This window comes from Ruditapes philippinarum, unplaced genomic scaffold, assembly GCF_026571515.1.
Source record: "Ruditapes philippinarum isolate M1 unplaced genomic scaffold, ASM2657151v2 ctg2357_1_1_1_1, whole genome shotgun sequence".
Lineage (NCBI taxonomy): Eukaryota > Metazoa > Mollusca > Bivalvia > Venerida > Veneridae > Ruditapes > Ruditapes philippinarum.
In genome coordinates this window covers 74,157-146,245 of record NW_026852492.1, presented here as the reverse complement: position 1 = coordinate 146,245, position 72,089 = coordinate 74,157, and the positions used below count along the sequence as shown (strand labels likewise).

Below are 72,089 nucleotides of genomic sequence, written 5' to 3'. Positions count from 1 at the left end.
CTTTTTTGTGTGGAGTCAAGTCATGTTTATTTAATATTTATAAAGAGACTATGTAGCAATTATTTATATTTTCTAGAATCAAATCTGAGCACAGTATATCTTTAATAACCAAATACGTGTATATATTTCACGTATGTAGTTCTTTTTAGAAAATTCTTCGCTGCAGAACCGCTGAGCGATGCTTGCTTGTGATATTTTTCATTGTTTACTGTTAGAGCTACATTTAATAAATTTCATAAAAATCTAAATAGCGACAATTCATAATAAATTGGGTTTTATATCGACTCACGCTTTGAGAAGAAGTGAGATGAAGTTAATCTTGAAAGCTTTTAATTCCTATAAATAACAATGGACTACTCCAAATTTAAAACGGGCAAGGCAATGTTATCAATTTAAGGGAGTTAAAGGGCCAAGAATCCTGATTACTTACCTTTGCCTCTTTAAGACCTTCTCTCCTCTGAATGTACGCATACAGTAGCTTTCTTACCTCCTCAACAAACTCTTCAATTCCATTTCCTTAAAATATTTTAAATCTTATATTTGTTATTTCTTTTTTATTTGTTTCTATTTTCCCGTCACATCAACACAGTAAAGGTAAAGGTAAATTTCCAGCTTTTCTGCTGAAAGAAGGCATCATGTATCCCTGCTTTCATTATTTCAGGTCCAAGCTGACACCTGAGTAAAACCACAGACCTTCATTATAAAGAAGCTTGATAGCTTCCTCACATGAAACTAGAAATTTGTCATCATGCCACGGATGACCCCGCATGCAGCCAAAATTTTAAATGTTATAATATTTAGTTCCAAACTTGTTTGCACAAATTATTTTTTTATTTTAAGTTCAAAGTTCTTAAAACTATTCAATGTTAACAAAAACCATTTTTATACAATGTTCAAGGCACTGAAATTATTCAGTCTTAACCTTTTGTAAATTGCATATTGCATATTTGTAGCCAAAATAATGGCTACATACATTTCCACAAAAGTATGAGTGCTGAAACTGAAAATTCATTTTTTTTCCAACATTCAAGAAGGATAAGTTTGTCCAAAATCATTGAACCACGACCAAATTCAAACTTGAACTGCTTATTCCTATGCTGTATCTATATGTCAAATTTGAGTTGAATGTGTACAACCATTGGGGAGACAATGAACGGAAACATAAAATTTCTGATTTTTTTTTAAATTTCAAGAGGGATAACTCTGTCAGCTATCATCAAACCATGACCAAATTCAAAATTGACCAATGCGTTCTTATGACATATCCATATCTTTAATTTGAGTTAAATATGTACAACTGTTGGGGAGATTAACAATGGGAACTGAAAATTTCCTTTTATTCAAAGTTAAAGGGGCATGACTCTGTCAAAAAATCATCAAACCATGACAAAATTCAAACTTAACCTGCGCATTTCTTTGACGTATCCATATGTCAAATTTGAGTTGAATGTGTAATACTGTTGGGGAGATAATGAATGGAAACTGAAAATTTCATATAATATTCAAAGTGAAAAGGGGCATAACTCTGCCAAAAATCATCGAACCATAACCAAATTTGATCTTGACCTGTATTTGCTCATGACATATCAATATGTCAAGTTTTAGTTGAATGTGTTGTACCATTGTGGAGACAATGAACGGAAACTGAAAATTTCATATTATTTTCAAAGTAAAAGGGGCATAACTCCGCCAAAAATCATCAAACCAAGACCAAATTCGAACTTGACCTGTATTTTCTCATGACATATCCATATGTCAAGTTTAAGTTGAACGTGTTATACAGTTGTGGAGATAATGAACGGAAACTGAAAATTTCAAATTATATTCAAAGTAAAAGGGGCATAACTCTGCCAAAAATCATCGAACCATAACCAAATTTGATCTTGACCTGTATTTGCTCATGACATATCAATATGTCAAGTTTGAATTGAATGTGTTGTACCATTGTGGAGACAATGAACGGAAACTGAAAATTTCATATTATTTTCAAAGTAAAAGGGGCATAACTCTGCCAAAAATCATCAAACCTTGACCAAATTCATACTTGACCTGTATTTTCTCATGACATATCCATATGCCAAATTTGAGTTAAATGTGTGAAACCGTTACTAAGATAATGAACGGAAACTGATGATGACAGAATGACGGAACAGGGTAACACTATATGCCCTGGCCATTATATGGCGGGGCATAAAAAAACCCAAAGCCCCTTACCCACAGCGGTAAAAGGCAGTTAATTAAAGTCAGTAGTCATAACCTGGTTATAATACAAAGGTCAAAGCTGCTATGAGTCAAGGTCCAAATTAGCACAATTCAATCTGTTCTGTTTTTAGAGTAGCAAAATTATGTTATAAATACTTGTTCAAATATAAAAGTTGTAAGAATGTTATAAAATACAGAACTTTGCTATTATCCCTTATTAAACTTGTTGACCTTATCAAGCAGATTCATCCTACTGAGAATTTGGATCAGTCCATTCTATAGTAAGACATGATAGTACCAAAATTGAGCTACTAACAGTATAGAAATACATGCCATAACGTTCCAGACTGTCCCGGAACAGTCCATTCATAGTTCAAGGGATAACAGTATCAAAATTGAGCTAAGTACAGTATAGAGCCTGGTCTAAAAGCATGGAACTATATCCTGGCCGTGCTCTATACATGTAACAAAGTTTTAACAATTTCAGCTTTCACAACTAAGGCATAACATGCTGCACCAGACCTATATGTTATTTCAACATTTATGTGAAGTATGTATGTATAGTATGTCAAGAAAAAAGCTTTTTTTTTCTTGTTTTTTTTTTTTAATTTTGAAAATATCAAAAATTAGAGCTAGGACCTCACAAATGGAGCTTTCTTTACATGCATTTACAACTGGTTTGGCAAATGGATTTCACCTTTCATTTTACATGGGAGGCATACATCTTGAATGTTTAATTTTACCTGCTTTGGCTGAAAATATGGAAAATTAATGACTTTTTTGAGTACATAAATGTACCCATTGATATGATTTCTGTGAACAATTAAACATGAAATAATCTACGAATAAATTACTTATATATTTTTCCAACAGTTGACTGGCTGGAATAAAGGGAGGTAAATTGTGCTTTCCAAGTTTATAGTTCTCCCCCTTTCTCAACAGTTGTACACTATAATGTTCTGTGGTCGGATACTGGTTCTTGTAAAGAGGGTCAAACCTGAGAACCAAATCTGGACCCATCGACTTGATACATACACCTGCAATAAATTTCCCTTATAAAACACACACACACATATATATATATATACTGTATATAATCACATATAACAAGTCAAACACAGTTATCTCCCCCTGAATACTTTCAACCTTTTTTCACAACAGCATAACTAAGAATATTCTTTAAATACTCTTAAAAATGACGAATCAGAAAAAAAACAACTAAAAATGTGCAGAGGACACAGAAATCCCTACATTTCACTGTTTTTGTCAGTCTACTGATGTACAGCAGGACAGTATGACAGGACAGACGGAAATTCTACAAAACTCCCCCTACCCTTAAGTGGTTGTGGCATTAAATCAATTCCCAATTTTTCCAAAGTTGACATGTTGATTTTTTCTCAATATTGAGCTGCAAGAATTTCAGATCGCAAATATATATCATACTTTTTGAGTTTAACAAGACAGAGATTGAAAATTGCGTATTTTTTTACTAAGTCAAGGGAAATAACTACAAATACTAAATAAATGCGAAAGCAAACCCCCCAGGTGCACAACTATATTTCTGTAAAGTTTGTTGACTCTACCTCAAGCATATATAAAACTACAGTCACAGTTTAATTCTTTTTTTATATTATATATCTTCAAACAGAAACAAAGAAAATTAGTATTTTTATTTACCATTAAAATTCTTATGTGGCTGTTGGCTTGTGCTAGTATTTCTAACATGAAATTGGCCAGATTCCCCATTTGGAAATGTTTATTATCAATTTTGGGAATATCAAGATGAAAACAAAGTTTGGTGGCAAAAACTAAATCACTTTCAGTTCCAGCAAGTTAAGACAATCTGAAATGCTTACTGTACAAATATATTCCTTTTTTTTGCAAAATGATAACACATGCTTACAATTTCTGATAATCAGGTTCAATGTTCAATTTTCCATAAAAAATTGGAACAGTTTTGTGTTGTGTTTCTAACTTCTTTTGGGAATTTCTTTTTTTAAATTGGGAACAAAGAGACTATTTTGGATAGGGAATGGCCCATTATTTGAAGACACCTAATGATAGAGTGAAAATTCCCTAGCTCTACTGAGGTAATAAAACATTTCATCATATGACACTAGTACTGGTTTATTTCATAAAGTAGACTCTAAAATGGTACAACTAAGCTTTAAGCTTTTACTCCATTTAAATCTAACCCTCAACCTGCTGGATTTCTTATATGGACTTTTCCAATTTCCATTTTGGAACAGTCCATAATCAAAGTTTAGGTCTATCAAGGTGAAAATTTGAAGTTGGTACAGAGCCTGGTAATTCTGCATGGATATGAATGCTGGCCTGGCTCTATACTGGTGGCAAAGACTGACCAGCCTGGCTCTATACCGGTGGCAAAGACTAACCAGCCTGGCTCTATACTGGTGGCAAAGACTGACCAGCCTGGCTCTATACTGGTGGCAAAGACTTACCAGCCAGGCTCTATACTGGTGGCAAAGACTGACCAGCCTGGCTCTATACCGGTGGCAAAGACTAACCAGCCTGGCTCTATACTGGTGGCAAAGACTAACCAGCCTGGCTCTATACTGGTGGCAAAGACTTACCAGCCTGGCTCTATACTGGTGGCAAAGACTGACCAGCCTGGCTCTATACTGGTGGCAAAGACTGACCAGCCTGGCTCTATACTAGTGGCAAAGACTGACCAGCCTGGCTCTATACTGGTGGCAAAGACTGGCCAGCCTGGCTCTATACTGGTGGCAAAGACTGACCAGCCTGGCTCTATACCGGTGGCAAAGACTAACCAGCCTGGCTCTATACTGGTGGCAAAGACTGACCAGCCTGGCTCTTTACTGGTGGCAAAGACTTACCAGCCTGGCTCTATACCGGTGGCAAAGACTAACCAGCCTGGCTCTATACTGGTGGCAAAGACTGACCAGCCTGGCTCTATACTGGTGGCAAAGACTAACCAGCCTGGCTCTATACTGGTGGCAAAGACTAACCAGCCTGGCTCTATACTGGTGGCAAAGACTTACCAGCCTGGCTCTATACTAGTGGCAAAGACTAACCAGCCTGGCTCTATACTGGTGGCAAAGACTAATCACTTTCGCCTTTAGCAGTGTAAACCTTACTAAACCAAGTTTTAACTAGAAAATCTAGCTTTTATCTGACCATGTAAACGGTTCATGTCTAGAATAACTTTACAATCAGAAACATTTTTCTGCTCTTCTGATATCACCTCATTACGCTGCCACACTTCAAACTGAAATAAAGAAAATATATATTGAGGGTTGAGCGCAACACTGTTGTAAGTTCTTTAATTCAATATTTTAAGTTACTGCAGTTTTGCAGTCAATCCTTGATATTGCATTTGTGACAGATAAAGAAAGCTTCCATGATTTGTGCATTCTTCTTGAATACAAGTTACAATTAAGAACCATTTGCCAATTTTTCAAATTTGGTTGCTGAACTTCAGTAATTAAACCATATATAATGACCTCTTTCATTTACATATAAAGGCAGATTCATTGTGTAATTAAGCAGTCAATCAGCTTAAACACAAAACAAAACCACTCCTGTATCTTTTTTTTTTAACTGATAATGTAAAGTGTATAGACATTCTCGTACTATAGAATTCAATTGATGTTCTGCTAGGTCACATACTGGATTCTTTGTTTGAACTGTGTTCTGTTTATAGTTATTACACGCTAATGCCCTTCGATTTTCTTTATCATATACTGAATGACGAAAGATCTCCCCATTTTTGCTAATTTTGTATCATTTATTGCATAATTTAGAAACAGTATTAAAGCTCTGTTGGGAAACACAAGTTCATTTACAAATTTTATTAATTCCATGTATGATGAATTAGAAAACTGATTTGTGCCTATAAGACAACATAGTACGGTACTATAAAAAGCAAACATCTCAAACATTCCAAATTCCCTTTTTTTATTTGGTTTGGTTTTACGTCACACCAACAGAAAAATGGTGATATAGCAACTTTTCAGCTTTAGTGGTGGATGAGGCCTTTAATACCACTCTGTGCATTATTTCAGCCACAAATTGGCACCTAAGTAGAACTACCGATATTTGGTAAGCTAGCTGGATAATTATAACTTCCTCAAATGAAAGAATCCAATGTCCTTATTGGGACTAGAACTGACAGCTACGAGGGGCAAGTGGTTTGAAGCCAATGACCTTAATCACTTGGCCACAGCCGCCGCCTTTTTATGAGTCAGACACCTGAACCACAAGTTCACCACTTCATACCTTTTGGTTACGTAATTTTTCTAGTCTGTTAATAAGATCTTGTTTTCTCTGTTTAAGTCTGTCGATAAATTCTATTGTGTGACCTTTGTCTTCTTGTTCATCTAAATAGTCCATGTTCAATCTAAAGAAATGAGAAAAGAAATTAATGGGTATTACTGTGATAACAACATTAGTGTGGTTACTTTTTTCCATGTTTTCAATATTAACAGACAGGCTATCTATATCTGATATCAGTTAAAATTGGTTCTATTTTCAGCCTGTAGATTTAAATATCCCCTTTGACCAATGGCCAAATCAGTTGTTTTTGTTGGCACATCTGTTGCCTCAGATGCAAATAAAAACCCTGTGTTTTACAAAAAAAAAATTTCATGTTTTATGTTATGCAGTTGGTAAATAGTCAAGGCCTTTTTATCTTCATTTCAACAGAATTATTAAATTCTATTTACTTTTTTTTGTAGATCTATTTTTTTAGATAGATTCCTATATTCCATGAAAGTTCTTTGAATATATATTTTGGAGATGTAGGACTTTTGTTTTTTTGCTTTTAAAAAAGTAAACATGGCTATTTTTCAACTGTCTTTTCAATAGCTTTCTATTTAAGCCTTTACCAAGAAAAAAGTTTTGAAAATTCATTTTTCAATGTGTAAAATATGAGTTTACCTTTATAATGATATAAAATATTAAATTATTCAAAAATGATGAAAAATAACTTTGTATTTATTAACCTTTTACCCCATGAGCATATTGCGAAAAATGGCCATTTTCATTGAAAAACCTCCTGTAACAAGTTCAAACTGCTATGAAAGTATGAAAAATGCTTCAATGCTGATGAAACTTGGCACAAATGTTGACTAGACCAAAGCCTCTGTAACAGCATGCTCATTCTAAATTTCCTGTTACCATGGCAACGGGGGGACGTCTCAAAATTGCCAAAAATCACTATTTTGCATTGTTTTTTTCCATCAAAACTGATTTCAAAGTGCTGCAACTTCTCAATGAATTGAGATAGAGTACAAGGCTTTTCAGCGTCCGTTACTAGTTACCCTAAGATCGACCTGAGGCCATTTTTAGCCTGTCACATGTCCAAAATTTTCTTGGCGATGAGGGGAACTCCGTCCCCCTTCAAACCCCCCAAATAGAAGGGGGTACATCCTCCTTCTGGCAACCCCCTGATGAAATATTTGGACGGGGGACGGCGCTGAAAAAGTGGTCACTTTTTTAGCTCACCTGAGCATGCTCAGGGTGAGCTTTTAGGATCGATGATTGTCCGTCGTCCGTCGTCCGTCCGTCCGTCCGTCGTCCGTTCACATTTAGTTGTTAACACTCTAGCGGTCACATTTTTGTCTCAATCATCATCAAACTTGGTCAGGATGCTTATCTAGTTGATAGCTCGGATGAGTTCGAACATGGGTCATCTCGGATGAGAAACTAGGTCACAAGAGCTAAAAATAGAAAAACCTTGTTAACACTCTAGAGGTCACATTTTTGCCTCAATCATCATCAAACTTGGTCAAGATGCTTGTCTAGGTGATAGCTCGGACGAGTTCGAACATGGGTCATCTCGGATGAAAAAGTAGGTCACCGGAGCTAAAAATAGAAAAACCTTGTTAACACTCTAGCGGTCACATTTTTGCATCAATCATCATCAAACTTGGTCAAGATGCTTGTCTAGGTGATAGCTCGGATGAGTGCGAACATGGGTCATCTCGGATGAAAAAGTAGGTCACCGGAGCTAAAAATAGAAAAACCTTGTTAACACTCTAGCGGTCACATTTTTGCATCAATCATCATCAAACTTGTTCAGGATGCTTATCTAGTTGATAGCTCGGATGAGTTCGAACATGGGTCATCTCGGATGAAAAAGTAGGTCACCGGAGCTAAAAATAGAAAAACCTTGTTAACACTCTAGCGGTCACATTTTTGCATCAATCATCATCAAACTTGGTCAAGATGCTTGTCTGGGTGATAGCTCGGATGAGTTCGAACATGGGTCATCTCGGATGAAAAAGTAGGTCACCGGAGCTAAAAATAGAAAAACCTTGTTAACACTCTAGCGGTCACATTTTTGCATCAATCATCATCAAACTTGGTCAGGATGCTTATCTAGTTGATAGCTCGGATGAGTGTGAACATGGGTCATCTCGGATGAAAAGTAGGTCACCGGAGCTAAAAATAGAAAAACCTTGTTAACACTCTAGTGGTCACATTTTTGCATCAATCATCATCAAACTTGATCAAGATGCTTGTCTATGTGATATCTCGGATGAGTTCGAACATGGGTCATCTCGGATGAAAAACTAGGTCACAGGAGCTAAAAATAGAAAAACCTTGTTAACACTCTAGTGGTCACAATTTTGACTCAATTGTCATCAAACTTGGTCAGGAAACTTGTCTAGGTCATTGCTGGGAAGAAATTGAACATGGGTCATCTCGGATGAAAAAGTAGGTTACCGGAGCTAAAAATAGAAAAATCTTGTTAACACTCTAGTGGCTACTGTTGTGATCCAAATATTCTGTTAATTTGTCTGAAAGTTTGTTTTGATGATTTCTAAGTCAAGTTCGAACATTGGTCATCTTGGATGAAAAAAAAACTAGGTCACACCGCCCAAATATGGAAAAACCTTGTTAACATTCTAGTGGTCACATTTTCGACTCAATTATCATCAAACTTGGTCAGGATGCTTGTATAGGTAATTGCTTGGATGAGTTCGAAATCGTATGTGGAACTAGGTCACCGGAGCTAAAAATAGAAAAATCTTGTTAACACTCTAGTTGCTACTGTTTTGATCCAAGTATCCTTAAAATTGGTCTAAAAGTTTGTTTTGATGATTTCTAGGTCAAGTTTGAATATGTGTCACCTGGGTAAAAAACTAGGTCGCACTGCTCAAATATGGATAATCCTTGTTAACACTGTAGTGGTCACATTTTTGACTCACCTGTCATGAGACTTGGTCAAAATGCTTGTCTAGGTAATTGTTTGGATGAGTTTGATAAATCAGGTGAGCGATCTAGGGCCATCATGGCCCTCTTGTTTAACAACATTTCTCAAACGAAAAACAGTGTTTGGGGTCTAAATAGGGCATTTTTTTCACTGTTTGAGGCCTCAAAAAAAAGGGGGGGGGGCAAAAAGCTGTCAATACACGCTTATATAAGGGAAAAGGTTAATATAAAATTACTATGTTTTGCATTTTATCAGCTGCCATAATTTTTTTGCCAACAATTCACCAGTTATAGTCTGATTTTATTGACCTTTCAATTATGAATTCATACATTACAGCACTCATTTAAATATTTGATCCCACTTCAGTTCTGTCTAGAATTGATATTTAGTATATAACTAATGTTTAGAAAAGCAGTGTCTATTCTAGGAGGGGGGATTCACTCCCGGTTTTGAGAATTCCCCCCTATTTTTTCAGAGGCAGGGGGAAAATTTTACATAGGGAAAGAAGGAAAAAATTCAACAAATTTAATAAATTCTCACTTTTTGATAAAAATCCCCCCTGTTTTTCAAATTCTAAAATAAACACTGGAAAAGTCACACTAGCTTAATCACATCCACAATATCAGTCAGTCAAAAGATACTTAATATATCAGAGGTCTCAGTTTGATCCCTACTTTTAAAGGTTTTTTATTTTTATCTTTAGCAGCCCCTTAAAGGGGCCAATCAAATTAATATGAGCAAACTTAATAAAAACCATCTAAAAATGCTAAAGACAAAGTTTGGTGATCATCCATTCATCAAATAATTAAGCAGAAGAGTATAGTAATGCAAACAAGTAATGGATACTTTTGAGCCTCATTACCTTCATTATCTTAAATATATTTTAAGCCATTAAGGTGAGAAGCGTTTCCTTTATGCCTATCATATGCAGGTTAGTCAAAATATATTGATGTGCCAAATGTGATTCCAAGATATTGACGTTCTAGGTCAGAATCTCCCTTCTACGCGAGATATTGCCCTGACAGACACGAAATTAGCACAATATTTTGTTGTGCATTACAATTAATTGGACTAATAGTAATATGCACACAACTTTAGTTACTGTTGCACATCAAAAGCGACATATAAAGTTATGGAATCCAGAACTAATCTAGTTCTTTTGGGTAGCAGTACATGCCCTACAGCTATCCACTTCCTTACCTAATAAAAAGCCCTGGCGCACATATTGTTGGGCTATATCTACATCTATCTACATCTACATTATACTGCTTCAAAATCGTAAAATTTACAGACTACAAAATAACAAATGAATGAGGCATTACCAACAATGCTCTTGTGTTACTGTTTCTATAAGAAAAAGGAAATTTTTTTTCAAAAATCTTCTGACTCTGTAAGCTTATCTTAATATGTATTTCCAAATATTACTGTAACATGTAACATGATGTATTACAGCCTATAAATGCATGGAATGACAGACTATTCTCTCCTTTATTGGTTCCTCTCCCAGACGGTTCTGAGCCCCTAACTGTTTCCTCCCCTGACGGTTCTCTCCCAAATTTGAAATATGCAGACAGTTCTCCCCAAAATTATTTTTATAAGTACCAGTTATCATAATAGTTTTGGCTTTCTCTAATAACATTTCTTAATGAAGATAATTGAAAGAATGTGTTTGCTTGTTTGTTTGTTTGTTTGTATCATTTTACGCCTTTTACCAACAGTATTTCAGTCATATAGGCGGGTAGTTTCCTAACCATTGATCCTGGAGAGTTACACCATGAGTACTAGACTACCTTCCTCTGCGCTAAACTACCAAAGCATCTCCTGGGGATCAAACCAACCCCAGAGAAATTACTGGATTAGAAGTCATCGACTCTAACCCCTTGACCACGATGGCGGTTATGTGTTGGCTATTAAGTGCTATTAAGTGCATTTTATAATAAATGTTTATCTGAAAAGTGTTTGTAAATTTTTTTTTGGTATTTTAATCCTATCAACACCTTCATTGTGAGAGGTTTAAGATTTTTGGACAGTAATTGACATACACCTGAAATTATGTTAAGGTCTAGTAATATTCTTTCATTTGTTCAATAGTTAACAAAGAATTCAAGTATGTTTTAGAAAATAATTACGCAACAAATGTCCCCCCATCCAAGCCTGGTGATGGATGGGGGTCATTATTGGAGTAAAAGCCGGAGGCCGAGCATGTATACGTAGCATTGACGAATGCTATCTCTTACAAGACGCATTTTAAAGAAAACGAAAGTGAAAGTACAATCAGAAGTACCCGTAACGTGACCGATACCCATAACCGGAACCGGTGAACCAGTAAACATCATTATTTAAAGATAACTTGTTGACAAATCCATAATAAGGGTAGGGCTGTAAAAAACCCAAAAACCAAAGGGAGAGTGTATACATGCTTGGCCTCCGGCTTTTACTCCAATAATGACCCCCATCCATCACCAGGGCTTGGATGGGGGGACATTATTTTCGCAAAAGCCTCTGGCTTTCGGATGTATACGTAGCATCTTTAAATTTTGTCAACAAGTATACAAAATTGTCAACCAAGAACAAAAACACAAACTAGTAACATTATACTCACATTTACTACCCTGAAAAAACCAAATATACAAATTAAATATACATCAATCCATTTCTGTAACAAAAAATATTATTTGTTATATCAAATTGACCTTTGTCATAAAGTATCAATTATGAGAAAACAGCCTGAGCAAAAGATAACTCTTCATCATTCAAAACGGGTCTGTAGTAAAATTTATGGAAATTTTTGTCAGATTTCAAATCAGCTGCATCCAGTAAAGTTTTCAATGTACATTTATGAAATGCAGCTGAAGAACTGGCAGACCTATCAGAAAAGCCTTAAATATACCAGTGTCAATACCCGCTAATTCTAGCACAGTTTTTAACCATCTTGCAATGGTACTTGTAGAAACATTTTGAAAAGTTACATAAGAAATAAAAAGTTGTTTAGATCTCCGTAACTTCCTAGTTACGTTAATGTAAAATAATAAAGTATGAAAAACACAAAGAGATTCCTCCTCAAAATGTTCTAATTTCACACAAAAAGAATTAGATCTACTAGTTTTTAATAACCCCGGAAAATAAAAAGTCACATAATTCGCAGCACATCTCATAAAATCCAAGTTCGTAGAGACTAAAGTCTGAGCCCTAGGAGCACAACTGAGGGCTATCAAAGCCACAAATTTTAATGTTAATATCTTTAATGATAACGTTCTTAAAGGATATAATGTTCTGAGAAAATTAAGCACTACAGTCACGTCCCAGGTAAATTCATAACGCAACTTAGGGGGATTTGAATGAAAAATCCCTTTCATAAATTTAGGAATAAGCACAGTATTACCACACCAAACTTTTCCAAAAAATGGAAGTGTTTGCAATAACATAGCTTTATGGATGTTCAATAATGAATAAGACTTCTTTCGCAAATGTAAATGATACAGAAAATTGACCACTATCTCTTCAGTGGTACAAAAGGGATTTTTACATCTTTCACAAGACCAAATATACCAGTTTTTCCATGCCAAATTGTATTGTTTGTGTGTTCCTGGTCTCCAGGCTGAGGTAATGATATTAGCAGCTCCTGATGAAATGCCTCTATAATTGAGTGCCTCCCTGATAACACTACAGCAATCAGGTTCAAAAATTTGCCGAGCGGGTGTACTCTTCCATTGTGTGGGAGAACCAACAGGTCTTTGTGTCTCGGCAGCCTGACAGGGAGAGAAACAACATATGGTAACATTAATGGAAACCAAGGTTGTGATTTCCAATCTGGTAAAACTACCAGAGCTTTCTCTACTTTATCTTCAAAAATTTTATTTACCACCTTACTTATTAAAGCAAAAGGTGAAAAAATATATGGTTTGTAAGAATTCCAAGAGACAGAAAAAGCATCATTTAAAATAGCTCCTGGTTCAGGGTACCAAGAAACAAAACAATCTAACTGTTTATTTATCCTGGATGCAAATAAATCTATATCAGGTGTAAAGAAATGTCTACATAATCTTTTAAAAATTTCAGGTTTCAACATCCATTCAGTGGAGTCTGAAAACTGTCTAGAATAAAAATCAGCAATAGTTTTATCTATCCCTGCAATATGTACTGCTGAAATGAAAATGTTCTTTGACAAACACCAGTTCCAAATATCTGATGCCAATTTATCTAAGTCTAAAGAGGCCATACCTCCCATGTCTTGAATATATGTTACCGCAGTTACAGAATCACACTGAAATTGTATATGGATGTTTGTGCACTTTGAATACAAAGTTTGTAAAGAAAAGAAAATTGCCAGTAATTCTAGATAATTAATATGATATTGCAATTCTAATGATGACCATCTAGCCTGAGTGACCTTTCCAGACAAGAGGTCAACGCAACCAAAACCTGTAAGCGAGGCATCTGTCCTACAATAAAATTCAACCTTATTTGGTCTAATTTGTTTACCATTTTTAGCTTTTAAATTGTTCAACCACCAATTTAAGTCTTCTTTACTTTTCTCAGACAATGTAATACTTTTTGAAAATCTAAACTTTGATCTAAACCTAAAATTTTATCCCTTTCTAAGTTACGATAATGCATTGGTGCTTCTAAAACAGCATAAAAAGCATTAATTATTGATCCAATAAAAGATGCAAGATATTGAATCACTACATAAGGTTTTTGTAATAAGGCTATGGCTTTTGACAAAATTTTCTCAATTTTTTCTTCAGTTAAAAAGACCATAAATAAGACTGAATCAACAATTAATCCAAAAAAGACAATTCTTTGACATGGAATACATACAGACTTTTTCTTATTAACTGAAAAACCAACTGATTCTAAAGTATTACAAATTAATTGTGTATTCTGTGCAAAAATATCTTTTATCTGATTCATGATTAAAGAATCATCTATGTAATATGCACAACGTACTCCATGAAATCTTAGCCATGCATAAATAGGCTTTAAAATTTTTGTGAAAACCCTTGGAGCTGAACTTAAACCAAATGGTAACACCTGATATTGCCATAGTGTATTATTCCATATAAACTTTAAATATTTTTGATAATCAGAATGAATTGGAACTGAAAAATATGCATCAGATAAATCAACCGAAGTAAAATAATCATCTCTCTGGATAAGGTCCAAAACTATTTTAAAATGTTCTTGCTTGAAATGTTAATATAAAACAAACTCATTTAATTTCTTTAGATTAATGATTGGTCTGAACTTTCCATTAGGCTTTGGAACTATAAAAATATTCGAAATAAATTCACCTTTTTCAAGACTAGAAGGCATAATTGCCCCTTTCATATATAAATCTTGTACCTCTTTATTAATAATAAGCTTTTGATCATGAGGAAAAGATATTTCTGATGGAATACATTTTTGATGAGGAGTACATATAAACTCAATCTTATAACCCTGAATGGATTCTAAAATCCAGGGATCTTCGGTAAATTTTTTCCATGCATTTAAACATGATTTTAACTTGCCTACCTGTAAAACATTTATTTGTTTGGGTAAGTTGCAGTACATGTAGCCGAGGCCGAAGGTCTTCGCCTCCCTCTAAAAGAGCCACGATAATTGCCATATTGATTATGCTGCTGGTTATAACCAGTATAGTATGGACGGCCACGTCTTTGATGATACGAGCCTCTGTCTCTGTAACCAGGTGTTCTTCTCCTGAAATACCTGTTTTCATATTTAGGAAATGCTAAGGATATTCCTGTATCGCAATTTTTTATTTCCCTGCCAATATCATCCCCAAACAATTTCTCAGTGATTGGAGTTGACTGACTACAAATATTTTTATATTTTTCTTGAGATTCGGGCGAATTATGTAACGTCTTCGCAAAGATAATTGGTATTGCACCTGACCAAACATGGTTACTGCGTCAGAAATATATTCCTTTAAAGGTAACGATAAATCTGGGCCCATTATCTCAGCCAACTTAATAATTGGCACAATTCCTGCAGCCACTAGGTTCTGAATTTCGACCAGCAAACGGTCATAACTTCGGCCTTTCTTTTCTAAAATTTTCCAGACTTCTGCATTTACAATTGGTGGCCCTAAATTTGAACAATTCTCAGGAATTTGGTATTTTTGCATTATCTCTTCAATACAACAAGCAGATGTACAAGTTGAATTTATCAACTGTGCAAGAGAAGGGGAAATGGACTTTCCACGCACAACACTTTTAAGTTTGGGAGGCGCCCATTCATTTAAACCTTGATCATTATTATTCGGGTCTTTTCCCCCAAACATAGCATCAATAAATTTGTTTGACATATTTTTCTGTAATGGAACAACATCCTCAGAAATTTCCCCATCTCCCCATCTGAAATGTCATGAGAATCTACTTGGATTCTTAATGGGGGTTGTTTATTTACGTCAAAATCATTATCCCGCTAATAATCATCATCAAAATAATTAGGGACAAACTGAGACTCATCCTCAATTTCCCAATTGTCACGCGGCTGGGGCAAAGGGCTCTGATTATTAGTTTTATTAGAATCTGAAGATCCCAGACCAAGTTTCTTTCTCAAAACATGTAAATCCTTGGCAGATAAACTATCAAAATCAATAGATGCCCCAGTATTTTTAGCTTTCTTAGAAGCTTTTTTAGGGTTCGACTTCCCCTTCTCTTTTTTACTTTTATCAACTTTTACAGCCTTTGTTTTTGTACCCTTCTTATGTGTACTTTTATCAACAGATAAAACAATAGGATCAACAACAGGTTCTACGCCTGTTAGGGTATCATTATCAATTTCAACATTAGCACGTAAATTAGGTACCAAATACTGAGCTTCAAAGCCCGAAAACTCAGAACTATCAGACGAATTTCCACGTGCAAAATTGTTACTACTTGCACGCTTGTTGCGGGGTTTCGCACCCTCACTCGAGCTCATTTTACAAATAAAACTCTAGACTACGTCTAAGAGAAGCTCGACAAATATAAAAAATAATAAACTAAAAGCTTACAATGTATAAACCGAAAACTTCCTATAAAAATTAAGTATTAAATCGGAAAAACTACTTCGAAAAAGAACATGACTTGTACTCGAGAACGCAAACATCAATAATGATGTTTACTGGTTCACCGGTTCCGGTTATGGGTATCGGTCACGTGACGGGTATTTCCGATTGTACTTTCACTTTTGTTTTCTTTAAAATGCGACTTGTAAGAGATAGCATTCGTCAATGCTACGTATACATGCGAAAGCCAGAGGCTTTTGCGAAAATAATGGTATGCAAGCCAATCACAATTAATAATTTAATACTTTTATACAAAATTGATTGATGAACATGTATCATTTACATAAAACATTATACACATGTAATAGTCATAATAACTAATAAAAATACTTATTCATCAACACCTTTTCACAGCTATTTTAATCAAATCAATTTCAACACCTTGATTCTTGAGTAATGAATGAATAAACACCTCAATTATCTCTGACAGCAAACTAAACACACTTGTGTATTGAAGACCTTTCTTCAATATACAAATTTAAAAACTCTACTGAAAATATAGCTTAAGGTCTTCAGCGTACCCGTTTATATACTATGACATGACGTGAACTTTAATGCCCCATCAGATGAAAAACAAAATGTTAAATAGCGGCTTCTAAAGTTTTGGAAGCCAGAACTACTGAAAATACTTCAATAAAATAAAAAAGAATTCTCTAATTTATATCAATTTATGATAAACTTATCCATTTCTTAAACATTAACTGCTTCAATTAACTATTTTTTCTAATTTATGTCAATGAATAATAATTAAACATACACATTTATTAAACATCTAAATTCTTCACTAATTTTTTTCCCTCAAATCTACAATTGTATATATCAAAATTAATAATAAACTTACACATTTATTTATTTATAATTTATAGGAATTATTAAAAAAAACTTACTAAAAAACTTATAAAAATGGAGAGAAACTGTCTGCCTATTTGCAAATATGCAGACGGTTCTCCCCCAAAATAGGGAGAGAACCGTCAGGGAGGAAACGTCAGGGCAGGAACTAGTAAGGGAGAGAATAGTCTGACTACCAAATGCATCGCGTAATCTAATGACAATTCGCGTAAACTTACTTTTTATGAAACTAAAAAGATTCAGTGAACAATGACTATGGTAAAAGTTGATTAGATAAAGCCAATTTCAGATACATTAACAGACTGTTTTAAAATTGATTCTTTTCTAAAACGTTAATAAAATATTAGTTCATTTTTCCCGCGATAACTCAATTCGGAACATCACTTGTCTTATGGTTTGACGCCACTAAATATTAATTAGGCTATTATAGCGTTACACAAATATCATTTACAAGTTTGCTTCTTTAAAAAGAAGCATGCGAGAGAGGTCTTTTTGTTGCTGTGAAAGATTTGTTAAAGTCGAATATATTTGGGGATATTCTTGCATAAAAGACACAATGAGTAATTATAAATTACAATTATTTAACAAAATAGAATTTATTGTAGGTCTATATATTATTGAATATAGTACGAGATCATATAATGAAAGTTTGTTTTACACTTCATTTTTTAAATGTTTTGAAAGATTATATGTTTTTTTCTTGGCGCATTAGATATAGTTTTTTTTACAAAGAGAAGTAAATTTAAAATTAATGATATATTCAAAGTATTATCAAAAAGTTTCTTGTAAAATTCAATAAGCAAATTTTCAGTTGATGTGTTTTGGAAAGTATATATTTCCTTTACATTTTCCAAAACGGGCATAAAATATGTTAATCAAACAAATTTAAGACAATGATTTACATAAAAATGTTTGTATTATTTGATTAGAACAAACAGTATGCGGTATGCCTCGATCCAACCATACATAATATTTGACGAAAATGAAACTTTAATAAAATCTTACTGATTTTCATCAAGTGCCCGGGAGTATTATGTCAAAATTTTACATATTTTGGGCAGATATATGGTCCCTTTTTCACATAATTTTGATGGGAAACCTGGTTTAAAGGTAATTTTTTGTCAACAATAACAAAATTTTAAAAAGCAAAAACTCAGATTTACGAATTTTGTTTCAAGTGTATAAAAATTTCCACATTTTATTTTATAGTTATTTTATTTTAGCTGGATTACGAAATAAATTCTTATGTAACTCAAATCAGCCACAATAACCACTGATCGTTGTACTTCATACTTATACCTTATGTCATACCGTCGCCCCTTGTGTGTTAACCTTTTCCTTTATAAAAGCGTGTTTCGACGGCTTTTTGCCCCCCCCCCTCCATTTTGAGGCCTCAAACAGTGAAAAAATGCCCTATTTAGGCCCCAAACACTCTTTTTCGTTTGCGAAATGTTGTTAAAAAAAAGTGACCACTTTTTCGGCGCCGTCCCCCATCCAAATATTACATCAGGGGGTTGCCAGAAGGGGGATGTGCCCCCTTCTGTTTGGGGGTTTTACAATATGGCCATACCACGAGACTTTTCGGGTACGGAACACGCCGATTTTTCACCCGATTCAGGTATGTTTTTTATTCATAACTTATTTATTACTCAACCGATTTTGATCAGATAAGGCGCAGAGTACCCGTAATTATATCAGTTATCCACGGTATATCAAAATTCTGAAAACCCCTGAATGGTTTTTGAGAAAATTCGAGTACAGTTTTCTTTTCATAGCCTGGGCAGAGGGGAACGGTACACACTCATTTGGCATAGCAGGCGATTTCTAGCAAGTCATATGTTTTTTGACACTATTTCATAGAAAAATACATGTTAAATCTGATATATTTACTATGTCCAATGTATCGAGTGAATGTAGTGATTTTTTAGCATATTTTCATAAAGTTATGTTGAAATGATACGGAACACACTGTTATTTCAAAAGATACGGTACACACAATTTCTGTCTTTGAAACAATTCTAAAATAAAATATATAAAAAAATTAATTTAAATTATAATGTGAGTGATTTTTTCATAGTTATACATTTTATTAATTTAAACGAGAACCCTGGGACCTGTTTTGCAAAGTATCATTATGCCTACAGTTTGATGTAAACAGGATTATTCAAAAAATAAAAGAACATTTTGAGAGTACGTTGCGAAAAATTCGATTTTATATGTTGAGCAATTAATATTTGGCTATAAAATGTTTAAAATTTTAGGGAGGGATACGGAAGACATTCAATATTTTGTTTTGTTTTGATTTTCATTTGAAAAAAATAGGTATAGTCTTTTGGATTATAAAACGTATTGTAAAATTCAAGGACATCTGTTATGTGCGATTATTATTTCATTTAATTTGTTTGTTCGAATATATAAATGACTGTCTAAACATAGTATGAATGTATGAACAAACAAGAAGTTAGGAGTAAGTTGGAAATACACGTTCCTTGCAAAATGTTGTTTAAATAATCGAATTTGGAGAAAAAACGCTGGTTTTGATGTAAGTGGATTTTTTTAAATCACGGAAAGTTTAATTTTTTTTCGGCCACATGATATTTGGTATGAATCATCTGCCAGGGTCCCAAACTAACTGCATGTATCTAAATTATCAAATTATCTACATATTAACAAATATTTCGCAGTTTTACGTGCAATCAAAGTTAATAATTTGATAATGTGAAGAACCCATATGGGAACAAGGCCTGTTATATAACGTAACGTAGTTTATACCTTAAGGGGTACTTGTAAAACTCGAAAGTCGCCACATGATAATGTCAGTTTTATGAGCCGTGAAACCAAACCAAAACTGACCTAATTACATGAATTAAAAGTTATTTTTACAGCTTCATGCCTTTAAACATTAAAAATTAAGCAATGGCGACTACATTTTTATCTGTTTGGGTCATCAGACCAAACAAATAATGGTAGCGAAATTTCAGGCTCTGATATGCTTATTTGCAAAATAAGAAAGTAGTCCGAACCCCTGGAAGCGGTTACTTACCTTTATATGTACTCTTACGCTGAAAAAATAAGGGGGGATCACTGTGTTAAGATTGTCAAATGACGGGCGCATTAATTTTCAAGCCTTCTCGGGAGAAGAAAAAGTAGTTCCCGATTGGTCAAAGATTTCAAATATTGTGTAATTCTTTACAGATATACATGTAATATAAAGCTCCATGATTATTTACATCAGTGTCAAACGAAATTAATAAGGGTTACAAACCCTAATTTAGAATGATATGGTTTTCTTCAGGCTGTTATCTTATAACTTCCCCGTGGTCGAGGGGTTACACGCTCGTTTAGGAAGAGAGACAACCTGAGTTCAAATCCAAGTTAAGGCAACTCATGTTTTTTTTGTCTTTGTTTTTAATTGTTTAAGCCAAATAAAGAATGAATTACATATCAGTGTTGCAATAAGCCTTATAGCCAATTCACTACAGTTATGTTACTTGAAACAACATTGGAGGCACTATACAAAAACAAATTGGTTTATAATCTCACAGCTTTCACCTGTCTGACATTCTGAGACCCAAACAAATTCAGTGCCTTCTGTGATTTGATTTAATTAAACATGACCATGATATTGCAAAATTGTACCTAATGACTTGCTTATTATTAACAAAATATAAATATATATAAATTGTTATCAAGTAATGATACTTTTCAGCGATTTAGGTCATGACCTTGTTTTATTTTTTCAGGATGAAGCAAAAAGACATATATTACTTCACTTAAACTAAAATAAATGAAAAACAACAATAAACAACAATAAACATAGCATTTTATAACAACATTTTCTTTCTAGAGCGCAACTACCTGATTCTGTGAAGATCGAAATGTTTAACATACCCTAGGTGATTTTAAATAGGACAATTACATGGAGGTTGTAAATGTTAAGCGTGATCTCTTGAAATATAGTGCACAAATACATATAAACATTAAAAGTAAGCATTATGATACATTGCAAAACAGGTCCCTGTGTTCTCGTTTGAATTAATAAAATGTATAACTATGAAAAAAATCACTCACATAATAATTTAAATTAAATTTTGATATATTTTATTTTAGAATTATTACAAAGACAGAAATTGTGTGTGTACCGTATCTTTTGAAATAACAGTGTGTTCCGTACCATTTTAACATAACTTTATAAAAATATGCTAAAAAATCACTACATTCACTCGATACATTGGACATAGTAAATATATCAGATTTAACATGTATTTTTCTATGAAATAGTGTTAAAAAACATATGACTTGCTAGAAATTGCTTGTAATGACAAATGAGTGTGTACCGTTCCCCTCTGCCCAGGCTATGAAAAGAAAACTGTACTCGAATGTTCTCAAAAACCATTCAGGGGTTTTCAGAATATTGATATACCGTGGATAGCTGATATAATTACGGGTACTCTGCGCCTTATCTGATCAAAATCGGTTGAGTAATAAATAAGTTGTGAATAAAAAACATACCTGAATCGGGTGAAAAATCGGCGTGTTCCGTACCCGAAAAGTCACGTGGTATGGCCACATTGTTTAAGGGAGGCGGAGTCTCCCTCATCGCCAAGAAAATTTTGGACATGTGACAGGCTAAAAATGGCCTCAGGTCGATCTTAGGGTAACAAGTAACCGACGCTGAAAAGCCTTTTACTCTATCTCAATTCATTGAGAAGTTGCAGCACTTTGAAATCAGTTTTGATGAAAAAAAAACAATGCAAAATAGTGATTTTTGGCAATTTGGAGACCACCCCCATTGCCATGGCAACAGGAAATTGCTGTTACAGAGGCTTTGGTCTAGTCAACATTTGTGCCAAGTTTCATTAGTAATGAAGCATTTTTCATAGTTTCATAGCAGTTTGAACTTGTGACAGGAGGCTTTTCAATGAAAACGGCCATTTTTCGCAATTATGCTCATGGGGTAAAAGGTTAATAAATACATTCTCAATCTTTGTGTCAAATTAATGTTCCAAAATAAATAACTTTTCTTTCATAACTCGCACGGATTAACATCTTTTTAATAACTCTTACGCCAACATTATGACTCCCTTTGACATTAGCTTCTGCGATTGATATTTATATTATACGGTATTTATAGGTTATTTAATGTTGACTGTACAACACGCAATTCATTTGGGAGAAATAATATTAGACACAAGAAAGGAGCAATAAATGGTACGGATGCTTTGCACGTGTATTGACGGAACAATGTGAAATATATCAAAGATGTATTTAAGAAACACAAAGTTTTGATGAGATATCTCTGTTAGAGAAGTTTTAATTCGGACCTTTGTTGTAAACTGGACGTTGCAATACATAGACATTGGACATTGTTCTGTATCCAGTTGCAACCTTTAAATTCTACCACGTGAACACCCCTTATATTTCTTTTTTGAATACGTTGAAACGTTCACGCTATGGACTTTGAAAAAAGGAACATAATTAAGACTAAATTACATGAAACATTTTATTGTTAGATAAAATACAGATATTGATAAATAATACTATGGTGGACAGGTTCTGGAAGCAAGGAAATATACGGACGCAATGCATGCAGACTAGAAGTCCGAGTGATGTAAGGATTTAGTATTGAAACCGGATCAAAATGTTTGTAATTTATTAAGGAACACGCTAAATATTTCAAAATTAATGGACTCGATCATATTTTAATCAGAACAAAACCATTCATCACTTATAGAGAAAAATGAAAAATATGTACATGATGTATTGGATAAACAGTGAACAGTGCGATCTATGAGCAGACGACGACAGGTCGCAAATAGTGAGACAGCCTTCTCCAAATATGAAATCACATACAACAGTGACTTCGTCGATACTACTATATATTTCGTAATGTATTGAAAAAGTTTTATGCAATTTAAAGTTATCCAAGATCATGTCCAAATTATTGATGCCGTGAAAAAGTAGTGTTCGGTATATCTAAAAAATTGAATTTGCATTTATTGATAGAAGACTTTGATTTAATATCGTCTCGCACGCACTTAGAATACAACACATAAAGCGTATTTCCAAATATTACCTTCCGATAACTTTGAGCTTTTCTTTTAGTATCAAAGGGGGATGCTCCGGCGTCCGTCGTCCGTCGTCATGCGTCAACAATCGTCTTCTTCTCTGAAACTACTGGGCAGATTTACTTCAAATTTGGTCTATAGCATCCTTGTGACAGTCACACTTGAATTTGCTCGGCCCCTTTTAGGGTCAGCAGAGCTAAAAATAGAAAAACCTTTAAACATTTTCTCCTACAGAACTAATTGATGGATGATCTCCAAACTTTGTCTCTAGCATTCTTAGGTAGTCTTTTATCAAGTTTGCTCATATTAATTTGATTGGCCCCTTTTATGGGGTCTCTAGGGCTAAAAATAGAAAAAAACCTTTAAACATCTTCTTCTACAGAACTAATGGATGGATGATCACCAAACTTTGTCTGTAGCATTCTTGGGTAGTCTTTTATTAAGTTTGCTCATATGAATTTCATTGGGCCCTTTTAGGGGCCGCTAAAGCTAAATATAGAAATACCTTTAAACGTCTGTTTCTACTGAACTAATTGATGGATTATCACCAAACTTTGTCTGTAGCATTCTTGGGTAGTCTTTTATCAAGTTTACTCATATTAATTTGATTGGCCCCTTTTAGGGGTCTCTAGGGCTAAAAATAGAAAAACCTTAAGACATCTTCTTCTATCGAACTAAAAGATGGATGATCACTAAACTTTGTCTGTAGCATTGTTGGGTAGTCTTTTATCAAGTTTGCTCATATTAATTTGATTGGTCCCTTTTAGGGGCCGCTATAGCTAAAAATAGAAATACCTTTAAACGTATGTTTCTATAGAACTAATGGATGGATGAGCACCAAACTTTGTCTGTAGCATTCTTTGGTAGTCTTTCATCAAGTTTACTCATATTAATTTAATTGGCCCCTTTAAGGGATCTCTAGGGCTAAAAATAGAAAAAAACCTTTAGACATCCTCCTCTACAGAACTAATTGATGGATGATCACAAAACTTTGTCTGTAGCATTCTTAGGTAGTTTTTATCAAGTTTGCTCATTTTAATTTGATTGGTCCCTTTTTGGGGCTAAAGCTAAAAATAGGAAAACCTTTAAACATCTCCTTCTTCAGAACTTATCGATGGATGATCACCAAACTTTGTCTGTAAAATTCTTCGGTAGTCTTTTATCATGTTTGCATCTATTAATTTGATTGGACCCTTTTAAGGGCTTCCAAAGCTTAAAATAGAAAAAAACCTTTGAACATCATTTCCTACTGAAATCACTAAACTTTATCTGTCGCACTCTTAGGTAGTCTTTTATCAAGTTTGCTCATATTTATTTGATTTGCCCCTTTTAGGGGCAGCTAAAGTTGAAATTAGAAATACCTTTTAACGTCTCCTTCTGCTGAAATATTTGATGGATGATCACCAAACTTTGTCTGTAGCATTCTTAGATAGTCTTTTATCAAGTTTGCTCATTAGTCATATTAATCTGATTGACACTGTTTAAGCTTAAGCTTTAATTCCCCAGGTCATGGCATTTCTTCAAATTATAGTTTAAAGATATTCTATGCTCAAATTTGATATTAAAAATATTGACAATGGATACACAGTCTTTTTATCAATATTAAATAAACATGTTTGGACTTCACACAAAGTAGATATGTTATGTTTTAAACTTTTCACACTATAGGAGGTCACAGTATAGATATAATGATTTTAAGTGTCTTTAAAAAAACGTTTTTTTCTTCCTTTTTTTTTTAATAGGAAAGACCAACTTTACTTGCCCTATAATAGTTTATTCATTATTTTATCCAAATTTGACATTTTCAGTAAGAATTTCAATAAATTTCTATGATATAGGACATCTTTTCATAATGAAAGGGAAACAAACTCATGTCGGAATGTGTACATATGTTATTCAATTTTTCCAAAAGAGGTTCAATGGCTTGGTCTTGACCTGTTTATGATGTGTAAATATTTTTCAGCACTAGAAATCGGACATCATATTGCATCATTGTAAGGTCAGTTGTAGGTCATTAACCAGGAAAAAAAAATAGGCCTAAAGAAAACATTAAATTTGTTTCTCCCGTACCTGACTAACAAAGATGAGTTTGTATGCTCAATTTTGTTATTAAATTTTGTTAAAACATTGATTTTTTTTTCCATTTTTTTTCTTGAATTGGATTTAAACTTGGAAAAAGCAAATTTCAATAAATTTTGGCACAGGCTGTTGAACCTGAGTTTCATGTGCATAATTGAATTTTGGTATCAGTGGAACTATTTTTGATATTGTTAAAACCATTGTACATACTTTCTTGTTTTTGATGTACAGAGACTTGAAATTTGGAATGATGTACGGAGACTTGAAATTTGGACCAGGAATGTAATTTCTGATGCGAAATGAATTAAGATATCATCTGACTACTTTTGATATTATTATTGATATTGTTTGACCCAGTTTGTCGTTTTTGATGTACCTGCTGGAAATTTGGACAAGGGGCCTGAATGAACTGGCTTTCTTTTGATATATTTGATATCGCCTTACCTACATTTTTTGTCTTTTATGTACAGACTTGAAATTTGGACCAGGGGCGTAATTTGTGTAATTTTTTATGTTGAATTCAATTTTGATACCAGCTGACCTACTTTAGGTATTATTGACACCATTTGACCTACTTTCTTGAATTTTGACATTCAGATTTTAAATTTGGACTAGGGTTGTAAATTCTGATGCCGAAATGAATTTTGATATCAACTGACCTACTTTTGATATTTTTGATATAATTTGAACTTTATTCTTGTGTTTCTTAGACATACCGACTTGAAATTTGGACTAGGGGTGTTATTTCTGATACTGAATTGAATTTTGATATCAAATGGCCTGCTTTTCATATTTTTTACAATGTTTGACCTATTGTCTTTTTTTGAGGTACAGTTATGCTACCATACAGAATGTATTAAAAATTGTTGTCCTCAAACATCTACACCTTACATTTTTTGTATGTGACATTCTGTGTTTTCATTCAAAAAAGTTATAGAAAAATTGTTTAGTCAAAATTTATCCTGCTCCAGTTGTCATTTATTCTGCATTTATTCTACATAGTCTCATAGGAACACACTTGCAACATACATATTTTTAACAAAGCCTTTCCAAAATATTAGGGAAAATATTTCAATTTATATTGTGAATAATGAAATGATGGGTTAGATGAGTGGTCTAAAACCACTAATCTAGGGCCATCTTATCGGCCCTATGTTTTATTATGAAGAAAAAAAGCTAAAAGAATCAGTGTTGTGAAAGTATATTACTAGAGGGGCAAGTTAAAGTTGAGCTGAACTTGCCGAAAAGGCTGGACTTGCCTTTCAGCAAATTCTTTAAAAAAATAATTTCAAACACTGTAAAGCCGTTGTTTCTGGTGAGCGACTAAGGGCCATCATGGCCCTCTTGTTTGGTAACAGGGATGTTTCAAGTATTAACTTAAGAGTGTCCTTCAGTCCGTCTGTCTGTCTGTTCATAAAAAACCTGTTACCTGTGATCACTTTTAAAGAACTTTTCCAACAAATTTACTTTAAATAGAGAAAAATTGAAACATTAGTGAATGGCCAAGGGCCTTTCGGAATGTTGATGGGGTTCTAACCGGAAGGAGACTTATAGATTGCTTGCAATACTATAATAATTGCTTGTTCCTTTTTATGTATCATTTTAGTGATTGACCTGTCCGTGCTCTGCCCTGTCCTGTTTTTGTTCCGAGATCCTCCTGGGCTCTTAAGCAATGGTTCTAGTTGCTGGGACGTGTGGGGGTTATAGGAACTTGGTGGAGCTAAGAGTGAGGTTTGGTGCACCATCAACCGGTTAAATCTCCCCAGCAGTACTTGTGCTGCTGACCGTTCCATGGGAGCGCCCCTCTGTGTTCCTCAGATGTATGTCTATGTTATTTAATACTGTTTTGGTGACACATTTGCTTTTGTCTCTTGTTTTCTCGTCTACCGTAAATATCTTCCCTTTTGCCCCTAGTCTTATTTCTTTAATTTACATTCCCTTCCCCGGATCTCCTGTCACCTTGACTGTGTGGGCCTGTTATTCAATCATTTATTTGTTTTCTCAGTCAGAAATTGTTTCCTATTAATCAATCACTTATTTCTTTGAATTCCAGTTACAAATTATTTATCATTTTAGTGATTAGCCTGTCCTTGATCTGCCTTGTGCCATGTCCTGTTTTTGTTTGGGGGGAGGGCTACTGGCCTTTGGCCCTTGTTGCTGGGTCGTGTAGGGGTTACGTTCATTGAATGCCGCCTTTCCTTATTGATCTTGTTTTCAATATTTCATAACCTCAGATCCCCTTCCAAAATTCCATTTTAATAAGTTCCGCCCATTGTTTTCTCGTTTATGGCGCACGCATTCTGTTACTTGTGGACCATACGCCGCTTTTCGTGGAATTGCACTACTGCGTCACATTGAAGGCTCCATGATAACCGCATTACGAACACATCTGCGGATGTTTCTTAATTCAAAGTTTCACCATTTTCGTGTTTAAAATTGGAATTCTGCTTGAGCCAGGGCTAGAGGGCGTATAAAGGTGAAAATTTAAATTAAAAAAAAACATGCGTAGATATGTTCAACACTTGGCGGCTGCCAGAAATAAAGGCGTTCAAGGAACACACCCACATACGACACAGGACTATCGGCAAGGAGCCCAGCAGGACCCAAATAAAATCAGGACAGGGCACAAGGCAAAGAGCGAACGGGGCGATTACTTTAATAATATATAAAAGGAAATAATAGTAAGATTTAAGAAGATTTTTACTGATTTTTTCCGTTTTGGTTTCGTTGTCTACATGGAATTAAATTCTTTGAACAGTTTTGAAAGAACGCAACACTAAGGTGGAATTTCAAGTAAATCTGCCCAGTGGTTTAGAGGAACAAGCTTATATTTTAGTTTTCGCTATACAATGGAGTAAGGAAAACAAAATCCCTAAAACATGACAAGCAAGATCAACAAGGAAAGGCGGCGCTCAATGAACGTCGATTCTAAACTTGTAAGACCCAGCATTGGGCAATTTTTGACCCCAGGGTGTTCGGGAACTTTGGTCCAACAACGTAGGATAGAACGAGTTACACATTAAATGCACATTGAATTTATTCTGTACTGTAGTCTAGCATACAACAGCCTTCATAAAAAACAAACATCAAAGCATAGCCTAGGAATTCTCTGAAATTGTATGGCACACATATATTTAAGAAAGAAAATAAGAACAATGTTATAGATAAAACACACATTCAATATAAAGAGCCAATTAAAGTTGCAAAGTAAACACCTTATGCTGGTACATGTCCAAGTTGTATACAAGTTTGGTAAATGAAACAGCTATCATGCAATTTATTGTTGACAGATGGATGACACACGGCGGACATCAAACAATCACAAAGCTCACTGGCGTGACCCGCCATTATCCTTGCCAGGTTTACCTGTTAATTTGATAAAGAGTCTTTCTCTTGCTTTCTGATCAACTGTTTTACAAGCAATGCCTCTCATTGCTGTTTCCAGTACTTTTGTTCTCGTCACTAAAAGCTTATTCACAGTATTGTCTTGAACTGCTTGAATTTGGAATAGCGTCAAATTCAGACATGTCTGATGACTCCGGTACACAGCATATCATGCATATGCCACAAGCATTTAAATAGAAGATTCCTATTTAGGTCTTTCAGAACTTTGCCAATTTTCAAACAGGGCTATAAAACTGGTGCCCGACACATTACTTAATTATGACCTTATGTCGTGAAATACACGATTATTTTTATTTATGCCAAATTTTTTTTTTTTTTTTTCAATATATAGTTTAATTTGAACTTGTAATAAAGAGTTTCATTTTTTGCTATTATCAATGAATGAGCTATATGTTATTGCTCCTCGTCTTTGTACATAATAACTTCCCGCGAAAAATATGAAAGGCGGGAAAATTATACTCCACGCCACACTTTCTCACTTTTCTTGCTTTTCTTGTAATATTACTTTTTGGCGGTAAATTAGGCTATATAAACACGCCCTTTCACAGCATTAGTTAGATTCGGACATTACAGTCATTGAAATATACAAGGTGTGTTATGTTTAGTTAAAATAAGAACTATAAAGTTTATAAAAGGTTTGAAATTAAAAAATTAAGTGTTTATTGAAAAAGAAATAAAAAGTTTGTCTTCAATGTTGGTGTAAAACCTGAATCTCCACCACACCTTAAGTACACATATAGCAAATATGTACTATGCTACAGAAACAGATGACAGTCTAAATTGAGTTTTTCAGTTTCATTAAATTCTGTCGTAAAGGTTTATGAGAATTGATCGTAATAATAAAAAATACTTTGTGGTCCTATTAATTGATCAATAAATCGACGTTGTCGGTTTCTCTTGTTTTCTTTATGTTTTATTAAAGTAATTATCCCGTTCGTGCGTTACCTTATTCCCTGTCACGGTCACACTTGGAGGTCAAATATTAACATAGTCTGTTACAGGGTATATTTTGTGTCCGGTCCATAACTTTGTCATTTATCTAAGGAATTTGAAATAACTTGGCACAAATGTTTGTTATAATAAGACAATGTGTCATGCGCAAAACAGCCAGACCCCTAACTCAAGGGTCAAGGTCGCACTTGCTCATTCAAGGTCAACATTGTCTATTTGAGTGTATATGTCGTGTCCGGTCCATAACTTTCTTATCTATGAAGGAATTTTGTAAATACTTGCCATAATTGTTCACAATAATCAGACAATGTGTCATGCGCAAAATCTGGTCACCTACCTCCAAGGTCAAGGTCACACTTGGAGGCCAAATACTTAAATAGTCTGTTACAGGGTATAGTTTGTGTTTAGTCCATAACTTTTTCATAGATCAAAGGATTTTGAAAATACTTCGCAAAAATAGTCACTATAATAAGAGAATGTGTCATACGCAACACCTGCATTCCTATCTCCAAGGTCAAGGTCACACTTAGAGGTCAAAAATTAACATAGTCTGTTAAAGGGTATATTTTGTGTCGGATCTAGAAGTTCTTCATAGTTCAAGGGCTTTCGAAATAACTTGACAGAGTCAAAGGTTAACAGAGTCTTTTATTTGGTATATTTTGTGTCCCGTCCATTACTTCTTCATTGATTAAGGGATTTTGAAAATACTTGGCACAAATAGTCACAATGATTAGATGATATGTCATGCGTAACATCTTTTTCCCTACCTCCAAGGTCAAGGTCACACTTAGAGGTCAAAGATTTACATAGTCTGTTATAGGGTATATTTTGTGTCCAATCTATAACTTCTTCATAGTTCAAGGGATTTGAAAATACTTGGCACAAATATTCCAATAATCAGACGTCATGTCATGCACAACACCTGCTCCCCTACCTCCAAGGTCTAGGTCATACGTAGAGGTCGGAGCTTAACATGATAGATTTTTAAATTCCGTGTTTCATTTTATTTTTTTAACAAATTTATTTTTGCATTTGCAGATCTAGCATTGATCATAATTTTGGACTGAATGTCCTGAGAGCCATACCTCAATCTTTTGAAATAGCACAATTTTATGCTTCATATAAAACTCCCCGAGGCGGGGGACATTGGTAATTCTGTTACAAATTCTTGTTTTCAGTTTGACTTCCTGAAGAATTTACAGAAAAGAACTGAATATAAGGTTCGTTTAAAAGCACGTCTGAAAGTGTTACAATTTTTAAGATGAACAACCCTACACGAAATACTTCCGTATCCAACAAAGGACAATTTACTTTCAAAACCGTTTCTTTGGTTATGCATCCTTTTTCAGATAAAAGATAAATGAAATGGCTTTGATTATGTTAAATGTTCATATTCAGTTATTCGAAAGAAAAGTATTTGCGCTATATGTCAATGCCTTATTGTAACCTATACATGTAATGACATTTACCTTATGTCATTTGACGCAATGCTTAAGAATTTTTACCGATTTTTACCGCAATGTCTGATCCCCGTCTGAAGTAATGTAAATAGGATACTTGTTGATTTAAACTTGTTGATAAAAACTAACAGAAAGCTCGCTTCCATTTTACATTTATTTTGAATTAATTTACTATCGGACTCACAAGGAGCTTAGAATTGAGTTGAGATTTTTTCAAAAGCTTATAACCTCTGATCCAGGACGAGTTGTAAGAAAACTGTCTAATTATTTAGCGATTCTGTATTTGCATAAAATTTTCGGTGTTTGCCGCTGACAACACTTTTAGTTCTTTGATTATTTATTTGTTAGTTATACACGTAAAAGCATTGAATAAATTATTTTCTTTCACAACCAATGCACTTTCAGCATCTGCACCACGTGATATTCCAATTGAAATCATTATTAGATACAATATCATCAATTAAGCCTTGTTTTCATTTTTAGGAACCAAAAGGTTCATATCAAATCCATATCAAACCTTATATTGACTCGTTTCAAAAGTCCAAAAGTTTCAAATCAAATCTATATTGCACGCTATCGAGCCTCTTTAACATTTCTTTTGACAACCCAAAGTCCATATCACAAGAAGAAACAAAGTTCAACCAGCGGATAAAACTACGGTGGTTCGAAATTATAAGTAGTCATTAAATATGGTTTAACTTTAGAACAATACTGATTCCATTAGACTCGTACACAGCTGCAGAACCTATATCGGACTCGGGCAGCACCTCGTCCGGTATACATTTGTAGTTTGACAGCTGTGTACCCGTCCAATAGAATTCAGTATTGTACTCAATAATGTTTAATGCCCTCATAGTATGAATTATTATTAGCATACATGCAAAGGTCATTGGGAGTTAATTTAAGTGTACCATATATATGAATAAAATCTTAAAAATAAACACACATCCAGGGTAATAAAATAAATTACTGATAGGTTTGTGAGTTAAAGCAAAAAGTCATCCGCCTTGAGTATCAGCATTTTCTTCTGGATGTTATTTTTATTGTTACTCACAAATCTATGTGTTATTTATATACTGTCTAGCAGATATTTACCACAACTTACCGGCCATTTCTGTCAGTCACCGGAATATGAATAATCGGCGAGATAGTGTTTAGTGTCAAATCTTATTTTCTAAAATATAACTGATTCAATTTTAAAAAATTATGTCGACCTACTAACCCTTAAATGAGTGTTTGACATGTATTACAGGTTGTCAGATCAGACAGGTACGTTATCTATCATGTCCTAGGGTCTTATGACTCACCTCTTCAACATTCGAAATTATTTCATTAATGATTTATATACCTAATGATATCTTATTCAGTTTTAAATCTAGCTGTTGTTTACATCAGTCTTACTATTATTAACATTTTCTTTTTATCGAAATAGTTTGTAAATAATCAATTGGCATGCCTCTTCTTTGTTGCCCTCACCAGTTGTGAGCTCTGGTCATATGTTTGTTGCCCTCGCCAGTTGTTTGCCCTGGTCCTGTTTGTTGCCCTCACCAGTTGTTTGCCCTGGTCATGTTTGTTGCCCTCACCAGTTGTTTGCCCTGGTCATGTTTGTTGCCCTCACCAGTTGTTTGCCCTGGTCATGTTTTTTGCCCTCACCAGTTGTTAACCTTGGTCATGTTTGTTGCCCTCACCAGTTGTTTGCCCTGGTCATGTTTGTTGCCCTCACCAGTTGTTTGCCCTGGCCATGTTTGTTGCCCTCATGTTTGTTGCCCTCACCGAAGTTTACCCTGGTCACGTTTGAAGTTTTCACCAGTTGTTTGCCCTGGTCATGCTTGTTGCCCTCACCAGTTGTTTGCCCTGGTCATGTTTGTTGCCCTCACCAGTTGTTTGCCCTGGTCATGTTTTTTGCCCTCACCAGTTGTTGACCTTGGTCATGTTTGTTGCCCTCACCAGTTGTTTGCCTGGTAATGTTTGTTTCCCTCACCAGTTGTTTGCCCTGGTCATGTTGGTTGCCCTCATGTCTGTTGCCCTCACTGAAGTTTGCCCTGGTCATGTTTGTTGCCCTCACCAGTTGTTTGCCCTGGTCATATTTGTTGCCCTCACCGGTTGTTTCCCTGGTCATATTAATTTTGTTGCCCTCACCAGTTGTTTGCCCTGGTCATGTTTGTTGCCCTTACCACTTGTTTGCCCTGGTCATATTTGTTGCTCACACCGGTTGTTTGCCCTGGTCATGTTTGTTGCCCCACCAGTTGTTTGCCCTGGTCATAGTTGTTGCCCTCACCAGTTGTTTGCCTGGTCATGTTTGTTGCCTTCACCAGTTGTTTGCCCTGTCATGTTTGTTGCCCTCACCAGTTGTTTACCTTGGTCATATTTGTTGCCCTTACCAGTTGTTTGCCCTGGTCATGTTTGATGCCCTCACCAGTTGTTTACCTTGGTCATATTTGTTGCCCTCACCAGTTGTTTGCCTGGTCATGTTTGTTGCCTTCACCAGTTGTTTGCCCTGGTCATGTTTGTTGCCCTCACCAGTTGTTTGCCCTGGTCATATTTGTTGCCCTCACCAGTTGTTTGCCCTGGTCATGTTTGTTGCCTTCACCAGTTGTTTGCCCTGGTCATGTTTGTTGCCCTCACCAGTTGCTTACCTTGGTCATATTTGTTTCCCTCACCAGTTGTTTGCCCTGGTCATATTTGTTGCCCTCACCAGTTGTTTGCCCTGGTCATGTTTGTTGCCTTCACCAGTTGTTTACCTTAGTCATGTTTGTTGCCCTCACCAGTTGTTTACCTTGGTCATATTTGTTGCCCTCACCAGTTGTTTGCTCGGGTCATGTCTGATGGCCTCACGGGTACTCTGCGCGACAAGACTTTCTATTGGCTCCGTTCTGTGATGTTTCATTACCGTGTTGATCTGAGAACTGAATATTTGGGTAATTGTTCTTGTCCTAATGTACAGAAATGTGTTAATATTATATCATGTAGGAGTAAATGTAAGCTCTATAAAACTCCGAAATATATATATGAAGCTTTCCAGTTAAGGAGGATATTTTTTTAAACGGAAGCTGCTTCTTCAAACTTGTAAATGTACATGTTTGCTTATTAGTTTATTTGTTTATCTTGATAACTATGTATGATGTTTTATATCTTGGCCATATTCGTCAATTGTATTTGTTATTTTGGCCAAAGGTATGTTAAATATATATGCCGATTTGCCAAGAAAAACTGAAAGATAAACCAGTTTACACTCATGTTTGTTTTGATTTTATAAGAACATGGCCAGTTTGCTGATTTATTACAGCTACACGTAGATATTGACCTTTCATTTCATACAAGTTTACACACTGTAACAAAGACAAGAAACAAAGATGAGACAAAACTTTAATCTGATCATTAAAATCCATTAAAATCTACACTTATATCAAACATTAAACTATCGTTGTTATAGGAAAATATTTACAACACTGTTATCGAATCACCACTAAAAAGATAAGATTATCATGTACATTGTTATCTTCGAGATACGTGTTTAAATTGCCGCTTCGATAAATATACTGTTGAACATTACAAAATAAATTTAAAAAAAAGTGTATGACAGTTTGTTTGTTTCTTTCTTTTCGTTTTTTTAAGCAACAAAATCTAAAGATTTTATCAACAAATCACATGGCCTTCGCCAAATTACAATATACCGGTAAAGTTTCATTCTGTTTCACAAGTATTGTCTGAGAATACGTCTATGACACCATTACAAACAGCTGCACCAGAACCTAAGGCCTTTATAATCGCCGCTTTACTCATACCAGCCATACCAAGACTTTGAAGCCACGCAAATAAACTACCCTTAGAAATAATGCCCTGAAAAAGCAACATTTTTACAAATTGCAATTATATAATTCAGGAGCATATAGTACATTTGTCATGCATTCTATTGACTTCATTATTGTACTGTTTGGAACGATATCTTCAAAAACCAGTAGGAAGGGTGATCACGTGACACTTGTATACGATAACCTTGTGTGTCACTGCGAATGGTTTTTGCTATTTTTCATTATATTTTTCAATACAAAAATAGAAAGACATACCGTTTAGATAGTTGCTGATTCCATTGATATATTATATGTTATTTTGGTTTTGGAAATATATGTAGATATATTACCTGCTAAGATTTTATATTTAGATTATATTTCAAAGAAAAGAGCTACATGGAAAAATATTTACCACTGGATTACATGGAACATGGTGTAAGTTTTAAACCGATAAAAAAATACCCAAACAAACAATTCAATGAAAAAAAAATCACAATTATTCAACAAAACTCAGAAATGCCTTCCTTTTGTAAATTTCATTCTTTACAAATTTTATTTATTTACTTAATTCTCTGTTAGGAGCTATTAGTTTTGATAAATTAACATCGGTAGCAGTCTTATTATTGTGGTGAACACTATAATAAGAATTTATGACTGACAATTCAAATCCCATTTCGTAGTAAATCTTTGTGAAATATTCCTGTTTTTGTGTGCGAAATATGCTCAAAAAGTTCGCGGACAAACTTTAAGAAAAATTTTAAAGCGAGCATAAATTGAAAAAGAGCAATTAATTTTCGATTTAAATACATATTTCTAAAATGCTATCTGCACTGGTTAATTAAAATTATGTCCTCCATAGCTGCCTCATTGCAGCAGATGTGGCCCAAAAATGATTTTCCCTAATGTCGGCTGTTTTACGCATTACGCTATACGGTATAATTCCTGCTAATATTTAGTCGTCGTTACCCCCCAAAACGACGTAATTTCCGTTTTATGAGATCTACACAACGATCGATGATTAAATTAAAGGGTGCGAACGAAAACACTATGCATGGAATATTTGACAATGGCGTATTGAGATGCTGCTTCAAAGTATTTTATTGTATCATAATACGGTCAACTTCCGAGCAATTGTGTCAGCCCATAAGGCATTGATGAACTTTTGGATAATATTGAGAAATTTACTTTTGCCCCAGCTGATTTGCTTTTAGTAAAGAGGCTTTTGTTATATAACTGCTTATAAATACACAAAGATAGTATGCGCCATTTCATTTTATTACCCCTCACCATTTTCGTAATATTAATTTCCCATAGGCCTCTGGGAGTTATTCTTACTGTTAATGCATGTGTACCACGTGACTAAGAATTTTGTTATGTTACATAGGTAACAGTACTTTTTAACAGTATAAAATCTGGGCACGTGGTATATTTTCTAAATAAAATAAAATGGCCGCCATTTTTTTTCTCGATTCATTTATATTTTCGAAGTTCACCACGATACTGTAGGGCATCACCAGAGTAATTATTACACCCATAACATTTAGTCGTTTGCACCCTGGAGTGCTTTCCGCGTATAGTCAAATAGTAAACATCCGTTTTCATCGGAAGTGATTGCAATGTGAATAATTATGTGTCAAACTGGAACATGCAGACGATTAAACCATGCAAAAACAAAGGATTATTTAACAATTTTAATCAGTGAAACATTAGGGATATGGTGGACAGACATAGGATATCATCGTTATTTTTAAATGCACTTTGTCAATCAAAGCACAGAAGGCGCTGAATTTGTTTGGGTCTCAGAATGTCAGAAAGGTGAAGGTTGTGAGATTATATACCAATTTGTTTTTGTAAAGTGCCACCAATCCTTTCCAGCGTTTTAATTGTAGTAAATTGGCTATAAGACTAATTTAAACACTGATATTCAATCCAATGTTTATTTGACTTAAACAATTAGAAAAAAATGAGTTGCCTAAACTGGCATTTGAACTCCAGACCTCTCGCTTCCCAAGCGAACGCGCAAACCCCTCGGCCACGGTGAAGTTATTTGTTAACAGCCTGAAGAAAACTATTTAATTCTATATTAGGGTTTGTAACGACGCTAACTGTTGTTTAACACAGAGCATGTATATCTATAAAGAATAAAACAATATTAGAAATCTTCGACCATTCGGGAATTATTTTGCTTGAAAATTAATGCGCCTGTCATTTGACCATCTTTACGCAGTGATCTCCCCTGAATTTCTCGGCGTTAGTTTACATATAAAGGGAAGTAACCGCTTCAAAAAAGTGGGCTACTTTCGGCACTTGCAATTAACAGCATTAGAGTCTGAAATTTCGCTACCATTATTTGTTTATAAACCATGCGAAGAATATTCTGGACAGTTCTGGATACAGGATGATCAGATTTCACAGATCATAACCTTATAAAAGGGGTTTTGTTTTGTTTTCTAAATATAACACAGCTTATTTTATGTTTATGACTGGTAGATATCATCACTTGCTTAAAGAATAAAGAAAAATAACTTCTCAAGTAGGCCTACAGTAAAGTACACTTAAAACTTGCAAGATTAGGACAGTTAAGTTATTGTTACTCTTGGTTTAATTGTGCTACAGCTGGACTTAGTTGACAATTCCAGATCATGACAGTTATTATTTGGAGTAATAATATAACTAACACATAGGTTTGTGTGCAACAGTAAAATTATCATCCCTCGTTAAGATACTGTTACCCTCAGCTAACGCCTCGGATAACAATTTTTTTACTCGGAATGATATTTTTACTGTTACTCACAAACCTATGTGTTATTCATATAATAACAATTATGAAAAAAAACTTTAATGGTTTCAGTGCATACTAATTTACGAATAAACGTTCAGACATGCATACAACAAATGCCATCCATTTGGCTGCAAGTGAACCAGCTGCTATTCCAACAGTGGTAAATCCTGCAGTGCCTAGAAGGTAAGGTGATGCGGCTACAGCTGCAGCGACCGCTGTGTAACATGCCACTATTTCCTTATTGAACCATTCGGCTGTAAGACATAAAGATGTGCATATAATTTTCAATAATCAAATCGTAAAATGAGTTATGATTATCAATAACCAAATCGCATAGGTAGAACGAGTTAAGATTTATTTGAATTACCTAACGGCTAGCATAATCATCGGTAAACTTTATACGTATACTTAGTCGTAAATCTATGATAATAAAAACTAATTAAAATAGCTTGTATCGAAAGCAGGTAAATATTAAATAAGATGACTTTCGATGATGTAATTATTAAACATTCTGAACTAACCTCCAACACATGATGAGATATTATGATTCCAATCTCCATGGCTATCTTTGCTGATAACATGACATCCACTTGGACTGTACCCTTCGTTGCAGTCAAGAATACATCTTTTGAAACCATCTTTTATTCAAGCGCCATCTACCGTTCTCAGCTTGTCCCTGGTCTTGAATGATATTGGGCATAATTCGTTTGTTAAAACTCATATGTTTCTTTTGAACAATTCAACAATGTGTCATAACTTATATTGGACATACTTATATTCTTTTTTTAATGGATATTACATTTAAAGTACAAAATTGTCAAATAGCGATTGGACTAAAGTAAACTATGAGCGAACGTTACTCTAGTTATGGTAACACGAAATGTCGCTGGAAACAGACAAAATATCCCGAGGTTCAACCCCAAAAATAACAAAGTTCTGATTACTACAAACAAAAGTGAAACATATGACCAGTCGCAAAGATTTATGTAGTCTTGGAAGAAGTATAAGTATTACTTTCTCCCTTCTACCTGTCATCCTGGCGTTTATCAGTACCAAGTCTTCTCAATGTGTCACGAAGTCATTCAAATATAAAGGATATTGAACGAGTCTAGGTTCAATACTGAATTTATTGAACGAGTTGAATAAAAGAATATTAAAATGCCTCTGGCGAGCATGATACAATTTTATTCAACGAGTTCAATAAATTAAGTAATGAAGCTACAAGAATTTAATATTCTTATTATCACATATAAAAGAAATAGCTGTTCTCGGTAAAAGGACAAGTCAAAATTTATGCACCACCTTGCAATACCGTTTTACGGGGTCGCATAAGCAGTACGGGTATGTGACAAATAGTTATTTCAAAATTTTTCCATGTATGAAGCACATATGACAATTCATGCATTTTTTATGAAAACAAAAAAATGACTTTGAACGTCCAAGTGTACCCTTTAACTTTGAGCAAAATACTTTGTTAATTAATTTAAGATAAGTTATTCAACCAAGAATATATATATAATTAACCGGATACTACCATGAAGGCACTTTTATAGAAAAAAACTTTTCAAGTCCAAGCGTTACTTTTGCCCTACAAACCTGGTTCATGCAATCAACACATAGCACCCAATGTGCTTCAACCCCCCCCCCCCCCCCCCATTGCCAATAAAATGTTGGACATGTGACCTCAGGTCGGTCGATCGTCAGGTAACGTGTAACCAACGCTGAAAAGCCTTTTAATCTATCTCAATCCATTGAGAAGTTGCATTACTTTGAAATCAGCTTTGATGAAAAAAAAACAATACAAAATAGTAATTTTTGGCAATTTTGAGACGTCCCCCGTTGCCATGGTAACAGGAATTTCAAGACTGAGCATGGTGTTACAGAGGCTATGTCCAGTCAACATGTGTGCCAAGTTTCATCAGTACTGAAGCATTTCTCATAGTTCCAACGGCCATTTTTCACAATATGCTCATACGGTAAAGGGTTAAGCAAAATTATTTCATAATATCCATGAATAACAAGATGAAGAACCGGACCATAAGTGGTCACATAGACAGATAAACGGCCGGGCAATAAGTAACAGTTTATTGTAAACAGTTATCAAATTAGAGAATAGATAAGCTTCTATGCCAACTATTATATTTCTGTGGTTCTATACAGGTTACAGCTTTTACCTAAAGAATGCTAGAAGGGGCGGGCATATTAGTTACTAGTATTCCTCCAACAATATTGCTGGAAAGCCACCATTATGAATTTTAAATCTTCGGTGAGACTTTTAATACAACCGCAAATGGTTCATTTAAATATAAGAATCATTTGAAAAACACATTGAACAAATCAAAGTCACAAGAAATTCTAGCCTAAGACAAAGTCCCCGTTATGAAGAAACAATAAGTACTCACCAGGACAATAATTTGATTCTTCATCTCCTCGAACTGTTCCTATGGCCACAGTGAGAATTTGAAGTGAAAATAGAGCCATGAAAATACTTTTAAATGCCATAATTTGATCCGGTCAATGAAAAATGTTTGTAACCGATTATTTATAAAATGAAAAGTAACTTGTATTATTATTTTTAAAATTATGTGTTCCAATACCCTCCCTAAAAATATAGCCTCGTCAATATAAACAAATATCTAGTTTCGATTTATTTTAGATTAAACTGGTTTTTCAAAAACATTTTGATAAATCAATACTGCAAGATATGGTGTCCCGTTAGGGCCATTGCGACACACATAAATCGAAACAACGAAAATATGAAATTTTTACGATGTCGAAAAGTCGTATTAACAAAACCACTATGGTAAAAGGTCGAAAACACGATAACGAAAGTCGGAAGTACGATCATGAAAAGCCAAAATAACGCAACCACAATGGTAAAAGCCCGATTAACATTCGAGTTTACACCATCGTACTTTCGACTTTCACCATCGTGGTTTCGTAATTTCGAATTTTCCCTATCGTAGTATCGTACTTTCGAATTTATACCTATTTGCTTCGTTACTCAGACTTTACATCGTCGTTGTTTCGACTTTTTACCTTCGTACTTTCACAATCATACTTTCACCTTCCTATCTGGCATGCACACAGAGATACAAGTGTCACGGTTCAGAACTGTTCACTATTTAGGGGAGAAGATGTGTAAGCGGCCGGATAGCTCAGTCGGTAGAGCCGCGGAACGGTATTCCGAGGGTTCCGGGTTCGAGTCCCGGTTAGGCACATTTTTCTCACCCTGTGACAAAAGTAATAACATGGATGACGAAAAAAAATCCGGAATGATTTAATAAAGAAATATCAATGTGAATGGCTTTGGTACGTTTGTAACTCGAAACAAGAAAACACGAAATTACGATGTTGAAAAGTCGAAAAAACGAAACGACGATGATAAAGATTTTGAAAAGTCGGTAGTACGATGGTAAAAGGTAAAACTAACGAAAAGACGATGGTGAAAACTCAATATAATTTTCATCATCGTACTTTCGAGTTATGTGTGTGACGTGATTGTCCTAAGGTTAGTGCATTGGTGAAAATGCGAAATAACGAAAATAAACGATGGTGATAAAAGGTCTATTTAAAGTATGATTGTGAAAACACGAATTTATATGGAGTTTTCACCATCGTGGTTTCCCTATTTCAATTTTTCACTAATATACTTTTGACTTTTCATCATCGTACCTTCGACTTTTTACTATCGTATGTAATTTTGTGTTTTCGAGTTTTGCGTGTATCGCGAAGACCTTAACAGAACACCGTTGTAAGAGGTTTAAAAATGGATATCACAGCTAAGACCATAAAATATATTTGTCTCATAATAACAGTTCAATTAATAACTGCTGTAGAAGGTGAAACGGGAAAAAGTGACGTCTGTCCAGGTATGAAATTATTCATTTATTAAATAAGTATCCGTATGGTGGGTGGGTGTTGTAGTTTACGCTCCAGATCACGGCAGCGAACCACATTGAATTCACTAGATTCAGCAGATCACACCACATCATTCATGTCTGGGTAAGCTGCTTATACTAGATGCCTTCACTTGCAAGGAACTGCTAGTTACCTCCGAACATGTCAGAGCAGACATATAGTGCGAATGACCGTAGATGTCATGATCAATCACATTGGAAGTGAAGTGCATCGTTCGGGAATCGAACCCAAGTCGCCCGATTCACAATCCAACGCTTTATCAATTAAGCATGTCCATGTGGCCGGACGTTCCAGAATTATCCGTATTTCACACATACAGGTATTACATCATGAATATGTCTTGACTTTAAATATTCGTACGTCTGTCAAAACAACGTAGATAAAAAAGTTCCTTCGCTTTTGTTTAAAGGCTCATTATGCCTAAATAATACTTTTATTTTCATTACCAAAAGCTTTTTAATTTTGTTGTACTTTTATAGTGTCCCAAAAATTACTCATTGGTCAATAACCTGAACCATTTTTCATTTTTGTAGCTATAATATTTTATAGAAGTCAAAATACTACTGTGTTTACATTTGTTACTTTTATGAAAATAATTTCACATTCATTGCTACTTTTCACAGGTAACAATCTCTATAACCATTATTTGCCCTTAAGTAAACTTTCTGTGTTTCTGAGACATATTGTACCTTTAAATACTTTTTTACGCATTGAACAGAAAGTAAATCATGAGTTATAAAGTAAAGATTGGGTCATTGATTTCATTAAGAAGTATTAACTAACGCCTTGAATGCACGTGGTCCCTTTCGCCGCCCTTTCGCCTTGATGGCTTGTGGTCCCTCTCGCCTTGATGGCCCGTGGTCCCTCTCGCTTCCCTCTCGCCTTGATGGCTCGTTGTCCCTCTCGCCTTGATGGCTTGTGGTCCCTCTCGCCTTGATGGCCCGTAGACTACTGAAACTATACAACGTTGAGTGACTTTAAACCAGATGTCTTAAAAATGAAAATTTCGTGCAATTGTCATAAATACGGGGGTAAAAAAAGTAAAAGATTCACTAGAAAGAGACAGACGGGCCAAAGCGTGTAACGTATCGGACAGATAAGGGAGCAGCTAAAAATCAACACACATAATATTAACTGACATTCTTGGGATGCGAGCAAATCCGATACGCTCGGTGTCCTAACTTATTATCAAAGACGAGATGAATGATATAGCCTTCATGTCGAGAAATAATTTCAGGAAATCACGTTGACGTCGAAATGGCGTCGAGACCTCCGCCGTTACCTATATAATGCATAAATGCAAATGGTCGCTATGGGTAAATCTATCATTAAATGTATGAAATTTTGTGTGGAAACATATTAAAATTACATATGTATAGATTTGAATGGTTTTGACGATTTGTTTCTATGATATGAACTTATACACAAAACCTGTCGTAAGCACAGACTGACAGATAGATGGATGGATGATGAAATATTTTTAAAATTATATGGACATTTGAACAATTATATATTTAGATCAAGGTCGGGCACATCATGGAGAATGGCGGCGTCTAGCTGGTGATAGTGACAAGATCACATGTGAGCTTTATTGTCACCATGGATACACCATTAGTGGATGCAACGTCATCACAAAGTTAGCAAATGGTCACTGGAGTCATGATATACCAACTTGTGAAGAAGGTTTGATAATATGATCCATTTGTACACATTCATATCAGAAATATATGTGAGCGATGTGATTATATGTATACATGATAACACATACATATTTGCAAAGGTCATAGTCGATGTTCATGTATATAAATTGTCCATGTGCAAATATAACTTACAATAGACACCAAAATGCCATTAAGTACTACCGTAATTAAGACTGCATAGAGAAAATAAGGACCAAGTTTTTCGATAACAATTTAATAAATTAACATCATAATGCCAAATACTATTGATGAACTCTGAGTTTAAAAATTCGAACATTTTGATGATAAACACGATATATAGGGCCTGTGAAATATACGAAGAAGTTTCTGCAAATATTATAAGAGATTAAAATCAACCTCAACCTGCATCAATGTTTGTTTTAACGTTTGACAGGAAAGATACACATGTAGAAGCTAATATGTCTTTTGTAAAAAGGCAATATATCTTAACTTTAACAAATATGAACCAATTATTAAAATAATTTTACTATTGTGTATAAATATGGTATTTCTTATTTTCCAGAATCCTTCTTTTTTATGGCGACAATTGTGAAAAAATCATGCAAACTTGCAAAATACGCACCTATGTTTGTGCTTGAATATATGGGATTTTCTAAAGCAGGGATTGTGAAGAACTCAATCGCTGCAAAATTGATGAAATGGCTGGTAGAGTATGTTTTTATCGATTTCGTAAATAATGTTATCAAATACAGTACAACCTCGTCATAGCAACCCTCTGTGTTATATTATACAATAATAGTCAAAGACTTCACAATAAGTTTAAGTTTTTTAGAGCAACACCTCTCGGCAATAATTAAAATCTTTGAAGGTGGTTGTTCTGAAGAGGTTGTGCCATGTATATAAATATCTATTCTATAATATCCATATGTTATTCAATACAGTATCAATTATCTTAAACGTTCTATAACAGTAGCCTTTAATTTTCTGAAGGTATTATTCAATAGAAAGACGTTTGGTTGTGTAGCTATTTAACTCCCTCTCAGAAGCTCAGATAACATATGCTTACAGACGTTAAAAGTTTTAGTTATAATGATTTATGACCTGTCATAATTATGGTTCCCTATATATATACTTGTTGCATATAAAGTATATAACATATACGACTTTGACAAGATTTATATTGCAAACAACATGTTTATACAGCCATATAACCTGTCAATAATCTTTAAAACGAATTTATAATACGGCAAACTTTCTTTTAAAGCAGCATGCCTCCAGATTCATGCTTATTTTTATGAAAATTTTTAAAATGTATACGAATGTGCAATATTGTGAAGTTACCAAAAGGAAGCAATTTACACCTTATCAATGACATTTACAAACACGTATATTACGAAAAAATGGTCAAAATATGCATGAAAAGCCTTTACTCCGTTAGTAACGCAGTGGAAATATAGTTGTAAATACTGAAAAATCAGTCATTTAATCGCACATTATATTTAAAATATTACTTGATCTTGAAACATTTTACTTTTCCTTTTCTTAGTACATGCTTCACAAGTTTGATATTTTTTTTAAATACGTTGACTCATCCGGAGGCATGTAGCTTTAATAGAAAAAATGCAATATCTACATATATTGACACCAGCCGTGTATATAATTCATATATATGTCACGATTTTTCTGTAAGAACGACGTTACAAACGTGCAGTATTATTATGGACGTCATATAGTCCGACACATACCCAAAAATTATTAAACTTTAAATAACGTTAAGAATATAAATGTAATAAAAAATAATGTATCAGTACATACGTATATTTTGTATATATTTTGTAATGTCGCATTACATTTTCAAGTTTTCGGTATATAAGTCTGACCAAAAACCCATAGCAACACCACAAACGCCGATAAATGTGCTTCATACTTCCGTAATTTCAACGTTTTAAGTTATCATATAAACCATCATATTACCTGAGATCACCTACGATATTGTTAGAGAATATAAAAATACATGTAGTTCGTTTTATATCTCGCAAACTTAGACCCAATATATGCATGTACAACATCAAAATTCTTTATATTAAGGAAATAACAGTATCGTTGAAAAAAAAATAGAAAAGATAACTTCATTTTTTTACTTGAAAGAATCGTGCGAAACTATAATTTAGGTATTATTTCACTTCAGAAAACTGTGAAAAAGAACAGTTTGTTCGCAAAGATACAAAGCTATATGATGAAAGGCGCTTATCCAATTGAATATTTAGATAAAATATGTGAAAATCTGGCAGAATATTTCAGTCATGTCAGTAGGAAGCAGAATTGTGAGCCAAAAACAGAATTGTGAACAGAAAGCAGAAGTGTTGACCAAAACGTCTGAATGGCTGAATTATGAAAGAAACTGTTCGAAATTTTTTCTAAAATATTATAAGTTTCAGTCTAACACATGTACAAAACGTTATTAAACATGTATGTATTTTTCTTTTTATGTTTTCTATATTATTTCTTCATGATTACGTGTTCCGTTTCTTGTTCAACCGTATAAATCTCTGTATAAACATACATACAGTAAATAAACTTATTCAAACTGATTCAATAGTCACAGCCACATAAAACCAATAGATGATATTGAATGAGTGTAATTTTAATACTGAATTTATTCCAAGAGTTCAATTAATTCAGTAACCAGCTTACATGAATTTAACATTTGTTTTATCACATACCAAAAATAAAGACCGTTTGAAGTGAAAAACAATCATTTTTTATTGACGCGCCTATAGTATAACGCTAACATTTAGCGCGTCTTAACGCTATATTTGTATAACGCAAATGACGTCACGTCAAAATATATGCACGGTCGTGCAATACCATTTTTTTACGGAGTCGCAAAAGCGGCACGGGTATGTGATATGACACATATATGAAACAATTTCACTCAACAGTAAAACGTGAAACACTTGAACCGTAGACAAACATTAAAGTATAACAGATAACGTGATAACCGGTTATCTATGTCAAACAGTCATATGCATGGGGTTTTTATCGTTAATTGTTAAGATTAAAACATCCATTTTTCAAAAATGAGGTTCGCACTTCGGACTTTTACGGTCAATATCTAGTGTAGATATCCATGAATACAGTCCGCGCAGTGACAAAACTTGGCCTATATGTACAATATGTGATATGCATACGATATTGTTACTAAATATTTATTTTTAGGCAATGCATGTCAGTTTTTATTAGCAGTAAAATTATACTTTTTCGTCGATTCTCCAAAGACAAACATATAATACATCTGTTATTTTATACACATGAATAAAGCACGTAAATAGAGCAGATAATTTAAGTTGTAAAAACAACAAAACAAAAAAATAATCAAAACAACATTTAACATCAAAGTAATTCGTGTGGAAATTGATAAAAAAAATCTATGATTAAAACAGATGTCCCATTCGTGTTAATATGTTAAAAGGTTACGACAAATACGCTGGGGCGTGACATTGAGCGTCTGTGTATCAAATAAGCTTTCTTGAACTAGCAAACACTTGTGCCACATTAGAAAATATCATCGTGACACCAGCAAGGCTCGAACTATAAATACCTGAGTTGAACAATTGAAACTAGAAACCTTATTCACCAGGCCATGTCTCAGACAATAAATTAAATGAATTTTAGATTTTCCATTTGCGATCCTGGCAGACTTAAAAATCATACTGATTATTTTTCTTAAAAAAGGCAAGGCTAGATTAGACTTCCATTTAGTTATCAAATTATTTTAGACATAATTTATATATAAGTTTGATAATTTTATTTTAATATTCCATTGGACCAAATGGTCTATGAGGATAAACAGATACATGATACATGACAAGACAATGTTAAGCATATACATACAATAATAACATGTGTAAGTGGAGAAAGTATACACAAAATTGTATATCATCAATTAAAATGAACATCAGAACAAAAGGACATTCAACTTAAGCTAATGTTAAATAAATTACCACCGTCTAGCAAAACTTACAGAGAAGTGAACTTCATACATTGTATTGAATTAATTTGATAAGATACATGTATATAATATAATGCATCATATAAATATTTATATTCATATTTGCTTGAGTATGTGTATGCTGTTCTTGTCAAATCAAAATACAAGAACAACATAACCATTTGTCGGTAAATTTAGATATAGAACGTGAATCAATTAAAAAAATTAAATGAATTTGACAAAAACTCGGATGTATATACTGTATCATATAAAATTATATTTATACTTGTTCGAGTACGTGTATGTTGTTCTTGCCGAAACAAAACACAAGAACAACATAACATGATATAATATATATATAATTCAAACTTTATCAGTAAACAATGAAAAATATCAAAAGCAAGCATCGCTCAGAAGTTCTGCAACGAAGAATATTCTAAAATGAACTGCATAAGTAAAATTACTAAAATACGTTTTCGGTTATTAACGTGGCAAGTCATTTTAATAAATAAAGAGTCGTCAAACATCGGTCATTTCCGTTTGTTTCCGTATTGTTTTGTTTTGTTAAATTCAGGCATTACCCATTAAAGATAAAAATCAAACGACCAGTTTGACCGTTAAGCCAGAAATCATATTGACAGTTATAACACTAATTTCATATTATTTTCATTGAAGCTTACTAATTTTGTTCAGATAACAAATATGTTTATCAAACCTTACCGCCACAATATTTTCATCGGCATTGTTATTTTATGGTTATTTCATAGATTTATAACGATTTAAATCGATTTCCCAAGAAACGCTTTATCATCTTCACAAAATAGGAACTGTTGGCCAAACTCAAAGACGCGTTTTGTTTTTTTAATATATAGAAAATATAAACTGTTACTACAATGAATTTGATGGTATATATTTTCGCTGGACTTTGCTTCTTTACAGTAGAAGGTAAGTTGTGTTTATAATAATTATTATTATTATCATATCAGCACTCTAAATTGCATTACCATCATCATTATTAATTCGTTTAAAGCAGCACGCCTCCAGATCCATGCCAATTTTCATGAAAAATTGAAAATGTACATTATAATTTGTAAAGTTACCAAAAGAATGCAATTTACACATTATCAATGGCACTTACAACCTATGTAAATTACTATAAAGAGGTCAAAAATCCAAAAATACCTTTACTGCGTAAGTACCGCAGTAGAAATATAGTTATAAATACTGAAAAATCCAGTCATTAATCGCACATAACATGAAATCTTGACTAGAATTTTGAATCTTTATACCTTTCCTAAACTCTTAGTACATTTTTCTCAGGTTTGGTGTTGTCGAAATAATTTTGCTCATCTGGTGGCGTGCAGCTTTAATGATGTTTGTTGTGTTTTATGCATTGTCTATAAAGTTATACCATGTTAACTTTATTCGGTTATAACCGCAGGTGACCAACGTCTAGTATCCCCTTCATACCGTCTTACATCTATAATAAACTTGTCTTTATATGTCAAGGGTAGGGTATGGGATGTATGTTAGACGTCAAGTACCCGTGGTTTAAACTATATTTTGTAGTATGTGTATTATCAAAAAGTATTAATTACATTAACAAAACACACGAGAATCTTATTTAGTCCACACTTAACATTTCCCTATACGAGAGGTCGTTTGGCCTGATGTTTTTTGGAAGCATTCCTTCAATTTCCCTGGCAACAGCCACAACAATTTAGGTTTATGAATTAAAAAAGCTATGTTACATATTTCATTTTCCTTCAAAACAATTTTATGACAATAATGTGGTGGGTAAGCTTAAGTCCGATGGACTGAAATATTTTAAGAAATAATTCTTAAAGTAAATTCTATGTTACATTTAACAACTGGCTTCTTAAGTCAAAGATATATTATATTTTGAAAATACTTAATATCATAATTTAAATGGAAAGAGCCGGTCAAATGAATAGTATGATAATTATCTGATACACTCATTAACAAAACGAAAAAGACAAAATGAATACAATATTTTGTTGTTGTTGTTGTTTTGTGATGGCTGCATCATTCGAGTTCACTGCACGAAATGTCTTCAAATAATCCTGAAAGAAAGGCGAGTGTCGATTTAACTTAACGGAAAGGATGGGAGTGATGCATTTCACCGATACATTCATATCAATAAAACTTTCATTACATACTTTCTGTTAAATGCGTAAAGAACAACTGGATAAAGCCTACTGTACAGATTTTGTCCCAAAATATGCTAATATGTGTATCTAAGACATATGTGACGTCCCGACTCGCTTCATACTAGGAGTAAAAGGTGAAATAACCGATTAGGGCGTATGTATTAGGTCTGTTGAAATATGAACACATTTTCATTAACAAATAAGTTATGTAACTATGTCTGTTAATAATCTATGTTTTGTTATCTATGTTATTCTAAATATATTTCTTTTATTCTGTTTTATTGAACTCTCTATCCCGTCCAGTGGACTGGCCTGTCCTGGCCTATGATAAGCTAAGTCATGCCATGCCACCCAGCTATCCTATCCTATCCTTTCCTATCTTTTTCTGATCAGAAACTTTAATATGCCCCAAACTATTGGATACGTTTTAAATAGTTAAGCAAACAAACACGCTTATAAATGCAAAATTTATGATAATAGTTGTTGCTTATTTTGTTGTATATGGTTGACATATTGACAAAATTTGTTATTCATCTTGAATCAATTAAACGGCTATAAAATGGCTTAGATTAACTACCGATAGCGCTAATACCCTAAGGTTAGCGAGCGTTTTCCGTGATCAACATGTTTACTTGTGATTCAAGACAATAAAAACTTGTTTATCAAATAATATATCAATCTTTCAATAGTTTGTGGAAAAATCTAACCGTATTTTTATTTCCATTTTAATCTTGTGACGTTTTCAAATAAATTAAAAGTGGTTAATGTTATAAATTACTGCTTGTATAAAAGTTATTATCTGCTTGAAATATTCCTGTTATAAAATATTTATAACATAAGCGGTTTTCTGTCTATTTCAAAATACTTGTTATTAAATCTAATAAACGCTATGTTCAATTTAAATAAGTAGACATTGTCCGCGAGAAAACAGCTGCAGCTTTACTCTTATTTAAATCTCTACTCGTACATGTTACCCATATCTTATTCATATTACATTATACGTGCACATAGTGACGATTTTGTGATATGAATTATAGTACACTTATGAAATGCAAATAGTTATCGTTTACTAAATACAATACTTTGCTTTTATGTTGAAATGTCTGAATTGTCTAAAAGTACGTTTTTATTTTATTTTATTTTTTCTTTAATATGTTTTTCAGGTTTTGGTAAAACCAGCGGATATTACCAACCAGACAGGTAATTTGATTTAAAAGAAAGATTTTGAATGAAAAAAAAATGTAAACAATTGTTAAATGTGTTTATTGTAAACTAATTAGATAAAATAAAAATAAAAGAACATGATATTGCTATTTTTGAAAGAAACATTAATATTTAAATCAGGATGTTTGTGACTAATAATTACTTATGTAAAACTCATTTTATTTAGTTACGCCCATTGCTTTCTCGTTTAGGGCACAATCAATCCTTTCCTTAGGGACCATATACGCCGTTTTTCTTGGAATGACACATTGACGGTTGCATGATTACCGCCTTATGAACACATCTGCGAATGTCTGTAAATTCAAAATTTCACCATTTTCGTGTTTAAATGTTAAATTCTGCTTAAGCCGGTGCTAGCGGGTCGTGGACAGTAACTTGCACTTTCCAGTGCCGTCCATGAACAGGCTCAATCAAACTGAGCCTGCAACATTTTCAATTTTGCCGTTTTTGGCTTTCTTTAGAGATTATGTTTTTCTCTGTTTTATATTTTATATAAAGCGGTCTCGTTAATGCACAATTTACAGAAAAGATGCGATTTTTTTTTGAAAAGGTAACAATTCCTTTCAAGTTTTTTATATTGAATAACAGAAAATAGTCCGAAAAAATAATGAGGCTGTCCGGAGAATAACGAAGGAAGATCTGGAGCTAAAGCTATATTTTTACAGAAATGTGCAACAATAAATGCATCCATTTACCTTTAAACAACATCCTGGCAGAATATAAAAACCAGGGCATTTTGTGACTTGATAATACTAAAAACTTGAAAAATATGTTACTAAAGTTTTGACAAGTTTCACTAAATCATCATTGATAGCATAGAATTGACATATGTAATAAGCACTGATAATAAAATGTAAGTATGTCTTTAAAGGCACGCTATTAATGTTCATAATCTTGAAGAAAGAAAACTATATTCATTTCTTAGGCATAATGCGCCTTTAACTTGAAGTATTCAACAAATTTTCTTTTTCATAGGCAAACTGTATTGCATGGTCTCATTCGTATGCTAGCGGATGTAGAAACGCCTGTTGAAACCAAGACCATTCACGAGAACGCTGATCACAGATCACATGAACTTGCTTACCAAAAGAATAAGGATGAAACAAAAAACACTATTAGGAAAACCAATCAACTCGAAACAAAGAGCAGACCAACGGAATCTAGAGAATTCGGCAACCAGGAAAAGAACATGAAAGAACAGAACGTATCACCCGTTGCTCTTTATCTCCTTAAACGGCTCATCTCTGGCGGAAACAGAGCTCGTGCAGTTAGAGCAGATACAATTATTGGTATCAATAGCCGAGATAGATCATTACCATGGGAAGAAGATTGTTCCAGTGGATACAAACTTTGCGGGGGATACTTCCCCATGTGTTGCGAAAGTTTCGTATGTTTGAAACCTTTGACACCATGGGACAGGAAGAACGGATTTAACAGATGCTGGCCACACTATTTCCAGGATGATGCGGACGCCAATAAGAGTAAATTAAATACAAAACAGACTAACTAACTTCCTAAATACGACTTTTTTGAAGGAAGCTATAGCTTTACATGTACATCATTTAACGTGTAGGCGCAAATTTGATTATGCGTGCAATGTTTTTCTTTTACTATTTGGTATTTGTTGAGCGGTTTCATATATATCTGAACTGTTTGTCCCGAAAAAAACAGAATTTGAAGGGGATATACTGGAGTCGGCTTGTCCCTTGGCAAATCAGTCTGTACTTCCAATCATTTGAATGCATCTCCTCTTAAATTGTCAGTTGGATATCCTTAAAACGTATAAAAACTGTTTGTTCACTGACATGTAAATATACATATGGTAAAAATATCTGAATTACCTTCCTAAATATGAAAGTTATGAAAAACAAATCTGCTATGTGGGATAGTACGAAACGGGTTTAGCACAAAAGATGTACACATATATAACTTCATAGTATGAGTAAATGGCAATTTTTCATTAAAACAATGTTTTTGGAAAAATATTTATATTTGTATTTTTCAGATGCTTTCTAAGACCTAGTGGTTTTTAAGCTTTCGCTGGACCTCGTTTTCATTTGGTCCCTTATCGGGGCTTTGGTCTAGAGCTCTAGACCCACAGAAGGGGGATGGGGCCTTAGCAGTTCCATGCTGTCGTCGGGTAGCAATATCTTTCAAGAACTAAATGTTTTCAAACTTTCCACCTTTTATAAATTGTTATTGAATTGGAGGTACTCACTGTACATGTATAAATACTTATTCTTTTACAAAGATACAAACTTCAGTTAGAATCAGTTATGTTGACGGCTTTATCATTACTATAGGAATAGACCAAGTTGGACCGTGTTGAACAGGTATAGGGTTGACTTGACCTTATACCCTAACAAAGTGGTGTGCGACGTTTCTAAGTTAAACAGTGGTAATTATTGTTTTCTAAAATGTTTCTTTTCTACTGTTAAATTGTTTTCGGCAATCATTTCACATTTTGGGGAATACATGTTAGTAAACGTTTGTGTATAGTACATTTTTTTCAAACAATTTGCGGGGGAAGGAGGCATTTCTTTGTTGTTGTTTTTCTTGTTTTTTTATTTGATTTTGTATCGCAATTATTTTAAACGAGATTTACATATTTCATGTAACAATAAAAAGGAATAAGACATACAACATTGGATTTACAAATTACAATACAGAAATGTTCAATAGTAGACTTTTAGTTACAAGTCTTTGATTTGTCTGTAACAAATCAAGGTGGACTTGTCTTGAGTGAAATAAAGATTTTGTATTGTATTGTATTACAAGAAAACATTCTCGAGGCTTTCATTGGAAAATAATAATAATAAAAACAGATGTTCAAGATTTTATTTACAAAACTTTCAACAGTTCAAGGACAAAACATGAATTGTTATATTTACAGTCAAATCAAGTCAAATTGAATGTCCATTGAAACGGATATACGTTTCATTGTAAACTAAAATATATTAAAGTTCATGCATACAAATTATATAGTATTACTACTATAAGGTAGCTAATTCAATATGAGGGCGTGTAGGTGAGGGGTTGTGATTTCTTGAACTTTCGAAAATAGCAGTTACAAAAGTAACTCATACGTCAAAGTTTTATAAAGAAATGCACTAGGATACAATTGTTATTGCGATAACACGCAATAACATATACTAACGAAGAAAATATAAAATTCATTTAATAGCAAAGGCAATATTATACAATAACATTTATCGACGAATGATAGTACACACGACCTCAAATATCACGGGAAGCAATAACTGCACATGCGAGAACAAAAAACGATGGTGTAACCCCCAGAACCCATAGGAAACTGTATACTTATTGTACTAAATAAACAAATTAAAAACAAAATTTAAACAATTTTGAAAATAACAATGACAATATTCACATATAGCAAAGTTAATAAACAACGACGTCATATATAAGCGAAAAACAAGAAAGAGTAAGCCAGAAAAAACCAATTTGTACCAATTTCTCAAAAAGTGACCAAAAGCAAAAAATACAACATGATCTCTGAATCAGCGATAACAGACAAATTAAATGGCCATTAAACAAATGTCCGTTCTACTCAATGTCATGTCCAAGATCATTTGTTGCGAAGAAACTTCGCCTTGACCGAGTATCAAATCAGTGACCCCTTGTTATAAAGTTGTGTTTTCGCCATTGAGCTAAGCGGACAGACGTAATCATATAGTATATATACGAAAAAAGAAATAATGGCATATCAAGTGTGTCTTGCTCGTAACCGACCCCATGTTTCATTGGTTTGCTTTTTGTTGTACAGGAGACCTTACAGACGATATAGAAGGAGACTGGAAATCGTTATATGAATAAAAATATATAGGAAAACACGAGTAATTCTACCGGTTTAAAATATGATTCTTTGCAGCGCCCTGATATTTTTATATTTTACGGAAATGTAATATAGACAGTTCATTTTAGGTACATATTTGAATAAATAAATAAAGCAGTCTAACTGGTTCTGGTAACAACAATTCAGATATATTCACTATTTATGATCAAGATGGCTTCAGTATAATATTATATATACATATATAATAGCAATAAAGACATCCAAAAATATATATTGAATAAAAAGTGATTTTGTGTATATTCATTTTCTTTCCATTTTGACCCCCAGAAAAAATTGGATGACATGCAGAACTGCCATTGTGCTTAAATATTTTCCATACTCCGCATAAACACACTGCTATATACAGAACATCAAGACAAGGAAAGAAGTATATGTTATATACAAGCTTTCAATAAAATCTTGATGTGACTATGTGCATTAGTCAAAATCCGTTTGTAACTATAATGTATTTACATGTATATCCATTCAATTGTTACTTGTAAGCACAATTTAAGCTGATGGCCTTTGTTTCACACATTCTCCATTTCCGTAAGGATTCGGTATGCAAATACCAGATAAGTTATCCTTTCCTTTCAAGTTATTATTGCTGAAGCTGCAACACATTTTGAAATCTATTTTGCGTATTTGGCCATATTCACAGCAATCTTGGAACCAGCCAAGACACGGCGCTTTAAATCTGGCGCAACTTTTGCTATGCCAGTCCCTCTCAGATGGTTTTTCTTTGAACAATCCGTTACTAGTTAGCTTATCTTTTGTCTGCGTCTCACCACCATAACCTGCATTTTCTGTTGCTATTTGATTCTTATTTTGAAGCGTTTCAAAAGCAATCAGTTTTAACATTTCATCATCGTGATCTAGCGCTCTCTCTTCATTTTGCTTGTTTTCCCCGTCTTTTTCCATAAATGATTCAATGCTAGTCAGGATTGTCATAAGACGGTCGACTTTTGACCATTTCTCTTGTGTCTTTGTCTTCACCTTTTCTTCATCTTCATTCATTTGCAATTCTTCTTCCTTGATTTTATATTCCGTTGCAAGCTTTGCACGTAAAAGAAGAAGAGTTTTTGCTGCGTCATTCATTTTCTTGACTAACGCGGCATATTCTTTATCTTTGTCGTCTATGTTTGTATTAGCATCCAGATAATCATCATCAGCATTTTCAGAATATTTCAGATTGATTAAAGCACCATTCTTGTCATTACTACTTGTCAGTAAATATCCGTACTTTGCTTTCAATCTGTGTATTTCATCGAAAATATCTTTAGTCGCATCATTAATGATACCCTTTTGGTCGTCATTCAGTTCATTAGAGCTGAAAGAATCATCTGCAATAAGACCTGATGTTTTGTCAACAGTTTCAGACTTTTTCAAATTGTCTGAGTTAGCGAGGTTGGATTCGGAAAGTGTGCTAGAATATCCACTTGTTTTCACGTTACTGAAAATGACAATGACAATGACAAAATCACGCATGAGGCAACTCAGAAGAAGGCAAACAAATCTTCTTTTTTTCAACAAATAAGATACAAATTAACTAGCAAATGTGCTCAAAATTATTTTACATGATGTTTATTACTTTGCAACGTCAAATGAAGATGTTGTTAAAATAATTAATTAATTAATTGGTAGCACTATCTTTATATAGAAAAACAACAACAAAGGTATATTATTATATCACACAATATACAATCCAATAAATAAATGAACTATAAGATCAATTGATTGACTAAAGAATAAATGAGCGATTGCATTACTGAAAAGAAAATGAATAAAAAATATATAATTTTTCAAACAATCAAATGATATATAAATAGTTGAGCTTCTGCTTATTCATATTTTTATTTAAAGGTTCATGAATTTAAAACATAAACTTAAGAGAATTCAATATCCAAATAACTCTTACTTTAATATTTGAAGAAGGACTGACTTTAAGTCCATTTTCTTGTCTGATGCAACCATTCCTGAAATTGGATTATAAAAATTTACAAAATATATATATAAAAAATAAATGAACTATGTTGATATTCTGCCTCCGTATAGTAGTCAATATCATTCAAATAAGTATGTTGACATTTATACCATCTGGCTGTAAGACATTTCGGTATCAATGAAATGAAATAATATAATTCTAAAAGATATAGTTCCATTTAGATTACCGTATCTTTTCACTTATTTAAACAACTGTGATTGTTTTTAATTTTGAAATTAAACTATTTTGATGTTGCACTCTGCTAAAGCCTGTACTGGGTGGCGTGAACTGCAGCCTGCAGATACTAAACAATACTGGTGATAAATAGGCTTAATCAAACCGAGTCTGAAACTTTTTCAATTTTTGAGACTTTTTTACGGTATCTTTTTTCCTATGACACATTTTATCTTTATTTATTTATTTATTTATTAATTTTGTCTAAATATCTCATACAAAACAGAAATTCTACATTGCATAGCTTGAACAAATAAAAAAAAAAATAAACATAACTGGTAACCTATTTTGTTTTTTGTTTTGTTTCTTGGTTTTTTTTTGTTTTTTTTTTCAAAAATCAAAAACAATTCTGCGTTACAATGAACTAAAATGAATACTTTTCGTTTCGTCTTAACAAATGCTGTAGAAAAATAAATAAATGAAGATCTTACCCACTCCTGCAAAGAAGATAACAAGTATTTTTACGGTATCCATCTGTCTTGATTAAACTTTGTATCAAATATTAAGAGAGTCTGTGATTTCAAATATCCTCTCTCTTTATATATCATTTTATTTCAATGCCCAAAAATGAATGGAAATACTATTCACGTTATTTCGCGCCCGATTATGCAATTACAAAATGTGCCGTTAAGGCGATAAGTCTTACATATCTAAACATTGAATTGCGTTACCAGTTATTTAAGTAAACACACTATTTACGTTACGTACTAGTATATTCTTTATAGCAATACATATTATAATTTCTAAACTCAAATTATTAACATAAACATCATCAATAATATTCTTCTATACAATCTAACGTGAAATAGACAATTAGTAAGAACATTTAAGCCAATATAACCATTTTGATTTTCTCATTTGTATAAATTATTCTAGAAGGCAATAGAGTTAGACAAAGCAATAATCTCCTTGCTTGTTATTACAATAAAACAATATATAGTAGAAAATAAAGTAACAATACATTTCCACACAAAATATAAGATAATTATAAGAAAGTACATACAGCAAAGTAAAACATAACAACATCATATACTATAACAAGAGGGCCATGATGGCCCTGAGGTCGCTCACCTGTATAAAGGCCCCCGGAACGGAGCCAGTTTAAACCCCAGGGCTTTTATTTGAACAAACTTGGAAGACACCCATTAGAAGATGTTTCAAGATGTTAAGTTTTTACTACACACATATAATGAAAAACAATGACCTGCGCCCCCACCCCTTTGGCAGGGCCAATTTTAACCCAAGGGCTTTTATTTGAACAAACTTGGTAGACACCAACAAAAAAATGTTTCCTGCTTAAACTCTAACCTCTAGCTCATTGGGATTTTTAAAAGAAGATTCTTTAAGTTTTTACTATACACATATAGTTAAAAACAATGACACCTCTGGGGCGTAGCCATTTTTAACTCCAGGGCTTTTATTTGAACAAACTTTGTAGACATTTACTAGAAGATGTTTCATGCTTAATATCTAAACTCTAGCTATTTGGGTTTTTTTTCAAAGAAGATTTTAAAGTTTTTGCCATACATATATAAGGAAAATCAATAACCCCCGGGGCGGGGCCAATTTTGACCCCAGGGCTTTTATTTGAACAAACTTGGTAGACACTCACTAGAAGCTGTTTCATGCTTAATATCTAAACTCTAGCTATTGGGGCCTTTTCAAAGAAGATTTTTTTTAAGTTTTTACTATATGCATATCGGGAAAATCAATGACCCCCTGGGGCGGGGCCAATTTTGACCCAAGGGCTTTTATTTGAACAAACTTGGTAGACACTTATTAGAAGATGTTTCATGCTGAATATCTTAGCTCTAACTCTATGGGTTCTTTAAAAGAAGATTTTTAAGTTTTTACTATATGCATAACGGAAAATCAATGACCCCCTGGGGCGGGGCCAATTTTGACCCCTGGGGCTTTAATTTGAACAAACTTGGTAGACAGTTATAAGAAGATGTTTCATGCTAAATATCTTAGCTCTAGCTCTATGGGTTCCTTAAAAGAAGATTTTTTAAGTTTTTACTATATGCATAAAGGGAAAATCAATGATCCCCTGTTGCGGGGCCAATTTTGACCCTAGAGCTTTAATTTGAACAAACTTGGTAGACACTTATTAGAAGATGATTCATGCTAAATATCTTAGCTCTAGTTCTATGGGTTCCTTAAAAGAAGATTTTTTAAGTTTTTACTATATGCATATAGGGAAAATCAATGACCCCCTAGGGCGGGGCCAATTTTGACCCCAGGGCTTTTATTTGAACAAACTTGGTAGACACTCACTAGAAAATGTTTCATGCCAAATATTTAAGTTCTAGCTCTTTGGGTTTTTTTTTAAAAGAAGATATTTAAAGTTTTTTCTTTCGGTTGCCATGGCAACCAGGGTTCTGCATGGAATTAAATTCTCTGAACAATTTTTAAAGATCCTGTATGTTTTGTAATTGAGATTGCATACCACTCTTCATTGAATTATATATGTATGTAATTATGCAAATTTGTCAATTTTCAAACATGGAAGAATATGTAAAATATGTATTGCACATATTTGTACATATTTAAGGTAATCATTAAATTATATGCATTCATTTCTTATTGGAAAAATTGACTATGAATTTATAGAAAACTAAATTCTAATTACCTCCCTTTATTTACATGAAATATTAAATTCGGTTATATCTTTATAAATAATGTTTTTTGAAACATACAGTATCGATAAATCTTAATTTGAGCATCATAATTTGTATATAAAACCATAAAAATAATGTGTTACAGGATCTTTAAAAGTGACCACCAAAGGAACATTCCTGTGAAGTTTGGATGAAACTGGCTTAGTGGTTTATGAGGAGATGTCATTTAAAGTAAAAGTTTACGGACGGACGGACGACGGACGGACGGACGACGGACGAAAAGTGATCACAAAAGCTCACCCTGTCACTTTGTGACAGGTGAGCTAAAAACACCACTCAATATACAATATATTTGCACTATATAATTTTACATGAAGTTTAGTTTTAGGTAATTTTTGATAGCCTTCTTTAACAATGCCATAGAACTCTTTTTAACTAAGAGTAATCACACAACTAAGTTCGATGCATCTTTAAATAGTTCTTTTATTTATCAATATAAATTTATTTAAGAAAATAAGCATACCGAAACAATGGTAATTAGCAGTTACAAATTATATCTGCATATCAACTTACAATTTGCGTAGGACATTTTCATCGATTCCATACAAGAACCTTATTTCAAATATGACTAATAACAAATCAAATATTACGAACTCGTACATTAGCAACAATTTGAATAATGTTTCTGTAAATGAAACAATAAAATTTACGACATACATGCAAGATAATGCATTTGAAGTATTTGGCAAATGCAAAAATACTAATCGAGAAACAAATTGAAAAACTAAGAAAAAATGGTTTGATAAAGAATGATATGAGGCCAGAAAAGCATTAAATAGAGCAAGAAATGTATTTTAGAGAAATAGAACGAACGAGAATAAAAGCATTTATTTAAATAAAAGAAAGGTTTATAAGAATATAAAACTTAGATGTAAACCTTTATTAAAAAAGACAGAGGGAAAACGAGTGTCAAAATTAGCAAAATGTAACCCAAAGTCTTTTTGGATAAACGTGAGAACACAATACAGGCAACCTACTATAGAAAATAGTAACATACGTAGTGATGATATGTATATACATTTTAATAGTTTGTACGGTTCTACACCATTGTATATGATCATGAAAATAATGATGTACATAATGATTACATATATGATAATGATTTGGATGTTGAATTTACATCGATGGAGATAAAAAATGCAATATTTTCTCCAAATGCCCAGGTACTGACCACCTGATTGCAGAAGTATTTAAAATCTCAATTGATATAATTTGTCCATTTCTCACACGCTTTTATAATAAAATATTTCATGATGGCGTATTTCCTGAATGCTGGGGAGAAGGTATTACAGTACCAATTTTTAAAGGTGGGGCTCATGAAGCAAAAAACTTTCGCGAATTACCCTAAATAATATTTTGTACAAAATATACTCAAAATTATTGGTTGATAGACTTATAAAATGAGCTGATAAACATGAGAAAAATTTATTGATAATCAATATTGTTTTTTTTTAGGAATAAGTCAACTATTGACTGTACTTTTGTTCTACATGCTATCATAACAAATACTTTGTCGATTAAGAAGAAACTATATGTAGCATCTCTAGATTGGGAGAAAATGTTTTATTACGTAGAAAGTTACTGACTGAAAATATTAGTGCACAATGTGTTACTGCAATCAAGTGCGCTTCTGTTAACCATTTCTTTGTATTGAAAATGGTATTACTATGGAACATTTTGTTTTAATGCAATAAAATATTTGTAGTTGTAGTAGTTGTAGTTAAGTTGATAAACAAAACAATTAAATAATTAGCATCGAAAATAAGTGTACGTAAAGTCATAGTTAAAAATGTACAGTTTCTAGAATTTAACAACTTAAACTTAATATGCATAAAGCACATGAACGTTTGGGCATTCGTTCTTGAATCACAACGAGGGTGGCAAACTTAATACATTTCTTGATTTCTTGTATTCAATACATACAAATATCAAAATGTATAACTGACGAAACATGAAAGTATGCAGGAAAACAAACAATGAATGAACAACACGTGTTAAGATAATATTCATTTGTTTATAGGTTAAAGTAAGAGGGAAAGAAATAAAAGTGAAAACATTTGTTTTTAAACATAATTCATTCCAAAATGATAAACAATTGTGATTTTATTCGAATTCATAAACATATTTCTTTCTTTAGTAAATCAAAATACTTCTTTTTTCTTCTATGTGCTTCAACCATATATTATGTACAGTGAATATCATATTCTAAACTTTATGGATTTCCGTTTTTGATAAGAAACAAAATGATTAAATGCATATTAAATTAAATCATCTCGTTTCAGCCAAATCTCATGGTCATTTTAATAACACGTATTGAATGGATACCTGTACTAAATGGTCAATAGAAAAAAGATCTTGTTTTTGTATATTATACAAACTGAGTGTTATTGTTTGTTTGTTTGTTTGTTTGATTTTACGCCTTTTCCCAACAGTATTTCAGTCATATAGGCGGGTAGTTTCCTAACCATCGTTCCTGGAGAGTTACACCAGTACTAGACTACCTTCCTCCGCGCTAAGAGTGTTATTGTAAATAAAATAAAATTGAATTGAAATTGAATTGAATATTTAAATTTTGTTTTGCGTTGTGTTGTTATAAATATACACGCGTAAATGCAATAAACATTTCTTCACGCATTTTGTTAAATCGTAAAAATACATTATATTCAAAAGGAAATACAAAATTATCATAAAATAACGTTAAACGTGTGTATCCGTCATGACTAAATTAACATAAGAAATTATTTTCACAGTAGATTAATTTAAAATCCCCGCGAAGGCAAAAAGTCATCTTTAAATCAAGTGTGATGTAATGTGTTTGTACCTTTCACAAGGGAAAAAATATCACATTTATGTCTATAATAATTATGTATAAAGGCGGGATACAAATATTCATGATGACTTAGATAAAAAGATTTCCGAGAACAAAATTAGGAACGCAGTAAACAGGAAAAAAGTTTTAAAGCATGTGGTCCTGATCGTATATCTGCAGAAATTATTCTGTCGTCGTATGACATCCTTTCACCATACTTAGTAAGATTTTAAACGAAATTCTGATAACCGGATTGGGGATGGATACATTGAAAGCGACGCAAACAGAAAACTATCGCGGTGTTACTTTTAATAATATAATCGACAAAATATATTCTCAGGTACAATTAAATAGGCTAAATGGACAATACAATAAAGATATGCTATTAACCAATTCGGATTCAAAGGGAGGAAAAACACTCCCGACTGTGTTTTCATTTGAATTTAGTAATTAAATGGCAAAAAAGGTTTACAGTGTATCCAGCGATTTCTAAAAGATAAAGCAGGTCATTCCTATGGAAAACGTTATTAAGTGAGCACGTTAGCTCTAGAATAGTAAATGCAATAACTTCTATGTATTAAACAGTGCTATTAGGTATTAGATTTAACTAGAACTCCGCGAGTCGGATGTGTCGTCTTGTGTACAGTATAGCTGTCACATAGGCATATTCTTCTTAAATTTAGGTTATTTATAAACAACAGTCTTACAAAGTATATGTACCTTGAACTTAAGTGGCATTTGAACTGATTGTAACAATGTTACAACAGGATTGATGTAGAATGAATTGCTTCTATTGTGCAAAAAAATTGGCCTGGACAAAAATAAAGCATAATTATTAACAAAGGCAATAACTCTAAAATATCATGAAGGACATAGTACCGGTTCTTGTGCACTGCTATTCTTCTTAATGAGATATATCATCCTATGAAGTTTTAAGTCCATAGATTTTATAGTTTAGGTGAAATAACAGGGACAAAAATAAAGCATTATAAATAACTCTACAATCATGAAGTACGGAGTACCGGTTTTTGTGCTCTGCACTTCTTCCTATAGAGATCATCCTACGGAGTTTCATGTCCATAACTTTTATAGTTTATGATAAATGGCCTGGACAAGAATGAAATATGACAATTAACACAGGGCAATAATTCAAAAAATAAGAAGTGCAGAGTACTTTTATAGTTTATGAGAAATAATGAGAAAAATAACAAAAGGTAATAAATAAAATATCATCAAGTACAGAGCACTGGTTTTTAAACAATGCACTGTATCTCAATGAGATCTATCAGCCTATGTAGTTTAAAGTCCATCGCTTTTATAGTATATAAAAATGGCACAGACAAAATATTAATGATATCTATTATCCTTTAAAATTTCAAGTCCATAGCTTATATAGTTTTGGACAAAAATAAAGTATGAAAATTAACATAGACTCTCTGAATACATTTTCACACCTGGGCGTGAAACAGGAGACCCGAGTTCTTCGTTAATGTTTATGTTTGTAAAATGATATTGTTGATAATATAAAATACAACCTAGATAGATAATTCACTTGAAGACTTAATTTTGTTCCTAATTTTATATACACAGGTTTTCAGGTGTTCTTTGCAACATCACCAGATTGTTTTAACATCAAAGATATTGAAAGATATAGTGACGCTAAGTCTAGTGGTTTGAAAATTGATACTTCAAAAACTAAGATTATGATTTTTTTAAAAAGGCAGTCGACACACAAACTACGACTTTTATCTTCATAATACTCTTTTAGAAGATGTAACTTCTTTTGGGTATTTAGGGATATATTTTTTTCAAAAGTGCAAATTGGAAGAGAAGTGCAGACTATGCATCTAAAGCTCTACACAAGCTGTTTACAATGTTTGAGAAGTATGAAAAAAAGCTCGTTGATTGCTTCTGTACTAAATTACTGCTCCGAAATCTAAGGGAATTAAAGCAGGAGCAGATATAGAACTTATGCATTCAATATTTTGTCAAAATTCTATATGTTAATAAATCAATGAAATCTTACTGTTTATACGGAGATGTATGATTATTTGTTGAAAAAAATATGATAAGATATTTGATCCATTCACTAAAACTAGACAATTCTTTACAAAAATAAATTAATGTCTTGCTTAAGAACATTTCAAAATAAAATTTCACACAATAATTTAATTGGCCTTTCAAACAAAAGCAATAATAAGCTATTTAGGAATTTAAGATACATATATATGTATATGGAAAAATCAAGATGATGAGAATTACACGTTTTTGGGAATGAATTAAACAAAGGATATTAGACAATTATTATCAAACTTGGCATGCAAATATGAACAATTTACAACGATTACTTACTTACTTACTGTAGATTTAAGCATTCTGGTATCATAGTTTAGGGTTATTCCTATTGAAAATGAACAGAGGTAAATCGTATACATATAAATGCACAGTGCGTTAACTGGAGAGCAGGTATTTGTTACCCGCACTCAAGGGCATACCCACTGATTGGTTCAATTTGTCCGGGGCCCACATATTGTGACGACAGAGAAACGGATAGCGATGGAAATATCATATTCAGATGCTCTTTCATTGGTTACTTCTTTTTAGGTTTCATATTGTGGTATCAGGGAACGTGTTTTTATGTTTGACTATGATACAAAAGAGAAAGAACATCAAAACACTCGGCAATCTGATTTATACTCGGGGGCTACGCCCCCCGTACAAATCAGATAGCCTCGTGTTTCGATGCTCTTTCTATAACTTAATTTTGAAGCATATTTAAATTCAATAAGTGAAAGAAAATTTCGAATTGAAATTGTTAATTTTGCAACAAATATAATATAGTTGAAGATGATTATTACTTTCTTCTTGTCTGAGCAACAATGTATCTAGAAATTAGGAAAAATACTTAAAGCCATATTTTGTAGGTGGCCAACTCTTAATAAAATTGATAAAAAGATGTCCACAGATAATGAAAGACAACTGTCAAGTTTATAAATATATAATAATTTTCAAATAAATTAGGGAATAGTTTAGAAATTTGATACTAATCACATTTGCACTTCAATTTAAATTTACTAAAGTCAACTACATTAAATATCGTATTTGATCACCGATGATATCTCATGTTATTTTTCACTTCATGTCAATGATATATCGTGGCGATAAATTATTATTATGTTTTATTGCTAAATAACTTGTTGTTGTCGTATAAAACAGCAACATAAATGCACCAGTAAAGTTAGATGTCCGTCTGCAAAGCACACCAAACGGCGCATTGTCGCGATGTCGCCCTGACGCTTGGCTTATATATATATATACAAATAGCCAATCATTCGATTTTAGCCGAGCGACAATGTGATATCGTGACAACACGCCGCACGACAACGCACCGTTTGACGTGCATCGTTAGCGACAGGACGACAAGACAAAGTCCGACAAAGCGCCGTTTAGGCTGGCGACAGCACAACGAACAAAGTGTTCAAAATCAGCCACCATTAGTTTTAGTTTTTTTTGTTGGTTATTTCAATTTAAAATTTAAGATTTTTAAGAGTTTGATTATTTTAACAATCATCTTCAAAACTAGTACACTTGATTTAATATAAAATTAATGGAAACAACATAATATGATATGGCGCTTCACCCCCATCCCAACTAAGATTGATTTTACCATTTTTTTATTATATCATACAATTATAGGGTATTGGTATAGTTATCAGTAATTTAAATCGCCTTTTAATGAATATCAAATAAAACTACAGCCATCTAAGTCCATTAGCATAAAATATATATAATACCGGATATAAATCTGGAGCCTGGTGCTTAATGCGCGTAATTACATAAAGACTGACAAAAAGCCATTCACGTTACGTCCTATTAAAATAAATCATCTAGTAAAATTTTACCTTGTATGAATTTGTTGTATTTCAATAGGGGCATACATTAATGAAATTATTTATATACAAAGGATTTCTTTAATGGATATGTACGTTTGTTATCGTTCAACAGACGTCTTGCTTTACTTTCGAATCCTTTATCACAGTGTATATCTTTAAAAATATAGTTTGTAATTTTACGTTGATTTCCATTCACAGATTTGTCATTATACGTGATTCTCGAATACTAACTATTGAATCATTACCCGGTTTATGTCAAAATTAAAGAAATATTTTAAAGTATATAAATATAACGACTATATACATTTAAGACATTCAAACTTATTATCATACAAGACTACGATGTAATCAGCCTCGATAGTTAACTTTTTGTCATAAAACGGCATACAATCCGCGCATATTTACACTATAATATGATAAAATCACTCGAATACGAGTTTTTATCGCACGTTTATATACAATAAAGCATGATTCAGGGTCCCAAATGGGATCGGGCTTTAAATGTATATATGTGCTTATGCAGATGTTAGTGCATAATAAAATATGCATTAATGCTCTAACAATCATATCATTTGTATTCGTAAACATTAAAATACTTACTATATATAGTTGTATATCTTATTTATCAACCACATCTCGATAATAACCGATTATAATATTTTCAACTTTGACACGTCTGTAACGACATCACGGCTCAAAACCCGTGAACTAAACTGCAGTTACGAAACAACTTTGTTTTATGCGCTTAGAAGGTAAATGGACCCTATGTAAAAACCATTAAAACAGTATTCAAAATGTGACTTAAAAGTAGACATATCGGCGCTTAAGCAGAATATAAATGCCCTTACATCTGAACTAATTACATTTGAACATACTTTTACCTTTATTTTTTAATACTTTTATTTTTATTTTTCGATATATGACCACCAGATAATACACATATACAGAATATACATTTAAATAGTACATAACGTGGATGACAAGACATGTTCAATAGCTATTAAAGTCAATCATAAATTTACGTTAACAATACATGCATATCATGTCATGTTTAAGTTTTTAACAAATACGTTTATAATACAATGTTTTCGTTTTTCAAGAGCATAGTATATATACAAAGCTAAATTTCTTACAACAAAGATATTGTTACTTGACATAAGAACATCAAATTTATACAATGCAGCTGCTATTCATTAACATTCTTAAAACGTAAATTAGTATAAAGTTGGCAAATAAGGAGGAAATGGTACTCCGTTTCTACTATGTTTTGACAATATCTACAAGTTCTCTTTTCGCGTAGAAACTATGGTCTTCTAAATTGATATTTATCAATGAAATCTAAAAATGGTTCAAAACTAAGGTTTTGTTTACATGTATGCTAAAATTAAAATTTACTTGAATCCTGGCACTTACTCGACCAGTTTTGACCAGCCATATCCGTTAAGCGTTGAGAATAAACAAAAAAAAGACTAATATGACCAACACCTTGGGCATCCCAAACGTAGCCAAACCCAAGTTGGTATAGATGTAATCTAATCTTTGTGACCCAATTTTTATTTCCATTAGGATCAAATAACACAAACATTTGGAAAGATGTTTTGACAAAATGATAATTTGGCAAAAGTAATATTCACAGCCCAAAGGACAGTTACATCATTAGTCAAACGCCTACACGCAAATAAATGTACTAGCCCACCTGAATCCTGTTTTTCAAGTCCCTAAATTTCAGCCCCATTAAATTATAATGGAGCTGTTTTAATATCAAATAATTAAAACAAAAAAACATTGATCCAGAACAAGAAAATAGATGATATAATCTTAATAGAGTTATAAGTACTAGCTTTGATTTAACAGATATACTCTCAGCCATAACGATGAAAAAAATCTTGAACTAAAGTTCAGCAGTAAAACGTTATTAATGTGCAATTGCTTTTGTACATGGGCCTTAGCCACCGTTATACTTTTAAGGAAGTCAAATGTCTATAAGAAACATTATTTAATAATTAATTTTCTTAATATAAGCAATAAAATGCAACAACATGTATTCGTTTCATGAAGACATCATTATTTCTAGAATCTTTCCTTTAAAAAAAATACGTTTGTGCTGCATTAAATTCGTAAAATTGTTTTGAAGCTTTCTGTATTTCAGTATTTTTTTTTAAAAAGCTGTCATTTATAGACGAGCTTGGTATTACTATTCAAGAAAAACGTAAAAACGGGTATCAATAAGATTATTAAATATTCCATCCTACAAACATTTGACAGTTTTTTTCAACAATTTCAACAGGAAAATATTATAACAAACATAATTTACTGGGTTAATATTTTCTATTTTTTAACAATGTATATACATGTTTATTCACCAACTATTGCAATCCTCAAGTTACTTTCAAGACACGTGTTCTTCCATGCTAATGCTACACTCAAACCATCAAAACCAGATACATGCTTGACTAAATTGGTTAATGTTATTTTCTCTCAAAGCCATTTTTCTTATTCCTTTGTTCTGTGAATGTACACTTATAATTACGATAATCTTTTAATAAAGTGGGCTTGTAAATCTAGCATCACGAGTAAAATCCTTAAATTTGCGGTATCTCGAAAATTCGTGTTGATAATGATTTTTATAGAACTAATCGATTTGATGGTTACATACGATTTTTTTGGCTTCTTAATAAGGAAAATACCTATTTTTATATGCTTATACGTATGCCAGAACGGACCATCGTAGTCTAAGCCCAAAACATCTCAGTTTGACTCTATGAACGTTTGTTCTTGTACCAGAATGAACTATCGTAACTATTCTCAAACCAGCAGATTTCCTTTTTAAAGTTGAACTTTAAAGATACGTTATATCTGTTTTTGTTCCATTCGTGTCCCTGGTCCGGCCATATTATCAGCTTCTTTGGCATTCATCTCTATGAAATGTGTTCCTTCTTTAAAGTTAAATTCCTTACGATCTCTTATCAGAGCGTATTCTCCATTATCAACCAAAGGATCTCTGAATTGTGCAAAACTGTCCACAATATTAATTAAACACTGAGTACATATTGCTATAAATAGAACATACATGACTAGATTAATTAATTTACGATTCCTTGGTTTTATCATATTGAACCATATCCAAGATAATTTATGAACAAAACACATACTTTGTCTAATCCAGTTATTTAAAAAACTTTATATAAGGTTTGTTCAAATTATTGTTTGTTCTATGGCATTTTACCTAAATTTTACTATTAAGTTGTTTATTACGTTAAAAGCAATGATTCAAATAACGTACACATCAATTACCACCCATTATATCGACATTCGTTACTCAACCAGCTGTTAACATGTGTTGGTCTTTAACTCAGGGAATATGTAAACATTTTTTTATATATTAAAGTCATAATTAGGTAGCATTTCAACAAAACGGACATTATAATTTTTGATTTTATTGACAACCTCACATTAAGATAACACGAATTAAAAATAATTGTGATTCGAACATTACATACAGAATATAAGTTTTATGTTGAAGATAGGAGGCATTTTGATCTTTGTGTCCAATTGACTAAGAGAAACTATGTTTTTAGTTTATAATACATGATATTTACCTGAAACAACTAAAGTTTTATATGTGTATTGTTCATCCTTTGAACGTCTTTCATGATCGATCGTTAAGAGTTATTTTAAAATGAAAATTTTGTTATGTGTAAATCTTTAAAAATACGTTCTTTTCTATTTTCAGGTCACCAGTTGCATATTTAAAGTTTTCATGAGTATTTTTGTTTCTTTTCAGATTGACTTCATTTCTGTAAATTGCAATAACAATAACCATATCGAATAATTTGTGGAAAAAAATGGACATAGAAAATTTCTATTTTTAGATACCTGTTGCATATTTAACTAATATCATGAGTATTTTTGTCGTTTAGAAGTGTCTTCATAACTGTCGACTGCTTGCATTTGTAATACTACTAGTTATAAGAGTACAATTCTTTTCGACATAAGAAGTTTTCTATTTAAAGATATATGTTAACATGTATAACAAATGAATAAGGGAGTGTTCTAGAATGTAGTAATTGTCTGATTAATTTGAAAGTAACAGGTCAATACCCATTTATAAAATTGAATCTTTTTGAAGATTTATGTAAACTCGACATATTTTAAACGATATACGATTAATTGTAAGTGAATTAAAACGATGGAGCATGAAAGTAGGTTTAACAAACAAAGGTTAGATATTGTACAAGACACATTAAAAATAAGATCAAAAGGATTTATATATTTTCATAGCTCTAAAATCTCTTTTTTGCAATAATGAAATATAGGTATGTTTTTGCTAGATGATGACTATAACAATTATTTAATCAAAGTGTCGTCATGGAAGATTAAATCTAAAATAAACGAGCAATAAACATACCAATTATCATGAGTTTGGTCGGCTAGTTTGTATTGACTACAATAACAAAGATGTCTACTACTACTTACTTACCACCACCCTATTTGAATATATGAGATGGTGTCATACCTTACGTGCTTCTTAAAATATCATTATCTGACAATAAACTCGATTTTAAAGGGGTTAAATAAAGTTTGTAAACTGGACTTATCGCCTGATGTGAGTGTGAACTATCCATATGTAAAAGGGGTTTTCTTGTTAATCTGTTAACATTGTCAGCTATTAGTAAAGGGTATTGTCAGGCTACGTACACGCTCTATTTCTGGTACATGCAACACAAGCAACATTTTATAAGGCTATATATAACATCCATCGAATGTGCTTTAATTCATAAATTATCTCAACCTTATATCATGGTATATCATACAAAATCATTACAGATTAACTGGTACAGCATCAAACATGCTTTAAAATATACATGTAATTGTTTTATCTTTGAACTGTTGTATCCAAAAACGTGAGTTATAGCTGATAATAAATTAAAAAACTTGTTTTGGGAAAAAGTCCTAAAATAATGCTATTTTCATAAAAATCATATCAGCTTCATAATTATATAGTTTATCATGTCTGAATTAAACAACTGATATTCCATGTTTCTACTTGTTATGTTAATAAGATACATATGAACTTCTGAATTCCGGAAACTTCCAATAATGCAAACTTTTTGTCGAGTCACATGGGTGATCGGTTTTCAGAAGTTACATTGTATTAATGTAATAAATAAATACCTGTGTGAAGTTAAGATCCCCAAAACATAAATAAATTGGCATATGTTGTTTTGTTAAGATTTTAATTATTCTAACAACATGTACAAGAAACAATTGATGCATTTTTAGATTAGACAAATCATTTTAACATATTGATATAATTAGTAGAAGAAAGTAGTAAGACAAGTAGAAGAAAAATTACGCCCGTCATTGCTCCGCCCTTGTGTTCTCCCTTTTGTCTGTTGCCCTGCTTTGTGCCTTACCGATGGTACTGTGTGGCTGGGTGGTGTTGGTTTCTGCGTTTAGTGACTGTCACTCTCGAGTGTTGATCTTGTTTTTCATGTTTGTCCTTCCTAAACACAAGTGGTTTAAAAGTTAAACCAGTTGAACAACGCGACATAATTGGATTGTATTATTCATGTAGGGCAAAAGAACCAGATAATCGTTTGTTTGGCTTTAAAATGATTCCATCAAATATTTTATATCGTTTCTTCAATGTAAAGTATATTAATAGTCAGCTAAATGAAATATAAACAGTTGGTGAAATCTAAAACAAGACATATTTAAATTATCATAAAGTAACGCTAAACATGTCTCGCCATCATGCCTTTATAAATTAGCATAATCAAATATTTTCACAGTAGATTAATTTATCATCCCATTGA

At 33.1% G+C, this 72,089-nt stretch overlaps 3 protein-coding genes and 1 long non-coding RNA gene across 5 annotated transcripts; 2 read left to right on the top strand and 2 right to left on the bottom strand.

Moving 5' to 3' along the window:
- Positions 1 to 34,624: 34,624 nt before the first annotated feature.
- Positions 34,625 to 38,095, bottom strand: LOC132714862 (uncharacterized). The gene is made up of 2 exons (XR_009623619.1): positions 37,954 to 38,095; positions 34,625 to 35,112 (listed from the first exon to the last, which is right to left on the bottom strand). It is a non-coding gene; the product is annotated as an uncharacterized LOC132714862 (long non-coding RNA).
- A 3,436-nt stretch (positions 38,096 to 41,531) lies between these two features.
- On the top strand, positions 41,532 to 45,959 carry LOC132714845 (uncharacterized). Of its 2 annotated transcripts, none has more exons than XM_060697765.1 (4): positions 41,532 to 41,717; positions 43,285 to 43,449; positions 43,990 to 44,132; positions 45,616 to 45,959. In XM_060697765.1, the coding sequence occupies exons 1-4, from the start codon at positions 41,615 to 41,617 to the stop codon at positions 45,772 to 45,774; spliced, it is 570 nt and encodes a 189-aa protein (XP_060553748.1). In that variant the 5' UTR covers positions 41,532 to 41,614; the 3' UTR covers positions 45,775 to 45,959. The 2 variants fall into 2 exon arrangements, with proteins under 2 accessions (XP_060553748.1, XP_060553756.1); XM_060697773.1 differs by having other exon boundaries at positions 41,537 to 41,717; positions 43,990 to 44,137.
- Positions 45,960 to 48,245: 2,286 nt separating this feature from the next.
- On the top strand, positions 48,246 to 53,029 carry LOC132714834 (uncharacterized). Its single transcript, XM_060697755.1, has 3 exons — positions 48,246 to 48,363; positions 50,753 to 50,789; positions 51,789 to 53,029. Exons 1-3 carry the CDS (start codon positions 48,312 to 48,314, stop codon positions 52,321 to 52,323), a joined length of 624 nt encoding a protein of 207 aa, XP_060553738.1. The 5' UTR covers positions 48,246 to 48,311; the 3' UTR covers positions 52,324 to 53,029.
- A 1,129-nt stretch (positions 53,030 to 54,158) lies between these two features.
- Positions 54,159 to 57,438, bottom strand: LOC132714823 (uncharacterized). The gene is made up of 3 exons (XM_060697747.1): positions 57,319 to 57,438; positions 56,588 to 56,645; positions 54,159 to 56,122 (listed from the first exon to the last, which is right to left on the bottom strand). The coding sequence occupies exons 1-3, from the start codon at positions 57,359 to 57,361 to the stop codon at positions 55,180 to 55,182; spliced, it is 1,044 nt and encodes a 347-aa protein (XP_060553730.1). The 5' UTR covers positions 57,362 to 57,438; the 3' UTR covers positions 54,159 to 55,179.
- Positions 57,439 to 72,089: the final 14,651 nt, after the last annotated feature.

Bases quoted from the DNA above. Each gene is read 5' to 3' on its own strand.
- LOC132714845 (XM_060697765.1), top strand. From the start codon at position 41,615: ATGGATATCACAGCTAAGACCATAAAATATATTTGTCTCATAATAACA. The intron at 43,450-43,989 runs GTTTGATAATAT...CTTATTTTCCAG, and splicing joins TATACCAACTTGTGAAGAAG to AATCCTTCTTTTTTATGGCG. The intron at 44,133-45,615 runs GTAGAGTATGTT...ATTTCACTTCAG, and splicing joins CAAAATTGATGAAATGGCTG to AAAACTGTGAAAAAGAACAG.
- LOC132714823 (XM_060697747.1), bottom strand. From the start codon at position 57,361: ATGGATACCGTAAAAATACTTGTTATCTTCTTTGCAGGAGTGG. The intron at 56,646-57,318 runs GTAAGATCTTCA...ATCCAATTTCAG, and splicing joins TATCTTCTTTGCAGGAGTGG to GAATGGTTGCATCAGACAAG. The intron at 56,123-56,587 runs GTAAGAGTTATT...TGTCATTTTCAG, and splicing joins GTCCTTCTTCAAATATTAAA to TAACGTGAAAACAAGTGGAT.
- LOC132714834 (XM_060697755.1), top strand. From the start codon at position 48,312: ATGAATTTGATGGTATATATTTTCGCTGGACTTTGCTTCTTTACAGTA. The intron at 48,364-50,752 runs GTAAGTTGTGTT...TATGTTTTTCAG, and splicing joins TTGCTTCTTTACAGTAGAAG to GTTTTGGTAAAACCAGCGGA. The intron at 50,790-51,788 runs GTAATTTGATTT...TCTTTTTCATAG, and splicing joins GGATATTACCAACCAGACAG to GCAAACTGTATTGCATGGTC.